General features: G+C 46.0%; 3 protein-coding genes across 6 annotated transcripts; 1 reads left to right on the forward strand and 2 right to left on the reverse strand.

Annotated features, from left to right (window-relative positions):
• Nucleotides 1–2,901: 2,901 nt before the first annotated feature.
• On the reverse strand, nucleotides 2,902–13,348 carry gsk3ab (glycogen synthase kinase 3 alpha b). Its single transcript, XM_086113972.1, has 11 exons — nucleotides 13,208–13,348; nucleotides 12,885–13,070; nucleotides 8,968–9,155; nucleotides 8,737–8,820; nucleotides 8,551–8,661; nucleotides 7,220–7,350; nucleotides 6,342–6,546; nucleotides 6,109–6,204; nucleotides 5,420–5,606; nucleotides 5,257–5,334; nucleotides 2,902–4,571 (listed from the first exon to the last, which is right to left on the reverse strand). Exons 2-11 carry the CDS (start codon nucleotides 13,057–13,059, stop codon nucleotides 4,504–4,506), a joined length of 1,323 nt encoding a protein of 440 aa, XP_085970098.1. The 5' UTR covers nucleotides 13,060–13,070; nucleotides 13,208–13,348; the 3' UTR covers nucleotides 2,902–4,503.
• An 817-nt stretch (nucleotides 13,349–14,165) lies between these two features.
• On the forward strand, nucleotides 14,166–20,445 carry znf526 (zinc finger protein 526). 2 transcript variants are annotated; one of them, XM_086112608.1, is made up of 9 exons: nucleotides 14,166–14,386; nucleotides 15,356–15,689; nucleotides 15,927–16,090; nucleotides 16,169–16,270; nucleotides 16,731–17,473; nucleotides 17,550–17,703; nucleotides 17,888–18,851; nucleotides 19,162–19,306; nucleotides 19,945–20,445. In XM_086112608.1, the coding sequence occupies exons 2-9, from the start codon at nucleotides 15,410–15,412 to the stop codon at nucleotides 20,180–20,182; spliced, it is 2,790 nt and encodes a 929-aa protein (XP_085968734.1). In that variant the 5' UTR covers nucleotides 14,166–14,386; nucleotides 15,356–15,409; the 3' UTR covers nucleotides 20,183–20,445. The 2 variants fall into 2 exon arrangements, with proteins under 2 accessions (XP_085968734.1, XP_085968733.1); XM_086112607.1 differs by having other exon boundaries at nucleotides 17,888–19,306.
• On the reverse strand, nucleotides 19,694–55,832 carry cicb (capicua transcriptional repressor b). 3 transcript variants are annotated; one of them, XR_015101072.1, is made up of 22 exons: nucleotides 55,598–55,832; nucleotides 44,772–48,568; nucleotides 31,850–31,999; nucleotides 31,498–31,666; nucleotides 30,930–31,041; nucleotides 30,487–30,669; nucleotides 29,911–30,043; nucleotides 29,643–29,827; nucleotides 29,047–29,185; nucleotides 28,684–28,781; nucleotides 27,527–28,403; nucleotides 26,955–27,094; nucleotides 26,715–26,878; nucleotides 25,772–25,977; nucleotides 24,282–24,716; nucleotides 23,591–23,874; nucleotides 23,314–23,473; nucleotides 23,076–23,234; nucleotides 22,736–22,870; nucleotides 22,096–22,230; nucleotides 21,039–21,866; nucleotides 19,694–20,087 (listed from the first exon to the last, which is right to left on the reverse strand). XR_015101072.1 is itself a non-coding variant. In XM_086112606.1 (21 exons), the coding sequence occupies exons 2-21, from the start codon at nucleotides 48,472–48,474 to the stop codon at nucleotides 21,610–21,612; spliced, it is 7,815 nt and encodes a 2,604-aa protein (XP_085968732.1). In that variant the 5' UTR covers nucleotides 48,475–48,568; nucleotides 55,598–55,832; the 3' UTR covers nucleotides 19,694–21,609. The 3 variants fall into 3 exon arrangements, 2 of the variants coding, with proteins under 2 accessions (XP_085968732.1, XP_085968731.1); XM_086112606.1 differs by having other exon boundaries at nucleotides 19,694–21,866; nucleotides 23,076–23,227; nucleotides 23,316–23,473; XM_086112605.1 differs by having other exon boundaries at nucleotides 19,694–21,866.
• Between the last annotated feature and the right edge of the window lie 13,963 nt (nucleotides 55,833–69,795).

The raw sequence follows: 69,795 nt of genomic DNA on the forward strand, positions 1-69,795 counted from the left end.
GTGCTCAGGAGGGAAACCGAAGAGACCTTTCCTCAGGTGCAGACTTTGCAAGGATTTAACCACCCAAGGGGTAGGTCTCAGGATGGAGGGAGAGGCTGTCCTCCCCAGAGGTAGTCACTTTGGGATATTAATCCGGTTCCTCTTAGTTGCTATTTCCAAGCAGGGATTCTCTGCAGGTCTCCTACGGGTGTAGGTTTCAAGAACGATAGCCTCAGACTGCCTTCCTCAAGTAAATTCTTTGGAAGTATTTGATCATTCCTCCAAGGCTCCAGTGTCGTCGCTCCTGGGGGGGGGGGGGGGATTCCATCAGACTACCGGGGAGAATCCGCCCGTCTTGTCTCCTTCCCAGATGCAGGTCTCGGGATGGATGGATGGAAAAATTGTCCTCCAAAGGTAATACAAAATGGTGCCTCATCTTATGAAATGAATTGGTTCTAGAAGAAATTTCTTAACTAGTGTCAAGGACCCCAGCAGATTGCTCTCCCTCGGGTCAAATCTCTCACTCCTTTCTGGGTTCCAGCTCGTGCAGTATTTGAGTGGTCTTGGGTAGGTTCCAGGAGGAATTCTACAAGGTGGCTCATCCCCTGGTGTCACGGTGAACGTGATATTCCATTAGTCGCCCACTAGGAGGTATTTCATTATCCCACTTATCCTCAGGTGAAAACTGACTATCAGTCCATATCGCAAGCAGATTCTGTGAGACAATCTCCAGGAAGACTCGTTGACCCGCCTCAAATGCAGTCAGCCTCTCAGAGGATTCCATCAGTGTTTCTCGCTTTGGAACAAATCTCAATCTGTCAACCCTCAGGTGAAATCTTGCGAGAGACTTCATCCAGTCCCTCCCGCCCCTCCCTCAATGGTGCAGCCACCAGGAGTGTTCCATCAGTCTTCCTGCCTCATGCGCAGTCACTTTTGAGTTTCAAGCTCCAGGAGGATTCCGTCAGCACCTGCCCTTAGGTGCAATCTCTCCAGGATTAACTCTGTCGCCACGCCTCGGTTGGAGGGTCGCCTGAGGTAAAAGATGCTATTATTTAAGCTCCTCTCGGGTTTCCCGGTTGTGCATCAGATGATAGGGACTCGATGCGGGACTGGAGCTGCACTTGCGTCTTTTTAAACAAACTCCGAGCACATTTCTGCCCGAGACCTTCACCTGTACACCCGCTTGATTTAAATTGAAGTTGAAGAATAGAGTTAAAGAACCGGCCAGGCCTTTAAAGAACAAAGTGTGGCAAGCACTGAAAAGGATCTTAAAAGAAAAAAAATCAGGCGTGTAGCCAATGCCTATAAATATCCTACAAAGGATGGAGAATGATCCTGCAAAGCCCAAGACGTCATTAAAAGCGACCATTGCTTTCTATAAGAGTCCTGTGTGAATGAAAAATGATTGCCTTGAGACAGCGCGCGGGAGTTTGATCCATGCACTTCAGCCGCAGCCTCACAGTCTGTGGCCCATTTCGGCAGGTGCACTTGCACTGAAGGCATCTGAAAGCTGAATTACGCTCAGGTTCGATTGGCGGTGAAGTTCATATTTCTATATCTATTTATCTATATATGTATGATATGCAATTGTTTACATAGATTACAGAAGGTTGTATGCTTTTGATATATTCTGTTATTGAAATGTAAAAGCTGTGCCTTGGTTCGTTAAAGGTTGGGAAACACTGCACACCCTGTTATGCCAGCAATACCCCTAATAGGCCACCAGGTGACAGCATTGCTTCCCGTTCGCTCTCGGTTGCATATCCGCGTGTTAAGGGCAAGTAGTTTTGACTGTTCTTGACTTTCATTGAACAATAGAGAAGTTTGTATAAATTTGTTTGTTTTGTTTGTTTATTGAACATAAAACATATATACAGTAATAATTTGACAGAAAATAAGGTAGATAAAAAAAGAAATCAATCTTCATACAACACAGTTATTATGTTCAAGGGAGTAGGAAGAAGTAAAAAACTTATCTAGTCCTACCCCGTTATGTGATTGTATCTAATAAATCATTTTTATATCAATCAGAAAAGAAAAAAGTAAGAAGAAAGAAGTCTCCATTAAGGCTCATACTTTACCCTTAACCGTGATATTTTTACAACTTTTGGTTTGTATCGGGATTATATACTTCCACACCCTGAAACTCTTGTGTCAATTTTCTCTTGTATTCATAATGGATATTTATATACCTTTCTCTATTTATCAACTTAGTTCTGATTTATCATTATATTTGTTTTGAATTTATCATTTTAACTCTGATTGATGTAGGTTGTTTGTACTATTTTTTTGAATTTGTTTTTGAACTCAGCAAGCGATTTACTCATTTTCAGGTCCGTTTCGAGATTATTCCACAGATTAACACCTTTGATAGATACACTTCTTTGCTTGATGTTTGTTCTTGTTTTGAGTTTGTGAGTGGTTTTGCTTAATTTTCGGGCGAATCTCCAAGGGTTGACAAGTTTGAGTTTCTTTGTACATTGATTAACCTTCAAAGGGTGAGTAATTTTACTAATAGTTTCTTGAAACCGTGGTTCACGTCTCAACAGTTGGAAGACAAACAAGGATGTTGACACGTCTCAATGTAGGTTTAATCTAATTCACTTCATCCAATCGATCCACTTTCAACAGGGCTTGAGGATTGCTGGTGAAATGGGATCGAGAGCTGATCCCAGCTAAATTTTCAGTCGACGCCCGTCAAGAATATTACAATGTTGCTTTGTCGGGAAAGCTCATAAAAGTTGAGCTCGGAACAAATTGCCTTGACATATTTTCCTGACATTCCCTTTTGTCCCCGTCAACGTGAGACACAGGCCTCAATCATCTCACAGTGTACCCACGGCGAAAAAGTGGGAACATGGTGAAATGATCGGCACCTCGCTTACCGGAGCGCAATTAAAACACAGACGTGCCGAGACGCCAACCGTTTCATCATTTTATTAATGAGTTGAATTATTTATAGCAAAAAAAAAATAGTCTCTCTCCCCCCCATCCCTTCCTTCCTTCTTCATCCCCTCTAGCCGACAGTTTCGCTGCTCTCTCCACAAACGACAAGGGCTGTAATAAGAGCGTTGTGTGGGGGGGCGGGGGGGGGGGGGGGTGTGGTTCCGGAAGAAAAAGAAAAACCAAAAAGTAAAGTAACAGTAAAACAGCACGTAGTACAACAGTGGAGTAGAACAGGAGACCGTCAGACACAGGAGACAGTGAATGAAAGATTCTGTTTTCATCTTTTATGACACAGACACTCAAATTCTGTACGCCCCCCCCCCACACACACACACACACGCACGCATACACACAAGCAACAAATCCTTGAAACATTCTGTTCACATTGAGGCTCAATGGAAACAATATGCGTTCCACCCGACGGCTCGCGGTCCAAGTCGAGGTACAGTATCTTGGATGTGACAAAAGTTTTCTGCCCCACTACTACATCATTTTGGAAATAATATACACACAACCCCCCCCCCCCCCCAAAAAAAAACACACAATACAATAAATAAAACAGTTAAGACAACGACTACGGGCGAGGGAAGTCATGACAGGAGAAATGGAAGGAGAGAGAATAAGATGCGATCCTTTTTTTGTTCAAATTTTTTGGTGGTTGTGCCCTCCAGCACCAGGGACCGGAGGGGGGCGGGGGAAGGGAAAAAAAAGGGAATACTGTATTTACAGACTGCGACAGCGGATAAAACAGTTTGGTCGCTTGAATCCGCCATCTACTGAAGAAAAAAAAATATTACAAGAACAACAATACAATAGTAACAAAAAAAGTTAAAATAAAAGGTAGCTGAATATTTACAGATTAGCTGTGTTTTGGAAGAGGAGGGAGAACCAGGAGGGAAGGGGATGAAAGTTCAAGTTCAAAGACGGGAAGTTGAGGGCTCGCTCAGGAGGAAGTAGCTCTCGGTCAAAATGATGATGATGAGGTTGGACCTGTTCGTTATGCCTCCTGAAACACTTTCCTGCCTGCATGATCTTTTATCTATACAGAGGCCCCTCACTCCCACGTTAAAAAAAAGGCAAGTTAAAGGAGGAAAGAGAAATCTGCTGCAGTGTGCTTCCTTTGTCTTATATATTTTAAATCAGCTCTCTTCTAAAAATGATACAATCAGCCGGGGTGGGTGGGGAGCTTTATTGTTTTAGGGTACAAAGTGAGACTCTGGAGGGGCAGAGAGCGTTTTGTACCATTTTTGGGGAGGGGGACATGACTGTCAGTCTCCAAAAGCCAAATGGCCACTCCACATAAAATGAGATCAAATAAAACCAAAGTTAAAAACAAAAAGAAAAAAAGAAGAGATAAAAAAAAGTCCATGACACAGACAATGCATGTACAACCCCATATATCCCACAGAACCTGGACTTATAAAGTCGTCATCATATATATATATAATAAGCCTATGGGGTGGGTTTGGGGGGGACAGCAATGCATGACGTGTCTGTATAGCCTCTTTGTCTCTTTCTAAGTGTTGCGAGGAAGAAGAGGAGAGTAGGAAGAGAAAGAAAAAGGGTGTTGTTGGCTGTTCAGGTACTGTTGTTGATGGAGCCGGGCACTGTGCCGGGCTGGGCGGTACTGTCTGACGTACTGCCATCTGCAGAGCGACAAAGGCATTACACATTTGGCAGTTGGGGGTTTTTGTTTTTGTTTTTTTTGGTTAGTATTTTTAATGTGCATGTAATCGAGGCTGATGTAAATTACAGCACTACATGACAAAAAGGTCACATACTGAATCTCCAAAAGGAGTGTGTGTGTGTGTGTGTGTAAACCAGAAAAACACAGTTGGACAGCAACTATTTGGACAGGGGTTGGACAGGGGTATTTATTACAACATTGTCATTTGAATTATATAATACATATTGAAAAAAATTAAAATAAGACAGAGCATGAGGGTTATTTTAATTAAAATTCAATACAAATTGAAAAAAAAAATTGCTGTCTTAAATTCATTTTGGAATTAAAAAAATTGATTTTTAAATCAGGGTATTTATGGAAATATTTTCAGGTAAAATAATTATAAAATAAAAAAAGGAGGGCAAAGAATTCAGGCCGTTTTAAGATTTTTGTTTTTAATGGAGAAAAATAAATGGAGGCTTTCAATTTTGTTTAAATGAAAAATTCGGGGGAAAAAATAATTTTATGGTATTCATAGAAAATACTTAAATTACTCAAATGAAATTGATGTTAACATTTTAGGGGGGGGGGGGGGGAGAAAAATGACCCAATTGCAAAAAGTTTGTCGTGTTACGTGTAGAGTGTGTATATGTTCCTGCACATACCATGCGAGGCAGCCGTTGTCTGTGCACGAGCGTGAGGAGGAATGAGTGTTGAATTCAACTGCGGCTGGATGGACAGCTCTGAGGAGACACGGGACACGGCACAAGGCGCATGAAAAACACTCCATCGGGTTTCACTGGCTGATGTGCGCGCACGGGAACTGACCGACGGGGCTGAAGTTGAAGAGAAGCGGCAGTTCCCGCCCGCTAGGCAGGCGGGTGTTGGGCTGGCGCAGCTCATCAAAGAAGGCGTGCGCGCACGCCTCCAGCGGAGAAAGACGGGTGACCGGCGTATATTCCAGCAGTCGCGAGCACAGGGCGATGGCCTCCGGCGGTGTGCGCGGCTTGAACACCTGATCGGAATGGCGCACACACACGCACGCACGGGATGAACACGAAGTTGCAGTCGACTTTTTTTGACCTCCGCCAAGGACATGAGGACGTATTTTACTGCTACTGTGCATGACTGGAGTAAAAATAAACACTTTCAAGATTTCGGATTTTAAGAGTAATGCAAACCCCCCACATATCCTTAAAATTCAAACATATGGTCCAGTTTTCCCTTCAACAGAGTGCAGGTGTGCAATCTTCTTAAGGTGTAACCTCGTCAAATGTAAAAAAATGAATGAATGAATAATGATTGTACTTGCTCGACAAATGTTTTCCAATAACCCCCCCCCCCCCCCCCCCCCAGCAGTCAAGTATATTTATTATTATTTCATAGGGTACATGGAAGTGCGCAAGTGGTCCAAATGACAACCGCTCACACTTTACAGCAGTTGTCCGGGCTTTGCAGAGAGTCGCTGTCATGTTGCGTGAGACAGAGTGAGTTATTGATTCAGCAGCACCAATTACCTTTGTCCACGGGTGAGCTTTAATCTGTGGGAATTTGAACTCTGTGTAGTTGGGGTTCATCTCTCGAATCTGCTCCCTTGTCGGAGTTCCAAGAACCTGACACGAGAAGATTCCAATCAAGTATCGGTTACAATTATGAATGATCCTCTTTGGGAACGGCGGCATTTTCCGATTCATCTCTTGGATTGAATCTCGTCTGATCGAGCGAGCGCTCATCCCCTCGATGTACGTGCCTTGATGATCTCGACGAGCTGGTCCACGCCGCTGTCCCCCGGGAAGATGGGCTGGCCCAGTAGCAGCTCGGCCAGCACGCAGCCGGCCGACCAGATGTCGATGTTGGACGTGTAGTCGGTGGCGCCGAAGATGAGCTCCGGGGCGCGGTAGTACCGCGAGCAGATATACGACACGTTGGGCTCACCTCGGACCAACTGCTTGGCGCTGCGGGGACGAAGGACAGGACACAGACACCATTGAGGGAGGACGACTGAGACTCAGCTTGTCGCAATGAACAGTCATTACACTTTAGAAAGCCAGCCTATTTCTTTGCATTCACTTTTATTGCATTTCCATTTTTATAGAATACAGTGCTGTTTTTCTTTATTTAATAAACTTAAAAAAAAAAATTGGTGGAGTGGGGAATGACCGACGTTTTAATTTATTTCGTTACAACTTCACTCGGCCAATACAAACAAGATTCTACTTCATAAAAGCATCTTTATGAAGGCTATGTTAAGCGCTAACTATATTTGAGTACATTTCGAACAACCGTGCTATGACAACCGTTCGAACACAAGTGCCAAACGACTCCTTATTCAGCAAGTTCAAGCTACTGCCACACTTTTGTGTAAGTGATCCTTTTGGTTCATCATTTGATCCTGTTGGGATTTAAGATTAAGATATCCTTTATTTGTCCCACACTGGGGAAATGTACTGTCTACAGCAGCAAGATTGTGGGTGGAAAGAAGAAAAAAAACAAACATTTAACTTCAACAAAGGAAAAAAAAAAAAAGTAGGCCTACAAAACTTGATTTGCACGCGCAGTCAAGACAGCTGAGTCATACGGCAATGGAAAGAATGATCAAGTCCAACGAGTGTCACGTGTGCTACTAACCTGCCAAAGTCACAGAGCTTGAGGATGGCTGTCTCCGGGTCCACCAAGAGGTTTTGGGGCTTGATGTCTCTATGACACACGCCCTGGGAATGAATATAGGCCAGGCTCCTGAACAGCTGGTACATGTACACCTGGTGAGAAGGACACAATGCTTCAAATGTCCACTGTGCTGATTTGTATTTGTCGTCTTGTGGTTTGAGTACCCTCGTAGCTTCAGTCTTGACTTGCGCATGGCCTACACTAAGCTCGTGTCAACCGAGGCTGAGCCTTCCCAATGTGGGTGGCGGTGGGGTTAATAGTGACTCACACTCTGGGTGTGCAATGACTTTGACAGAATGATTAAATGTTAATCACTGTCTTTTCTCCCCAAAGACAGCAAAAACACGCGTGGGCATTTCTTTCGTGTCACAAGAGTCAGCGAGTGCAGTAATGGGGCGGTGCGGGCTGCAGACCGCAGCGCAATAAAAAACAAGAACAGAGTTGGTGTGTAACATCCTTTAAAAAAAATCAAAAAATTAAAAAAGGACATACGTGTTTGACAATGGAAAAGGAATTACATTTTTGAAGAAATACAGTATTAATGAGCAAAAAAAATATGACAGTAAATATGTAACTGTAATAAGTTACATCAGGGGTCTTGATATTTGGAGATGCACGCTTTTCATGTCATTATCGTCATTACAGTATATGCATGCATTGGGGGGGGGATCAACAAAATGTGGAGGCAGACGCTTTTCGTTGAGGGGGAAAAAAACTGAAGAGAAAAAGATTCCTACTTTTCATAAGGTGAAAATTGACACAATGCGGAGGAACTGCTTTGTGGCATCTCAGCACGGCAAATCGCTGCATGATCATTACGAGTGTCATGATGCATCACAACGCGATTATAAACGAGATGACTAAAAATGGGCAATCTTGCACAAGGAGAAAAAGTGAGTGATGAGCCGAAGACATGCTGTGACAGAAATGTAGCTCTGTCGGCAAAGAAATGAGTAAGACGTGTGTGTCTTAACGCCTTGGGGGAAGCGCAGGCTGAATGAAGGAGTGAAGTGGGCCACGAAACGGTGGGAACGTTCTCTCTACTGCGGCACACAATAAACGCACAAACCAACAACCTTGCAGACGGGGAGCCACGCGGCTTTCCCGACGGTGCTGCTTCTGTAATCCTTAAAGAGCCAAACAGGAAAACTTGCGCTGGTTCGGTCGCCTGAAGCAAACAAACTTTTCTTTTTGCCACCTCCAGATTGAAACTTGCGACGTTCCACTGAATTTCATTTGTGGGCAGCATTGCTGTATGACGCGACAAGTAGAAATGAAAATGCGGTGCTTACTTTAACATAAATGATGGGGATGGTGGTCTTGGCCTTGTTGAAGTGCCTCGCCACCCTGTACACCGTCTCGGGGACAAAGTCCAGAACCAGATTCAGGTAGACTTCATCTTTCTGCACAGAATTAATATTGAAAGTGCGACTTCAAACACGTCCTCGGGGAAAAAAGTTCAAATGACAGCAAGTCACCTTTTCACCACTGGAGTAGAAGAAGTAACGTAGCCGCACAATGTTGCAGTGGTCCAACTTGCGCATAATTTGCAGCTCTCTATTCTACAAAGCAAAAACCAAAAAAAAAAAAAAAAGACAAAGCAGTCACAAGGCAGAAGAATGTCAATCAATCACTTTCTTCTATTGAAGGTTTTTACGAAGAGTCACGTGTGAATGGCTTCCCTACCAGACAAAAGTGTGTACGCTCACCTTAAACCGTTTGTCTTGGAGCACTTTTTTGATGGCCACCATCTCCTGGCTGTCGATGAGGCGCGCCTGGTAGACCACTCCAAAGGAGCCATTTCCTATGACCTTGATGTCCGTGTATGACACTTCCTGCGGGCGGTCGGGCCCTTGACCCGGCGTGGCCACTACGGTGGTCAATTTGCCACTGTCACCTGTAAAAGAAGTACACAGGAATAAAAATACCGGTAATGATCACGGGGGCATCGTCTCTGGCAGTCCGTGGGGAAAATGAAATAGAACCCTGAATATCTCTACCGGTGTTCAAATCCCGGTCTTGCAAATTTGTACATTTACAGATGCCCTGTTTGCAGACGCTAACATGGCTCCCATCCAAACCAGTCTTAAGGTTGACAATCACCTTCCTTGAAATCGTTTCTTTCTTATTGCACTGATCTTCGCTTTCATGGCCATGCAGTGCATTTACAGTCAGGGCCTGACGATACAGATTTTTGGGGGAGGTTTGGGGCGTCGATGCTGATTCAGATATTGGGCAGGGTAAAATTTCAATAACCTATTAAGAAAAAAAAAAAACAATAACATGACACTGTTTGGTACCTTAATACCAGCAAGAATTAAGACATGCATTTCCGGCAGACATTTAACTGTTTCGCTTTTCTTTATCCTTGAGTATTTGTTTAACTTTACAGCAGAGGGGAGAAAATGGAGAGGGGATTTCATGTCATGTTTTTATTTTGTCAAAAAGGTGTTAGTGTTGAAAGAAAAAAAAAAACGACCAAAAAAAATAAAGAAAATTTCGATTTTTGTTGAGTGTCCTGGATCATATCCCCACGATGAGCAAGTGTTGCCTGTATGTTCAAATGTCCATAAAAAACAATCCATCACAGTTCAACGCACTTCAACGTATTCCTGTTCGACTCAGGGCCACGCAAGCCACGTGTGGTCCACAGTTTGACCTGGCGTAATCCAGGATCAGATTACATGTGAGGAGGTGATGTACTTTCTCAGCAAGCACAAGACGTGCGTCTTGAAATTGGTCAAACAATGAAATTGCCGGGCTGATGTTTGACTCAGGGAAAAACAAAAAACATTGGCCCTTGAGATCAAACAATAACTGACAGAGCTAGTTATAGTTAGACAGGCGGGGAAGGGGGGGGGGGGGGGGGTCCGGTTATGGTGCGACAATTCGGGTCGAGAGGGATTTGATGAATCAACACCACGAACGGTGACATTGGGGAAGGAGTGAGCGAGACAGAGGCCCGCCCCCAAAGCGCTTTTGTCAGAGCGTTGTGATTAAAAAAAAAAAAATGTGCAGCAGCACACCCTGAAGTGCTACTCCATTTTTTTCCCAGGGCTTCTTCCCTTTGCACGTCTCAACAGGACCCCTACGGATCACCATCGTGCTTCAAAATGGAGTGAGCCGGCAAATCGTTCCGCACCAGGCAGACAAATCTAGCAAAGACAGCACTGCGTCAACATCACACAAGAAATACGGACGTGATTGTGTTGATTGCAGCATAATTAGACCCATTTCTCTCCTTGTCTTACATCAGATCTCTACCGACTGACATTTTCACAGTTCCATCGCAGCTCAATTAGGAATTTTTATGCACCGGAATCAAGGCCAATTGAATGAATTTTATACTTACTTTTTTATGGGCCACTGGTCATTTGTACCAGTTTTCCAACTTAATATGTTTGCATCAAGGTCGAGACGCTGTTGAAGTGTACAAATAATTTGGTACTTGAGCTCTCAAGTGTTTGGCATCCTTCTAGCAACCATAAGACGTACCAGAGTAGAACGCGACATTCTACAAACTTCTGCGTACAAAGTGCTAAATGAACGATCTTTATTTCTTCATAGCAAACTGCAGGAAGGTTTGATTTAAAGCAGATATCATTTGAACAAGTTCAGCTTTGGTCTCATATGTCAGACTCCTAGACCATGTTTTCCTGAGATCCACCCATATCAGGACACATACAGTCATCAGGATTTAAAATTACATAGAGTGGAATATAAAAGGTCGTCAACGAGAAAACAACAGCAGCAACCGTAATGCAGGAAGTGGAACTTCTTGCAGCGGTGGAAAGCAGTTCGGACACCTGCCGTGACTGTTCAGTACAATCCGGCTTCATTCACGACAGCCCCTCTGCACGGTCATGAACGTCTTAGTGTGATCTACCGCGTCCTTATTTTCAAGTTTTATTCTGCCCCAGGTAAACTGTTTTCAGACTTATTTGACACTCAGTCAAGTAAGCCTCAGAAATAGGAGTGAATACCCATTACCACCTCTTAAATCGTGCAATCTGGAATTTTCTGCAACAAACGCAAAAGCATCAAAGATAATTGAGATTTAGGAGAGAGCGAGCAAGAAAGAGAGAGTTCAGGTCAGTGACCACTGACAGTGAACCCTTGCGATATCATTCACAGCCCCTCTCTCATCAGAGATTTTTGTGTGATTCTCTTTAAGGCTTTTTCCAGCAAACAGCAAAGTAAAATATGAGCGCATCAATGCATCACTGAGGCAAATAATACATAAATACATAGGCAAATACATCCTCTCATGAATAAAGTGCTTTTTTTTTTCCAGGCAAGTGACGCCATCCGAAACGTCACGGGAGTTTTGACACTTGGAGAACACCTCGGAATTTCGGCCTGTTCAAGCTCTCTGTTGGATATTTTTCTTAAGTGACCATTCAAACCTGACTCAACATTCTTTTGCGGAACTCTTGTCACATTGCTATATTAATGATTCAAATTGTTTCTTATTAAAAGGTAAAGTGTGTAGAATTTAGTACCATCTCATGCTGGACGAATAGAATGCATAAGATCGAAACATGTGCATTTTAAAGCACACGCACGACGGTGCCAGAGAGACCACAATTCGCAAGCCTACCACCAAATTCTTAAGCAGAGGTTCAAGCAAAATGTATTCCCAAACAATTTCATTTATTCCCTCAAGTGACGGAATAAGTGCATGGCATTTCTTACACATGCTGTAGTCCATCATGTTGAGGAACTACCTTTGGGTATCTGTAGCATAAAGATGTCGGCGATACATGGCAGCTTCCTGTAGGGGAGGCACACCCTATATAATATAATGAGCGATTATTTCACCTACAATCATAATAAACATTTAGGTTGATGCGATAGAATATAGTTTTTGCACATTATTGAAATTATTAGTGGGTTTTTGTAATAATTAACAGTGAAAAATCAAAAAAAATCCCTACACAGTCCCTTTAAGATTTAATACAGACTGAGAAACATTATTTGGAGGTGGGCGTCCACTATACGTGGATTTCTCTTGGGGTTTTGGTGGGTGAGGTTGATAAACATTTAATTACAGATTTTAGGTAAGAAACTGGCTCACTTTGTACAGAATGCTAGTTTAACATGTTCGGTTAGTCTGCCTACTGAGAAGTTGGCTCCGTGTTGATGCTACTATCTGATATACCGCAATCAATTGGTCGAACGGTACGACACAAATATTACAATTAGTATTTTCGAAATGTTTCAGCTCCGTAACGATAAAGGGAAGCTATCTTCGACAAATGACTAGCACTGGCGCTAATGCTAACGCTAAACCTGGGTGACATGAAGAGGTGTCGACAAAATTGATATAGTCATTAAGAACAAGCTAAAACAGTTTTCGCCGAAAAAAAAACAACTGAGTATGGGCGTCGAGTTGACGTTAAAGGGTTCTCATTGACAAGTTTGAATAATGGGAGAAAACCCGTTGTAGCTGGCTAGCTAGCCTAAGTTAGCCAAGCGCCTGCTAGCTAAAATTAGCTTGTCCACTGTGATGGACCTTATTTAAACAAAATGTCGACAACGCCATCTGAAATAAACCACAGGAGGGACATCATCAGGAACCAAGTGTCTGACGCGGCGAGTGGTCATTTTCAAAGAGGACACTTACGGGGTAGTTTGAGGTTCCCAAAGCTCGTCGAGCTGCCTCCGCTGTTTTGCGAAGCTCCCGACTTTCCTGTCGAGCTTCCGCCGGCGACTGCTGATCCGACCCCGGCTGCAGCGGCTCCGGGAGCTCCGGGAGGCTCGGCGAATGAGCTGGTCCTGGGCCGCCCGCTGCCGCTCATATTTGTGTGAACTAGAGCCAGAGTGAACGGCGAACGTTACTGACAGCCAGCCAAGTCACACAAGTTACCCGTACGAGCAAAATATAACTGAATTAATTAAATTATATATGTATATACACCATAAGAAAAAAAAAAGATCTACACTTACAGCGTTCTTAGGCAGCTTTCTACCCCGACTCCCGACTCCCCCTTTCTTCCCCTGTACTGTAGAACGATGATGGTGGGAAACTGGGGAGTTGACGCACGATGACGTCACACTCGCAAAGGGAAATGGGAAAGCGAGTTCCACCATTCCTGTACTCCAGGGGTAGTGGTAAAAATGTTTCCAAATGCAAAATGGTGAAGTTCAGTTTGTCATCTAATATCATTGCAATAGTAGCCAATAAAATAAAATAAAATGCATAAAACACAATACAAGCGATATTGCTACATGCTATTCAGCATATGCTAACAACTAAGACTAACCGTTAACAATGGAATCCAATAATAAAAAAGAAAGTTGAATTTCAAAAACGCATGTTTTTTATATCACTAAATAAAAGTCAGTATCCTTGGGCAAAATTACTGTCACCACACAAAGAGCGCCGTGTGATTGATAAGCAACACGTCCAATTTAAAGGAGCGCCCTATCAGGCGGGGCTCACTTGAACACACAAACACAAAAAAGAGGCAAGACGCCAAACTAAAATAACAATCCAGCAAACGTAAATTTACCAAAGTGTATGAAGAATTCCGCTAAATATTTTTCTAAACAAATTACTCGGCGCAAATAAGTATCGGTTGGCTAAAACTACCATACCCACCACGCATAGCGCGTCGTGTGACAGCGGATATTGGGCGGGGCTTACTTTCACACATGCATACGCGCACACCGAGGCAAATTAATTTCAACGGGGTCGTCAATGCCAAACTAAAATAAAATAAAATACCTCCATCAAATATAAATTGACCAAAGTATGTGAAGAATTCCGCAAAATCATTTTCTTAAACAAATCAATCCGTGCCTAGTCAGCGGTACGCTAAAACTACAATACCTACCATGCACAGCGCACCTTATGAATGATAACGACACCGTCCAATCCGGTTTCAAGGCTTTGAGCACTACCGCATATTGGGCGGGGCTTAGCTTCACAAAAATGGAGGCAAACAGTGGGTTAACGTCTTCGCACACGCCGTAAAACACCATTGTCGTTCAACAACCACCACAATCTGTGGTTCCCGTGCTCAAGACGGCGGTGGAGGAGCCTTGGCGGGGCTGAGCGTGCGGGACGTACGAGTGACGTGCGGTGATGTCTACGAACGATGCCATCCGACGACAGTAAATGAGGTAAAGGGAGTGAAAAAAAGAAGGGCCCCTACCGCCTTTCGCCGGGAGAGCTCCGGCGAAAAGTGGCTAGCGCCGCCTGACGGACCGCCTGGCGAACCGGGCAACTGCCGTCAGGAAATAGCGGTGCTGAAAACTGGTCCTCACTGGCCGAGGGAGCGCCTCCAACCGCCCTCCACACGCCATCACACGCATAATACACAAGGGAAGCTGTTAATAAACGTTATTGTGGTTGAAAATTTCCATTGCATCCAGTGGCTGTAACCAAGCTAACAGCAAGGGCCATCTTGTTTGATAATTGATCCGTCGAAACATGTTGTCTTTGATAGTGGCATTTTGCCCGTGAAATCCTGTAGACCCAATTTCATTTGCGCCAAGTAATGAACATTAAAATCACTCCACGCGTTTTTCTGAACATCGGCGCATCATCTTTCCCCATCGAACTAAGTGGAAATGCCATTAATTCGTTCCAGCCTGCCAAAGACACCCAACAAAAATGTTTTATGAATAAAAGTAGTGCTCTGTAGTATTGTGCTTGATAACGACAAACAGGAGTGCCAAAATGAAATAGGAAGGAAAAAAAGCCACTTTTTAAAAGTTTAGATCATTGGCCATTGTGCTGTTCCCTCTGCTGTATGCACCTTGGTCACTTGGCGACAGCAATATACAGATATGGAGCCAGTCAAAACGCCTCAACAATGTTAGTTGTTCACAGAGGATAAATAATATATGCCTGTGAATATGTATTTTTTTTTATTGTAAAACTATCAAATGATCTGCTTGCATTGCATATCTTTATTGTGTTAAATTATTGTCTTCTTTATATATATTTTTTAAGGTAGCCCATCAATCTGTCATTTGAATTATTTAAGTTTGAGGTTGTTTAATTTCACACTTGATGGGTGGGCAGAAACTCTACAGGGACCTCATTTTTTTTCTTAAATGGCCTCTTTCTTCTATACGTGTTCACAGGTGCCATTTAATCTTGCCCCAGATCCATTCATTATAAGCAGAGCTACTGACGTCATGGAAGCGGAGAGTGTCTACATTGAGGTGGAGCAGCCCGAGGATGTCTGTGTGGACCATCAGTTCATGTGTAGCGAGTGCTGCCAACTTTTCAGCACCCTGGAGGATGTGCTGATCCACCAGGAGATTCATACGAACCAGGAAGGCGAAACGGGCCAGGCAGCCCGCTGCGAGCAGTATCAGTGCCTGGAGTGTGGCGCGATCCTCGTCGATTCAGAGGAGCTCCTGCTGCACCAGGAGATGCACATGCAGGTGGCCGGGGTGGAGGCCGCGCAACAAGGTTAGACATTTTGTCACATGATGTCTTTTTGTTGAATCATTGAGTCATTCCCCATCCTCCTAGAAATCTATTTCGTTGAGTTGGGAATGAGTTGAATGATTTTTTTCAGATATATTTGTATGTCGTTTTTAAGAGTCACAGTAAAACGCAAATAGTCGCAATTGAACAAGGAAAGTTCTTCCGAACAGTTGTACTTTCAAATTTGTCAGTCTTAGGATTTGTGCGTTCCCTTCTCAGAGTTGTGTGAGGCTACGGTGCCCGAAGAATCGGGTTCCCAGGCACCCCAAGCGGTCCAGTACCAGTGTCTCGACTGTCTGGCCCTGTTTGACTCACCCGACACATGGCTACAACACCGCAAAAGCCACAATAGCAGCACCACGAGCACCCATGCAGCAATGACGGTAAGAGACCAGAAAAGAAGAGTTTGTTTAACGGTCCATTTCAAAAGCCAAGGTAACGAGCAAGCGTGTGATTTCCAGCCACAGGAGTACGTGCTCCAAGCAGATGGCACTCTGGCTCCCGTCACCAACACGCAGAACTTTGTGCTGAGTGAGCGGCAAGCTGGGGAGATTTTGGCACAGGTACTTGACTTTGAACACCCTTGGCCAAGATTGATTATGCTTCCCCCACCACTACTGCAGTATTTTTTTTTTGGGCGGGGGGGTTGACAATTTCACAGAGGAATCAAGTTTTTGCCACTTATCAGAGGCTACCGTTAATCCGTGCGTCCAGCAAAACCCAATGCAGGTTTGCTTTCCTGTTGCCTTTGACATGATGGAGAGGGCGTCGCACCTGCGTGGGATGAGGATGTTTCGGCATAATCGTATTTCGACTGTTCGGTGCCCGCTTGCTTCAAAGTGGCTCTGAATTTTCACCAAGCGTAGCTGATCACGTCATGGGGAGAAAACTCTTCGGGGTGGATATTGTGGAAGATACCCCACTGTGATGTCACAGCCACTCCAGTGGATTTTCCATCCACTCTCACCCATGAATGACAGATGAGGGTTTGCAAAAGATTTTTTTTTTCTGTATCTGTCGCAGGTGTTTGCCCAACAGCAGCAAAAAAAGAAAGCCCACCCTGTCTCCAAATCAGCCCCCCGCCCCTCCCTGCTACCCCCGGTGACACCGGCCCCCGGCTCGGCCACCATGCACCTTCAGATCCTGACGGCCCAAGCTCTGGCCGACAGCTCCAGCAAGAGGGCATCCGCGGCGCTACGGCGAAAAGGCGGCGCCCCGGCGGACGGCGCCGCCCGCCAAGTGGTGCTGGCGTTGGCCCCCGGAGTCCTTGCCGGTACCCAGCAGGCGGTGACTGAGATGGTGGTCATCCAACCGTACGAATGCTCCGAATGCTCCCTTCTCTTCCAGACACCGGAGGACTTCCTCCAACACCAGGGGGAGCACTTCCTGGCTCAGGAAAAAGAAAGTTCGGACGGGGGGCTCATGAGCGGCTTTGAGGAAACCGCAGGGCGCGGGGAACTGGCGGACAAGACGGACAACTCCATAAGACAGTCCAACCAATTCATAACGGCGGAGAGGAAACCCGCGGCAGCGTCCGAGCCTCAGCAGTGCTCGCTGTGCAGCCGCACGTTCATCTCCGCCAACCGCCTCAAATCGCACCAGCGCGTGCACGAGCAGGGCACGCACGAATGCACCGAGTGTGGCAGGGTCTTCAAGAAAGAGAGCTCCATGCAGGCCCACCTGCGCACCCACCTGGGCGTGAACAGGTACCTGTGTGTGGACTGCGGCCAAGGCTTCACCACAGAGATGACCCTCCTCGTGCACAGGTAAAGCTCCGCCCACGGCAGCGTCCTCTTTGCTCCCGCTCGCTCTTATCTCTTCCCTTGCGCGTTCTTCTCGCAGGAAGTCGCACACCGCCAACCCCTTTCACAAGTGCCAGTTCTGCAACAAAACCTTCACCAACATGACAAAGTACCTTTACCACCGACGGACGCACCTCAGCGTCAACGCCTGCGCCACACCCGCTCCGCCCGCCGCCGCCGCCCCCTCCAGCACGGTAGTCCAAACCCTCTGCCACTTTCATTGTTTGTTTGTCTCTCTGGCCGCTGACGAGAAGCTGTCTTTTATTCTGGGCATTATTTATGAAGCCTTCACATAGTTTGCAGACTTTGTCAATTCTTCATTTTACGGGTTTCCCTCAGCACGAATTTGAAATAAACGCAAACTCAATCCCTCTCCAGGTTAACGCTGTCCCACGACAAGCCTCTCTCTCCACTCTGGCTATCCTGCAGCGAGCAAGGGAGAAGAACTCGCAGGTCATGGCCCCCCTCACAGAGGAGGAGATGGAACAAATTGACCAAGACCATGCGGACGTAAGCAAGGTGCACAGCATTGAGGTTCAAGGAGAGGTGGCCGAAGAGCATCCCGGCGGCAAACCCGCTGAGGAAGTCGCGCCCGGCTCTTCAGCAAGTGCCGGACCCTCATGGTCGGACAAAGGCCTCTCGGCTTGTCACTCATGTCCGAAGACGTTCCCCTCGCAGCTGCGGCTCCTCCAGCACCGGCGCTCGGCGCACGGGCCCAAGCGCAGCTTCCTGTGCACCGTCTGCGGCAAGACCTTCGCAAAACAGATCCACGTACGCAACCACACCCGCACGCACACGGGCGAACGGCCCTTCCAGTGCGCCGACTGCGGCAAGACCTTCTCGTCCCTTGCCAACCTCAGCCGCCACACGCTGATCCACACGGGCGCGCGGCCGTACCGCTGCGACGTGTGCCAGCGCGCCTTCTCGCAGTCGTCCAACCTGCGCCAGCACAGCCTGCTGCACGCGGCAGGCGGCAGCGGGGGCCTGACGTGCCCCGACTGTCCCGCCGCCTTCCGCTGGCCCACCAAGCTGGCCGCGCACCGCTTCACGCAGCACCCCGGGTCTCCCGCACCCTTCCCGTGTTCCCACTGTGAGGCCGGCTTCCTCACCAGGAGGCAACTGGAGGCCCACCGCTCGGCGCGACACCCAGTCGCGCGCTCAGAACCCCAGGACGCCCCTGCCGGCCAATCGGAGACATCCCGCTCCACCGCAGATATCCCGGTTCGAGTTGGCTTGGACTGCGACATTTGCGGAAAGAAGCTCAACTCCCCCGCCAATCTGCGGCTCCACAAGCTGAGCCACCCCAGTCCCGGCCGGCCGCGCGGCACCGCCGGCAAGCACGGTAAATCCCACCAGTGCCCCGTGTGCGGCAAGCTGTTTGTGTCCAGCTCGGGCGTGGCACTGCACCAGCGAGTCCACACGGGCGAGCGGCCGTACCCGTGCCAGATATGCGGCAAGCGCTTCCGCCAGAGCACGCACCTGCGCGAGCACTTGCGCACGCACTCGGGTGTGCGGCCCTTCTGCTGCGAGGTGTGCGGCAAGGGCTTTATTCAGAGCATGCATCTGGTCGAGCACCGCCGCACGCACACGGGCGAGCGGCCGCACGTCTGCCCGCACTGCGGAAAGGCCTTCAAGACCTTCTCCAATCTCAGGAACCACAAGAAGACTCACAGTCGCCAGCAGAAGCTGGACCGGGACGCCAACGCCAAAACTGACTCGGCCGTGGAGATTTCCACCGTGGAACTCCCCAAGTTGCAGCCGCACCTCATCCAGATCCAATCCTCGGACGTTCAGCAGGTTCGTATCCATCTTGGATCCGGGTGGGCACATTTTTGAGGGCCAGGTCATTCGTATGTGATGTAAATGTTTAACGTAGATGTATAATTGGAGAGGGGGGGGCGGGGGATAATCTCTATCTCTCTATATATACATTTTCCAGAGAGAGAGAGAGAGAGATTGGGTCAGTTGCATTTTTAACAACTATGTAATACCAAATGAACATTGGGAATATGAAAAATTCATTTGCTAAACTTATTTTACTTAAATACATGTAAATAGACTAACCAAGTTGATAAATATAATGGGTTAAATGGTTACAATGCAATTTTAACAGTATTTATATAACTCTAGCTTATTTTCATGACTGGTAGCTAATTTGTTTAATAACATAAAAACAAGCAAAAATTCATGACATCGAATTTTTAATATCAATGAAACAAGCGATTAAAAGGATGTGTTATATTGTAAAAGCTAACTGAGTTTGGGATTTAATAGCTAAATGACTGCCACAAATATTACAGGAGACTAGCCAGCAAATGACGAATTTGAAAAAATAGGTCCGATGAATGAAGGAGTGTGCCATCGGTGGCCACCCGATCAACACGTATCATCCAAAGCATACCACATTTCACCGAACATCTGTCCCGCCCTCACAGGGCACGAACACCATCATGTGTAATGAGTTCGGGGAGACCATCGCCATCATCGAGAGCAGTGAAGGCGGGGCGCTGCCACTGGAGCAGGCCCTGGAGATCTTTCACACGGCGATGGAGAACGGCCTGGACGGACTACACATGCTCTGAGCGAAAAGAAATACAAGCGTTAAAACACGGGTGGTATGAAAACTATTTAGATATTCTCACATACCTCCTGTTCAAATGTCGTGAGTCATGAAGAAATGTTATTTTTGAAAGAAGACTTTTTTTTCTCCGAATGAATAAAGAAATTAATTGGTAGGAAATACAGATTAGACTCTATGTCAACAGATTTTTTTTTCATGGAAAACATGAAATTTAAATGTATTAAGAAAAATGTACTTTAAAGGATTTGAGCGTGTTTTTTTTAGAGGATTTTGACTGATTTGTATGAATTTCATGTGACAGCTCTGAACACAAAATGAGGTGTTAATAAATAAACTCAGTTTGCATCCTGAAGAATTCAGTCACCACATTTCACTTGTTTTTTTTAATTTAACTGACCACCTAACTTTATTGGTGTACTGAAATTTACAGATACAAACTTAATTTATTCATATAAATTTGTCTTTTGGATACTGGAACAGCCAAACAAACACAAAAACATTAAAAGCCATATAGTTTTTGTACCCCCACCCCCATGTCTTTTGCATTTCAGAGTCCAGTTTTTGTTTTGTGATCTAGGTAGACTCTTACAGTATTTACCAAACAAGTTTTGCACTACGGTCAAGTGTTCTGTTCCAACAGTTCTATTTTGATTGTGACCGTTTGGAGGGAGGAAAGGCATAAAGTGACAAAAGAAGGAAGTAGGAAAAAAGGAAGTAAAGAGTGTTGAGGTGGATCTAGAAACGCAAAAAAAAAAAAAAAAATACTAGTTTGTTAAAGGGAAGACAAAGCACGAGGATAGGGTATACAGTACATGCCTCCAAATATTCCAAAGGGAGGTCAAAGAAAATGTAAATAATTAAAAGTCACAGGTGGACCTAACACGTTGATGATAAAATTCAAAGTATTAAAAAAAAAAAAGTCCATAAAAATGGCCACCATGGACTAACCTCCTTCCTTCATGCGTAAGCAATGAGAGGCACGGGAATGTTTTCTTCCTTCAGACTACGATGCAGGGTACAGCAGGAATGTTGGCACAGCCAGGACATCCACTTTCTGTTAACTCTGCAGTCGTTTTTTTGTTGTTTTTCAAAGAGCTCTCCGGAAGCAGTCTGTCGGTCGACTGGAAAAGCGACTGATCATGCCGCCGGTTCCGGGGTTCAGGGTTGGACAAAGTCTTGAGGGTCCCAGCCCCCCAGAATGTCAGCAGAAACTTAATGGAAGCAACGCTCTACATCCGGGGAAAGAAATAATTTTGACAACTTTCCCTCTTAACATCATTCAAAACAAATCAAGATAAACATGTTTTTTTTGGGGGGGGGGGTTTAAACGCCAACTAACACATTTGGTCTTTGTGAACATCCATGGGAAAGTTCCGGGGAATCCATCCAACGTTCCGTAATCTCAATACAGATACCACGGCATGTCCAATGTTTTGCTTTTTGGTACTCTTATTCTAAACGTACATCGCACTGGGCTTCCAGAGATGGGAATACAAGTCCACATGGTGGCAAAAAGTCCTCATCTGGAAGAGTCCTGCGAGTCGCCGGGATCCTCCTCGGCTCCGGGTTCTGCATCCTCATCCTCCCTCCCAGGACCGTCACCCGACTGGGCACCAGAGGGTCCGGGCAACGAGTCAGCGGGGACGGTGAGACAGGCGTCGGCCGGGGTGGCCGTCTGCATGATCTTCTGCCGGACTTCCCTGATCTTCAGTTGCAGACACACCTTGGTGGGGAAGATGTCCGAGTACCTGGTCTGGAAGGCGGCCGTGGCCTGAGCTGCAAATGAAGTATAACGTCAACACAACAAGTATGGTGTCAGACGCGACACCATACTTTTCGAATCCAACGTAAGAGTGGAAGCACGCTTCGTCCACTCCATTTGTGTGCACTTTTGCTGATGTTGCGAACCAGAAGACATGTTGCAAGCTTTGACTTAAATATCGGGATCTATTCTGGACGCCGTACTGCCACGGTAGCAGCGCGTCGTAGCATACGTCTTGCCAACCTGATGGAAAGAAGCCCTGCTGCTCTTGGAACAGCTGCATCACCAGCGCCCTCCTCTGGTCCAGCGTCCGTCGCAGGGATGAATACGGCACTTTGTCAAACTCCAGTTCGGCCAGGATGTCCTCGCCATCAGTGCCTGCGCAAAACAGAATAGAAAGAAAACCAAAATACAGAAAGCATAAAATGTCTACTTTGTGGATATTGGGCACTTCTATTGAATTGAATACAACTTTATTGTCAAATGTGCTGTACGTATGTGTAACATACAGCACAGATGACCTTTCTTCCCTCTCAACATAAAACAAGAGGAGCCGCTTTGTTTATGCCTGTGAGTAAAGAGCAACTAAGTATTTCGAGGGCTCACTTTGTGCGCATCATTTTCACAAAAATGTTTGATATTTTTCACCTTGTGAGGTGAAATTTTTAGATTTATGCATTTTTTTGTACTTATGTATATATAATAAATCATGTATTTGTTGGGACACAAATTAATTTTATGGTTTGTTAAAAAAATACACGGTAAGAGGACCATGGACATTAATCTCATAATAAATCGCAGTCGTAATAAAACTATGTGCAGGTTGATGTGTGTACGTGCATGTGTGTGTGTGTGTGTGGCCGCGAGTTCGTGCGTGTGTTACCTGGCCGGTCGAAGGTGAAGATGTCGCCCTCGCACTTGGCGGCGCTTTTTGGCGTGTTCGGCTCCGAGCTGCAGCTGGAACGGCGCCGACTCTTCCTCTTTGGAGACACTTGATCGTCGGTAGCCGAGTCCAAGTCTGAACCACAAAATAAGCAATGTGACTACTGGGCTCTGTATTCCCAGTCCACGGGGATAGAACGGATTAATGGTATTTGCATTCATTTCAATGGGGAAAAACAACTTGAGATTTTGAGTTGGAATCGTCATCATCACTGGAACAAATTAACCACTCATCTCAAACCAATGATGATAATAACGATAATCATTGACAAATGAGAGACCTGTCGAGTTCTTCCTCTTGCGTCGATAGCTACCCAGGATGGCCCGGGGTGATGTGGCGAGGCTCTGCAGCGTCGGCGACGGCAGCACCTCCTCGGGTCGAAACTCCGGCAGCTCGGCGAAGCGCTCCTCGAAGTAGACCTCCGACAGCACCCTTCCCGACCAGCACACACAAAAAACACGCACACGGCATATAGCGCGCCGTCCCGCTGCCGGTATACTGTCATATTGTCAGCACTCACTTGTCCACGGAGTCAAAGGTCTTTTTTAAAGGTGGGGGGCGGGCTTTGATCTTCTTTGGCAGCGGCGCTTCTTTGTCGGTGTGCGGGGGCGGAAGGGTGGGCTCAGTGGCTAATGGCGGAGGCACCGGAGAGGAAGGGAGGGAGTCCTTCCATCCAGTCTAAACAAAACGACCACACCAAAGACATGTCAGCTTCAGGGTCATTTCTTTTCGGAAGAATTGTTCACTATTTGCCATCAGTCGGGTCAGTGGCATCTTGACATCCAAGCCAGTTACCTCTCTGGTGGTTTCTGCTGTGCTGTCACAGGACAAAGGCTCCTCAGCTGAATGCGAAGTGGGAGACGCAGACGTCGGTCCCAACGGTTCCGTGTCAAAGGAGAAGTGGCTGTTGGATGAGGCGGCCGCGGTGGCCGCGGCCTCTTTTTCCCTTTCCTTCTCGCGCTCCTTGCCCCGCCCCCCTCCCTCGTAGCTGCCCACCGGGATGCTGGCCAGTGTGGCCTTCACTTTCTGGGGGGGCCTGGTTGGGAGCTGGCTGAGTTTGAGTGTTCCGGGTGCGCTGGCTGCCGGACAGAATTTATAAATAGCAAATGCAAGATTAAAAATGAAACAAAATAAATGAATAAATCAGATAAAATATTAACAGCGATACAAATTGCTTCTACGGGATACAAATAGCATACAATACAATTATACCATTGTAAGTATTCAGACAAAATCTGTAATCGAATAAAATATAAGACACAAATCCTGTGCTGTTATCAAAATGAGTACTAAAAAAGAAATATGATTTTGCATCCATACTACAGCTCACAATCTGTACTTTTTTACTTTTGCTTAAGTAAAGGAGTTTAATCAGTACTTTTACTTTTCTAGCTTTTTTTCCCCCCATAGATATCTGTACTCCTACTTGAGTACAGTATGCAAGTACTTCCACCACATGTGTCAAAATGTCAACAGGCATACATACCAGTTGTTTGGATTTGAAGCGGACTGCAGGACCTTGCTGCAACAACGTGTCCACCAGGAGGCGCTGCTGAGCTGCTGGTTATGGCGCTCTGAGCCTGGCGTTCTGGCTGCATCAGCACCTCCGGCTGCCTCTCAGCCTGCCTGTCTGCAGCTCTGTCAGCAGCCAGGTGGCGCTCTGGAGGTGGCTGGGGCACCGTGATGGCGGTGGGGGGCGCCGAGTGTTTAGCCATGATGTGGCTGGAAATGCTGCAGGGGCTGGAGACTGAATAGACAGCCGTGCTAGGCGGTAAGGCCTCCATGGAGACCACCCCGGTCGCCATGGTGACACTCTGCGAAGGAGGGTAGATGGCGGTGAGGATCTGGCCACCGGAACCGCAGACGGGGGCCGAGGTGGGGGGCTGCGGAGACGGCGCTGTGGCCAGGAGAGGCGGTTGACCTGGATGCGGGTGGACACGAGCGTTCAAATCGGGAGTCCGCTAGCTCTCTGAGAGTGCAATGAATGTGAACCAATTAAAACAAAAACAACAGTTCCACTCAGTGATTCTCAAAGTACCTCCAACGAGTATGCGGGATATGTTCGATTCGCCCCCCCCCCCCCCCCGTTTAAATACGCTATTCTGATTGAAATGACGTTGGTGGACTATGAATTAAGCACACGACCAAACTCATAAAATAGACGAGCTGTGGGATTGGTCCTTAACTGAGTCATTTTGAGTCGACAGCAAGTGGCAAAATGGCCGTCCTCTGAGAGGGCGGCCATTTTGCTGCTGAATCATAGTTCACAAACAATATTCATCACAATGTTGAGTTTAGACTTTTAGGGGCGCTGAGAGCATATTAGTGTCAAGAAATGTTTTTTTTTTTGTTTCTTTTCTTGAAATACTTGTGTTAACTTTCAAACTGCATGATGTTTTCAACAGCCACAAATGCTTTTTGTCATTTTAAAATGACAGGACAGTCATTAAAATGGCAACAGCTACAGCGGTTAGCCACGATACGTTTTGAGTGACGGCATCTAAGAACGTGCTTATGCTTACTGTATTTTACCATTTGTTCAATAAAATGATTGAAAGTGCACCGGCAGCTTTGTCCTTGACCATGGGAAGACGGATTACAATCAATCATTGTAACTAGCAATGGTAGGCTAGATTAAACATGCTAATGAAGTTTACTTGGCCATAGTCGTGCACTTGAGTAGTTGAAGTCAGTTGTACTTTGCAAGAGGCACTTTGCACATTAGCTTCTTTTGTTAAGCGTGAAATGATCCCAATCTTTGGACATTCTCTGTCTTTTACGCACTTTTTCCTTCGGGCTTGCGGTTGTTGCTCTTTAGTGACAGCCCGTGTGGGAAAAAAACGACAACAAAATCCTGGGACATAGCATACGATTGAAAAATCTCTACGTGCAGAGGAGTTGCAAAAACTGAACCGCGAAGCATCACCGTATTTTGAAAGTAATAAATAAAATGATGCAACTCTCTGCTGCACTGACCAGCGATCAGTGGCTGAACCAACGTCTGGCCAGGCGGCGGGATGGTGGTGAAGCCAAGGGTCGCCAGGGGAGGTGGCACGTATGCTGAGCCGGGTATCGGCAGCGCTTGCTGGGAGGTGCAGGAAGACGAGGACGAGGAGGCTGCCGTCGTGGACACCAAGGGCAGAGAGGATGGCACCCCGGGAGTGGACTGCACATAGGTGATCCTGCGGAGTTGAAAGGACTATTTTAGTGGAAAATGTCGACGGGGTGACTGGGTTGAACAACGTGACAGATACAGGAAGGAAGCTTGGTCAGAGAACAAAAGCAGAAGTTGTGCAGAGGATACATCGTGTTACACGTGTGGGTGTGTAGCTGAGAGGTAGCGTGTGGGGGTGGACGGCCGAGGCAAGCGCAGGGGCCACCAGCAGCATGACTAACGTATCCAGAATAGAGCAGCTCCGCCACAGCAGCGCCCCTGCTGTACTTCTCCTCCTCCCCCCCCCCCCCCCACACAGATGCAGAGTCTCCAAACAATCCTGCTTCCTTCTCTGTGCTATCGTTTAAGTCGTTTACCACAGCTAAGACACGGCATCATTAAAGCGCGACACAAAGAAGGGGCTTGTTTGGCTCAACATGGGAGAACCATCGCATTTGTACGAATGCCAGGAAGAAAAATAAATAAGTGAACCATTTTTATAGCTATTTTATTGTGCTTGGTTGATCAATTTGCCCGTCCAATGTGTGACCACGTCGTGATTTTGAGTTCTCGCTATTGTTGCAGTAAATCCGCATGCAGTGTGCAGGCGACGCTTATTTTTAAATTCATCCCTCATGTCTGGGACACACAAGCAAAATGCAGCACTTGCAAGACTGCGCTCGGAGTGTGATTTATTGTTCTCCCAGTGTTCAAGAAATAAAATAAGAGGCTCGGTTTGGAAATGTGTCCAAATCGTGTTCACACCTGGTGCTTGGAGGCGGCAGCAGAACAGTCTGCGAGGGGGCCGCGGGCCCCGGAGCCACGATGGCGGCGGTGGCCATTGTCACAGGGTAGGGACTGGCGGGGTGGACTGCCCCTCCTTGAGGCAGCTGAGACTGGACCACAGGCATGGGGGCGATCTGGATGATCTAAATCAATAAACAAAGTGAGCGCTCCGCATTGTGAGCTAAAAACCTTTCTTATTAATTGCGCAAGGCTGCGAACCTTGCTTCCTGCCTGAGCGCCGTTCTGGACAGGAAGAGGCGGGGCCACGAGAGGAAACTGCTGGGCAGGAGCCGGCGCTGTGCGTACCGTCGCCATGGGGACAACCATTTTACCCTGGAGCACCGGGGACTGTGTTTGCACTGAGCGGCGGAAGAATGAATATACATTGAATCCCTGCAGTCTAACTGAAAATTTGACTCAAATGTCATTTTTCACAGCTAAAGCGGGGTACCGTTGTACTGATTTGATTTAATGTGAGAGATCCCACACCTGCAATGGTGCCAAAGGGCATCCAAACTCCCAGTAAAAAAAAAGGGAGACAGTGGTTGCCTAAATGGCAATCATTCGGTCACAAATACAAAGTTTGTGGCTTGGCCCAACTCACTGTTGACCACACACACAAAGATTTGCATATCATCAATCTTGACCACAATGACAAATGCTCAAATTGGATCCAATCGTCGGAATGGACGTAGCCCACCTAACCTCGTCCATAACTTCCATTGATATGAAAGTCATCGCAAAGCTCAAGAAAAATCTAAATACACTGATGGATGATTGTTAGCGCTCACCTCTTGTACCTGGACTGGACGAATAACACACGAGCGAACTGTGACTCTGTTGCTTCCCATTGGCCAAGGGCACGTGCGCGGGCGGCGCCGCGGGCAGGTTGAAGATACTGGTCGGCTGACAGAGCTGCTGCGGCGGGCTCTTGGGGTTGGCGGGGAGGGTGGGGAGGATGTACTGCACCTGCGTGATGGCCTTACCCCCCGGGGGCGCAAGGGAGGGAGCAGCGAGGAATTGGGGCTGGAGCAGGGGCAGAGGCAGGGGGCCGTTGGAGTGGCTGTTGGAGGACGGGGGCTGAGGCTGTGGAGACGGGCCGATGAGCTGCACGGCGGGCTGCCCCGGCAGAGCGCCCCCGAGGACTAAATTAGTCACCACCCCGGCACCCGCGGGGCCAGGCGACGGGGCGGAGGAGTAGCCGCTCGGCACGGCCGTCGCGCTGCTTCCCGGGGCCGAGCCAATCAGGAGTTGCGGCTGTTGGAGCGTCAGCGGCTTCCTCTCGGGCGGGTGCGGGCTGGACGAGGCTCCGCCGTCTCGAGGTTTGCTGACGATGGGGAGCGGTGTGCTGATGACAGGGCGCATCACGTTGGTCAACACGGTGGAGGCCACCCGCACGGCGCCGATGCCGAGGTGGGAAGGCGACGCGGGGATAACCGACTGGCCTGAGGAAAGCGAGAGGGAGAGAGGGGAGGCGTGCACCGCTCCCGTTTCACCCCCGAAAGAGTCGTTAACGTCTCCTTCTCCCCTCCTGCGGGGGTCGGGAAACCCCCCTGACCTCCCATCTTCGTGGCGCTTGCCGGCCGGATAGGAAGACAGGGACACGCTCCGCCCGTAATGCAAGGAAGAGGAGGCCGCCGTGGAGCAGATGACGGGGGCGAAGACTCGCTGGGAAGCAAAGCAGACAATTGGAGTCGACGACTCCCGAAAAGCGTTTTGACATGCCGTCTTTTTCCGTGTTCACTACTGCAACGTCACCAAATGCTACCGAACAAGTGTGGCGTGAACATAAATCACTTTTCACGTTTCATGAAACGATAACATGTAAACGTGAGACGCCCCGCTGAGCTTTCTGCATCGATGCCATGACTGCAAATTGTCATAGGGTATTCAACAAGCGAGGTTTCACTGTATTCAGAAGCAACCCGTCCGGGAGACGTCCGCTTACCTTCTGAGCGCTCTCGTCACCGGAGCCTCTCTCGCTGTCGCTGTCAGTCACCCGCTCCTTGCACTTGAGGTCAATGGAGCTGCTTGGATAAGGGTCCTCTGGAGAAGAACAAGCATCGCAGCTACACTTGACATTCAATGCCACAATGTCAGAAGACATTTCGTGGAAAGTAGGGACGGTCAATTCATCGATTTCAGTGACCAATGGCTCAGAAAAGCGAGACACGGCGAACAGATTTTCCAAAAAGCGACTAGCAACCTTAATTCCTGCTAAATAACGAAAATAAAAATACTTTTGCGACGGAGTATCCCAAGTTTATATGTCATAACCCGACAGAGTAAAACTTTGGTTGCGGTTTCTTACCGATGACGTCATCATCGCCCTCCTCCTCACAGATGACCATGCGCTCCTCGTCGCTGGTCATGTCCTCGCTGACGCCCCGCTGTGACCGTGACAGGGGTGGAGCGTGGCTGGAAAATTGGCCACCCCCATCTCCACACATCTTTACAGCCAAAAAAAAAAAAAAAAGAAAAAGGTAAAAATCACAAATGATCCCATTCTCTCCAACATATCTCAAATGGTATCGCTCTAAATTACAACCAATGGTAAAGTCAATATTATGCAAACATTTTTTGAGGAAATATTTCAAAAACCTGATGTGCTCGAAAAAAACAGCAAAGACATTTTTTACATTTCTGTCAAAAATATGTTTGGTGACACATAAAGCCTTCATTGATTAAAATTTGCTGGTGAAGCACTTTGTGGGGCACTTTTCATACACAAGCATGTATGAAAAGTGCTTCACATAGTTAAAAATTGGTATTTTATTGGGGGACCTTTGAGAAACATCTACTCTGGTCAACACCAGCTTGCACTCACTCACACACTTGAACGACATTTCTTAGCTCAACTGTGACCGAGGGATAAAAACGGGAATTTGCATGCAACCTAATCTTCACCTGTGCCAGTTCTGCCAGGGCTTGTGTATTGCCTCTGTCGCCCCTCTCCATGCTGTGCACGGCACTTTGCGAGAAGGCTCTGGGACGCGTCAGCTGACTCATATGACCCTCAGAAGTCTGATTCCTCTCTGACATGCCCGCCAGACCCTGGCCCACCACCCCCTTCATCTCCGCAGAATGCAGCTCTACCGGGCAGAAGAACAAAAGGGGTGTTACGGGTAAAGCTCCAAGAGGCGTGTCTTTGGATGGAGAGTAGCGCGAGACCAACCCGTGGACTCGGACATGCTCCTCTCACGGATGTCTTTGCCCCCGGGGACACCGCGACCTTCGGAGCTGGACTTCTTCCTGTCTTTGTTGCACCACTTCCAGTCTGGGTGAGCCTTAAAGTGGGCTTCTTTTACCTGCACAGACACGTTAAGAAAAATGTACTTTTGAATGTCTCGGATATAAACACAGTGGTGCCTCGGCCTTTTGATACGAGTGACTCCATGTGTGAACGTAAACAGAATACAAGCCGCCGTTTGGACATTTTATTTATTTTTTGCTTTGGCTTGCAAGTATAGATTACAGTTGCACAGGGTTTCTCCTGGGTTCAAAATCGCGTTGCCGCCGCCTCCAGCTCATTTTGTGCCGCCCCCAGCCAGCTCAACACGGCGTAAAGCTCCAGCTGTGCTGATTGACAGACTGAAGTCCCTCTGCGCCCCTTCATATTTTCACTTTGTTGCAGCGTCGCGCCACAATGGAGGCGCGATATCAACAGCAGTTTATTGTAAAATGTAATATCTTTTTAAAAAAAGAATAACAATTACACTTTATGTATTTTTAAAAAATGGGGTCAGTGTACCTGGAAGGCCAAGTCGTGGTACTTTTGTTTCTCTTTCGGTCCGAGGGCATACCACCACTCGCCCAGGATCTTGCTGACGGTCCTGTTATCCTGGTTGGGGTGGCGTTGATGAACCAACGCCCGATGGCGCTTGCTGAAAATCATAAAGGCGTTCATCGGTCGCCGAATGTGGTCCTTCTCCCGCTAAGAATGACAAACACAAATCATGTTGAACGCTTTCATGTCCCTTGCATCCTGATAACATGATAAGCTGTCCACTGTGGTGATTGCTGTCCCTGAAAGGATTAACTATGGAAGACTCCAATATTACACATTGGAACCTCGAAAGTTGAAGGATGAGTCAAACAATTTGACCCTAAAAATATGCTTCAAAAACACCGTCATCTATAAAGTCAGGCAACTGTGTCACTCTCCACTGCATGAAGAAGAGAGAAAAGGCCGACCTTTCCGGGGCTGCTCTTGTCCCCATCTTTGGGCAGCGCACCGAGGGATTGGGTACGTCGCTTAACAGGAGACGTAGAGAGGGGCTGCTCGGGCACAACGCCTGGAAGGAAGCTACAGGACGCAAAAACTCACGTTATTTCAAGTCAACTGTCACATAGAGACACGCACCGGCCTTTTATTAGAATCCATTTACCGGTAAATATCTTTCAAGACGAAAAGGGTATTTTATAGTAAACATGCTCTACTTCACGAGCTCATCTCCAATGAGGCTGTGGTCATAGCGAGCAGTGAATTAAGAAAAGCTTTTGTTCCGTCTGCTTTGTTCTGGTATTGAGCGCTTCCGATGCCCAAATGAGTGCAAAAATTACACTCACTCTCTGCATGTGTGGGTACACAATCGACCAAAGCAAGAACATCCGCAAAGGCTAAAGGGGTGCACAGATGAATTACAGCAATTTTCCCCGTCATGTGTGGGATTGGTCAAATTTGATCTGTAAAGTGTGAATAGAACATTGTGTGTGTTTACTGTAACGAATGCAAACGCGACATGCACACAAGAAGACGTACGGGTCATCCACATCGCTTTCCGTGTCACTGTCGGGCTTCTCCCTTTCCGTGTCCGCTTTCTCCTTCTCCGATTCCTCGGGTGCGGTCACGTTCCGAGTCGGGGGACCCCTCTCCAAAATCTGAGGGGCCTCTGCAGGCTTGGGAGGTGGACGCGCCCCCGTTTGACATTCTGAGAAAAATGACATACATGAAACATTCATGGCAAATTCACACCGGAGTATAAATCGCCCCAGTTAGCCAGAATACATCATGGACAATAAAAAACACATGTATAATTAACAATGGAAAGTATGATTTATAATCCGAAAAATATGGTACATGGGGGGAAACCAAAGTCTCAAAATGGGCATACCTGTCTTTGGAGTGGTTGCGTGGGGGTGATTGACAGGGTGCTGGCCCTCCCCCGGCTGGGAGGCGGCATCTGATTGGGTGGGTGCCAGGAAGGGCACTAAAGAATGCCAGGGGAAAACCGGAACTGACCGGGGCTCGACATTTGTCCACACTGTGGAGAGAAGACATGGTTTGTACAAACTGAGGGTTGAGGAGTGCACAAATGAATCCTGGAAGAGTTTTTATTGGGTCATCCATCAACTGTCAATTTTGTTTTTTTGAAATATCCTGCACACAATTTAAGGTGACCTCGACTTACAAGCAGTTTTTTGAGATACTAGCCATCTTAATCTATTTTTTTGTGTTGGGTAACAAGGAAAAAAAATGCTGAGTTAAGTACTAGTCTGTGCTATTTCACAACAAATAGCCAATGACGTACAATTCATCAATTCAACACCGTTTATCCTGAACAGAGTCGCGGGGAGATGCTTGAGCCTATCCCATCTTACTTCGGGCCAAAGGCAGGCTACCCCCTGAACTGGTTGCCAGTAAGTCGCAGGGCACCCGTGTACAATTCATTAAAAAAATAAAAATAAAAAAATGGAGTAGGTCCTTGCATCATGATTATTGCCACTGCCATTTGATGTTTACTGTAAAACCAACAAGAAAGCACTACACATTGTGCATTTAAGATCAAAATGTCTGCTCGCTTGATGTTAAGACACAATGCAAAGTACCACAAACAGGCTAACAAAACTAGCATCAATGCGGTAATTATACCCCTTTAAGTGATGTACTTGAACACAAATGGTGCGGCAATCCATATAGACAGAGATAATACTCACAGGTATATATTCTTCATCCTCAGAAAAAAAATGACTAATATTGCAACATCTTACTGAGTTTCGAAGTTACTTTCTTCTTCATGCATTTGTTTTGTATTATACTACACCCTGGTGGCGATGCATGCACACCAGAAAACAAAGCACAATGCCAATGGGGCAATGAGGCTTCAAGTCGTGATGCACAAACTGTTTAATTCTTTACAATGTATTTCATTATTTCGGGGCTACAGCTAGCCATTATGTTAAATTAATAAATCAATCTGTACATTTTTTTTATGATTTATCGATTAATCTGATTTTAAAACATGTTTTGATTTCCATCCCTTTATTCATAAACAAGACATTATTTCAAAATTGACAGTGCAAAACAAGCACAAACAAATGGATTAGAATTCATGTACTGCTTCATGTCCAAAAAAAAAAAAAAAAAAAAAACAGGCAAAAATGTTGATCCTTACTTTTCAGAGTAAAAGCATATATTTGATGTCTTATTTTGATGTACCACAAGAATCAGTCTGATCTCATGGTGAACTACAGAAATGTGAGAATATTTGCTGCTGACAGGCTGAAATTCTGAGGATTAGGACAATTTCCAGTTAAACATTATCTCTAAAAGAGTAATCAGTTATGTAAATAGTTTGGTTAATATGATGAAATATTAGTCATCAATTCATTGTTGTTCATTGCTATTAATAGTTTTAATCCTGCATGTTTTTAATAATGTACAATGTATTTTTGTGCCTAAGAAAAATCCAAACGTTTTTGTTGGTGTATGTTGGTGCTGAAAATTATGAATTGCATTAACAGTCATTTAGATAATGGAATGTGCTTTTAAGATGCGTTTTGAGTTATCATTGCGGTCATGCAAAATAAATAAGTAAATAAATACTCGTGACTGGAGGCACCACTATCTACCATCTTATGTGTGTTGGGGAGCAACCATATTTGGAATTTGGGTCTTGATATCAGAAAGTACAAGCTGTTCTCTGAAATCTGATTCAAAAGCAGCAGGCCTTTTTTAAATTCGATTACCACAGTTTTATTTCCTTGTTTGGGGTAAGAGAGAATGCCAAATGATGGAAATTATCCTTTTTGGCATAATGAAGCCAGAAATATAAACACATACTGGCACGACTTCCCAAATTTGGTTCCTTCCCCTAGGACACAAACCTAAGGTAAATATCACAAATACAGAAACTATTTCTGTCGGTTGTTATGGCAAACATGGATGAAAGAGCTCTTTTTTTAAGAAACTGATTCTGCATTATGTCGTGGGACTGTAGCAAATTTCAATTTGCAGGAAAAATTGGTGAGAATTCACAGCTGATACAATATCCTAATAAACTCAATAAATAGCAGTCAAACAAGGATGAATAACGGGGACTAACCAAACATGCTTAATCCTTGGCGAAGATACTGACGATTCTCTGATGAGAACATGTTGGAGTTAAAATCGGTGACTGTTATCCCAAATGAAAATCAAATTTTTAAAAAAACGTGTGTGGCTTTGCTCTTTTTCTACAGTGTTGTCTCTTATACAAGAGACGGTGGCTTGGTCCAAAATGTGGATCTGCTATTGATGGGAGGATTCTGTTTGTATCCGTGTCATCCTTCACAGTACGGCTGAGTCAGAGTGTAGAGGAATTGTTTGGCTTCCAATGTGAAAGAAACGCAGTAGAAACGTTCCAATGTGACAAAAACAAAGTTGATTGTGGTCCAAAGACTGGGTTCCCTCGTTGGCTTTGGTCCAATTACTCCTGTTGCCCCCCCGGTTGTTTGTTTACATTAGTCCTGCGGTGTGGCGCTGAAGGGGTTAACGAGGCCTCGGATGGATCCACGGCCTGAATTACAACATCAATGCGGCCAAATGCAGTCTCCCCGGGACATGTCACGACTCACTCTGCGCAAAACCGGAGCTCCTTAGACACGGCGAAGCTGTTTAAGGTTAATTCAAAAGCAAAACTGTAGACAGAAGCTCGGCGTCCAGTGAGGTTGGATTCTTTCTAGTGGGTTACGCATAAATGCCCAGGGCGGGCACCAGAGCCCGAACCGCCGCGACGCCCAAATCGGGAGCTTGTCCTCGGGCACGCCCCTGGTCGCGCACACGCCGTACAGACAAACCCCAAAACGACGCGCGTGTTCTCATGTCTCGGTTACAAAGGCGTACTGGAACCACGCACGGCCCCAATTCCACTGTCCCTTTGCCAGCTACTATCCGCTGGGCTCGTCGGAGCCCATCGAGGCGACGGAAGGGAACGCTCTATTCCATCGAAACTACAGCGAAGAATGAGCGCGCCCAGTACGATCTTGTGCTGGTGTGTCTACCTGTTTGCAAGGTACGGTCAGATGTCGCTGACTGGCGCATTCATCCATCACAACCTGACCAATGTAGCCAGCACCGCCGCCGCCCCCGATACAAGACGACAACCGAGGTTACGATTCCGGTGAGCGGGCATGCAAAAAACGCCACCAACCGCCCTTTCCTTCTTCCTCCTCTTCTTCCCCCTCCTCCTCGTCGGATTTAAAGCGTTACGGCCATGGAAGCCGAGAAGCAAGTAGTGGAGAGCGCCGCCGTCTACACGCAGGTTAGCTAGCCGCTTCTCGCGGACCACACCGCAGGCACACGTCGTCCATTTCGGGGCGGGTTTTACGGTCCACCAAGGTGTACCCTCGGCCGAGGTAACGCGCTAATTTTTGCCCTCCGTTCTATTCTCTTTTTTTCCCTCCACTCCGTCCTCTTCTTGTTGTAAACTAGGTTGCTTTGCTTGCTTGCTTGGCTCGCTTGCATTGCCTCCCCTCCCCTTCTTGCGCCTGTCAACCTCGCCCAGCCTTTGTCCCACCCACCTCCGCCAAACCGGTCGGCTATTGGCTAAAACGGCCCCCCAGTCATGTGCCCGCCGTCCTTTCTGATTGGGCCGAACGTGCACTGGAATGCCAGTCATATGCAAATATCATCCGGTTCCAAAGTTATTGGCGCATTGTCAATGACCTAATCTAAAAAGTGTTTTGAAAAAAACAACAACACGGCTTTGACAATATAACATGTATATTTACATTTTACAGTGACAATGACTGTTCGAATGAAGCTCTCTCGAGAGAGAGTAGTACAGTTTCTTTCGTTTACACCCCGCCCCTCCCACCGGCTCGTACCATTGGTGCAAACTGTCGTAGTAGGTATAGACAGACATGGAAGGCGACCAATTGATCACCGATATCGGATGTAGGCCAACCAATGGGCTTATAGGTAGTTTTAAAGGATCCCGCCCAATTTACAAACGATCCAATTTGTGTTCATGATGGGAGGCGCTCGTGAGCTCTGGAGCGTCATCAGATTTTGCAATATGATTTATGTTAATGAGGCCTTTGGAGTATATTTCATGTTTAAGATAATTTATCAGCGTTGTAGATAACTAATCACAACTACTCCAAAAAAACTGTACAGAAAGCAGCACCTTTGCTCAGAGAAACACGATGAAGGCAATGAGAGATGATTGATATCAATCTCGAAAACTAATACTTTTCAAACCATTGTGCACAGATGGACATTTCCAAAACAGACTGTGAAGCGTTCTGATGCAACATGCTTGCACAAGGGGTGGGAGAGGGGAAAAGAGGAGGCCGCTTGAAAGAGAAGGAAACGGCTGAAAAGGTCCATGAGTGGTGGGTAAAAATAGACAGAGAGTAATTTTCACCAGGGGAGGCATGGACGGGGGAGGAGGAGAGAAAAGAACTTGTGAAAAACACAAGTTCTCGCAAACAGAGGAAGGCTCGTCGGCCGCATACAAAGGGGAAAAACACTCAAAAGTGTCGTGAGAACCGAACCTGGACATTGCGAACGATCGCTCGATGTGTTTCTCAAGCAAGATACATGAGTCATGCTGAGCTAGCACATTCAGACAAATACAATACTGGGAGGGGTCTCCATTACGGTCAGCCCATCAAGAGCTTGAGATATGACCACAGATACTGGGCGAGACTCTGGCAGGTTGCCCTCACTCATGAATACACTTAACAACCTCAGCACCAAAGTGTGCAGCTCCATTTTGTCATTAAGATTCAGACTTTTTTAAATGAAGAAATGAAGTCCGATGTTTTTAAAGCATTGTTTCGCAATGCTGTTGCGGTCACACGGGTTCTTCCTTCGTCCATTTTTCCACCCCAACGGTTTTGTGGAAATCAGTTAAAGGGGGCTACCCACACATCAACGGGGCAAAATGTAAGCATTTTCCCTCCCTTGCAATCTAAGTCAGCAAAAGCCGAATGATCACATGTGTCGAAAATATGACCCTGAGGTGTAGCCTGTGGTGTGGGCTGGGGGCATATTACATTGTTACATTTTTGGGATTTTTTTTTTTTTTTACTGTATGTCCTTTTTCAAAAAGCGAGCAACGTGTATAAACATCCAGTATTTGGTTGAAACCCAATGACTCCCCGCTGATTAGATGCCCAAGAACACTATAACTTGCATTAGGACAGAGAGAGAGGAAGGAGCAAAGAGAATGTTTTATACATTAGTATTTACCAAAGTTTAAAGTATGACGCTTGGGCTATTCAGCATTTTGCGGCTAACTCAGTGAGTGGGTGACGCCACTGTTTGTCGCTATTTGTGTTAGCAGAGCCGAATAACTGCTTGTTGTCGCTTATTTACCATTACTCGTCAACTCGTGAATTGAGCTTGTAGAATTATTGTGAAAAAGTTTGAAAAGAATTGATTGAAGAAAGAAAAGATTGTACACTCAAAGCTGTGATAATGTACAGCAGCACATCACGACTTCTCATTTGATATTGCCTATCTATTGGACGCCACTGTTAACAGTCAAAGTTTGAACATTAACACTGTGCTAAAATGGTAAGCGGCTGCCATTTCTGCAATTTTCTGAAATTAAATAAATGTTTTTTTTAAAAATGGGAATAACTGATAACTGAAACTTGTGTGCCAGTTGTAGAAAGGATTCCCGGAATAGGAGATGAAACTGCAGGGTCAAAAAGATATGTTAAGAAATAATCAAGTTATATTGGATTCTGCCAAATTTAGGGCGTTTTTAAAAAAAATCAGATTTCCCCAAAAAGGCCTTTTTTATTTCAACACAAAAGTTTAATTTGTGGCCATTCCAATCACAGTCAGCATTCGTCATTTCTGCAAAATCCTGTCAATTTGCTACTTAAATATGAGACATTCCAAATTGCTTCAAAAACAACTCAATTCAAATGTACTACACATAAATAAAAATTGGACCTAAATACATTTGAATAAACCGACAAAAAAAAGAGTTCTTGAAAATTAAGTTCAAAACAACTGAACTGTATTTGTGCGGTGAGTCTCCCGCATTCCACTAGAGGTAGCCCACATACACATACTTCAATTTGAGAATCGCCGGCCGAGAGTGAAAAAATAAAACCCTCACCCCCATTCACCGAAGCCTTACGAACCCTCGCTGCGGCTGTACTTGTAATGTGCGTCGGAGTTCCACTAATGCTTGGGTCCTTTTTGAAGAGACATCGCAAGCCCAATGTGTGTGTGCGTGTGTGTTTGTGCCACGTGCGGGAGTAACTTTTCCTCCCACTCGTTACCTCGGCTGGCCACGGTGCAGGCGAGGTGCCACCTTCCGTCGCCCTCCCATCCAATCTCGCTCTCACCTCAATTCGTCTTCAGCCCTCCCCGGCGCCTGCCGTTTACTCGCTCCAATTATAACTCGCATGCGGCAGTCCTTCGCAGTTACCGTGGCAACAGTGATCCGCCACGTCACCTGAGGTCTCATCACCGGGACGTTTGCCTCCTATCGCGTTGAATTGGACATCGCTCGTCCGTCACCCGACTCGGGGCTACCTATCGTGATTTGTGGAACCCCCGCTGCCCCCCAAAGAGAAAATTTTACCTTCGGTCCGGATAAGTTAAGAGACTTCTTACTGAAATAGAGTGTGCTGGAGTGTACAAATGAAATATCTGTATATCAGATATAAGACATACTGATGGGGGTGGAGGCTGGGGGGTTTCTTCGGCTGCCCTGAGCCATCCCCCCTAAAGAAAAATCATCTGTGGTGCACAGGCAATGCTCCAGTTTCGCCATATGGGGGCACTACTTGCCTGCAGATACATGGCCAATGGGATATGTGCACCAGATACTTGGACAGGCTATACACAGTGGAGCACCAAAAAAAATAAAAAAGATTCAATGACAAAGGGATGAGGTATTTCCAATTTTTGGGACGTGAGAATGGTGACTGAAAACTTTGCAAAGTCACCCGACTGCATATTCCAAACAGTTATGGATTCGTCTCTCAAATGACTTTTTTTGCGGGAAAGGTCCTTTTCGGAGTGGCGTGAAGCAGTGGCACGATATCCAGATGTGCTTGTTGCCATGGCCGGTGAGGATATACAAGGGCTTTAATGCGTTACGTAAAAAGTGCGGGCCACGGGCGGGAGGAGGGAGTGAGCTGGGATGTTATTCCCGGGTATCCGTATCCGGGTAGACCAGGAGAGGAGAGGAGGGGGGGTGGGGTGGGGGCGATGCCACTGCAGTACGATGGAGTGAAGGGTTAAAAAGAAAAACGGAGAGCTTTATTTTTCCCAACGATGTTGATGAAAAGCGCACGCGTGTGACAGGTCGCGTGTGTGCGAGTGACACGGACAAGTTACAATTTTGGAAGAGCGGCAGTGTCGTGAAATAGTGAATTAGTCGTGAAGAGGCCATTTTGAACATCACCCCAGGGATAAAAGGTCACATTTACCATGTGGTAAGAAATGTCCTTCCAAACGGTATTTATTATTTGGTGTATGGTTGATCATAAACCTGTTAATGGTGAGCAGAAATTATGCAGCACAGTGTCGTTAGGCAGAAAATGCTTTTTTTTTAACATCATAAAAAGCCCTGGTATATACACTCACACACACACACGCGCGCGCGCACACACACACACACACACACACACACACACGCACACACACACACACACACCAATTTTAAGAGCTTAACTAATCCTAAAAACAGACAAGTGTGTTGTGTACTCAAGATGACCAACATAGTACAACACACAATCAACACTCTCCTCCCTGAAACTAGAAATCTGCCGTAGTACCACGGCTGAATTGCGAGGGGCAGCATGGTGCCACCGGGCAGAAAGAAGTTGCAGCAGTAGTAGCAGTGGCAGTAAAAGAAACTTAGCTGGTAACCAAAATTACTGTTCCGTTTGTGGTTGTGCCCAAGTCTGTGTTGGCCATACATGTAAAAATTTGCTCTCACAAATCCTGAGCCGGCTCAACATTTACGACCGTCGTCCCAACCGTTTTAAGGCCAAACCAGGGAGGAAAAAAAACACCCACACAAAATGACAATCACTCGGAATGGTCAACCGACGATTGGGCCTATGCTGACTATGCTCGGAATGGTGGAAAAAGTTCAAATTTGGCCCGATTATTGGTATACGTCGAGCCTCCTTTTCCAAGTGTGAGCCTGACTGTTGTCCAAGCAGATTGGCACACCCCACGCCGCAGTACAAACACTTAGGATCATCTTTCAGATACATGCGACAATCGGGCCTTGACTGACTGTGATCGTAACAGTAAAAACTGCTCATTTAAGGCCCAATTGTCAGTTTCGTCAACTGTTTAGCATGTCAGCCTCACAATGCAGCGGTACAGGGTTCGATTCCGGATCCGGCCTTCCTGCGTGGAGTTTTGCAGGTTCTCCCCGTGCCTGAGTGGGTTTTCCCCGGGTACTCTGTTTTCCTCCCACATTCCAAAAACATGCATGGCAGGTTAATGGAACACTCGAAATAAACGTCCCTTGGTGTGATTGTGAGCACAGATGTTTATTAGTCTCTGGGTGCTCTGCCATTGGATGGCAACCGGTTCAGGTTGTCCCCCGCCTAATTGCCCGAAGACAGCTGGGATAGGCTGCGGCACGCTCGCGACCCTCGTGAGGATACACGGATTAGAAAATTTGATGGATGGACGTTAGTATGAGCTTTCGTCATTTTTAAGAAGTGGGATGAAAAATCACGGTTTGTGTTCAAACCGTGATTTTTCACACCAAAGGATCATCACTTGGGATCATCTTTCAGAGACATCTGAAAATGAATCTTTTATTTACTTTGATCGGAGGGCTGAGTTATCGTTATGTTTGTAACCTAATTATTGAGATTGTGGAGGAAAAAAATCACTCTTAACACGCTCCATAGAGGATGATCACTTAAGACAGTTTTTTTGAGTAAATTACAGTACATCTTTGCTTACTTAACCCAAAAAAATCACTTTAAACACCCCAAACACCTCAAGATAATCACTTTGGATAATCTTTCACAGATATCCAGTTATCGGGCCTCTGCTGACCGTCAACCTTTGCCCAACACACACTCCCTCACTTGCTTCACGATGAGACTTTTATGAATTTAAAAAAAAAAAAGTTTTTTTTTTAAAATTTTGTGAACATTCATGACTGTGGGAGGAAAAAAAAGATTTACACCAGCAGTGGGGAACCTCTCACATCAGGGGCCAGATCATATTTAAGAAAAAAATGTCATCCGCGGGCCGTCGGTAGAGAATCGCACCCATTTAACGTGTTCTCATGTGTGTTAAACATACACGCACATGTGAGCCCGTGTCATCTGATTACCCACAAATATGGGTAATTGTATTTACTGCCTCCATGTCTTATCAGTATTTCATTAGCTCCCACTGAATTGTTTGCTTTGTTGCCATGGCAACAGACGTTTCGGCGCTCACATGCACATTGAAGCCGGCACTCCGTGATTGACGCCCGGTTCCTCTCTCTCTCACACACGCACACACACGCACACACGCACACACACGCACACACACACACACAACACGCCATAAAATAGGGTCTCATCCCTCACCTTGCTGCTAATTTTTTTTTTTACATCAAGTTGGACGAAGACATTTACTTTTATGGGCCAGCACATACACATATGACAGATGCTGCAAAAATGATGCGGCGCTACAACGGCTTAGTCGACACACATTAAATAAAAAAAAGGTTCTGAGTCGTAAAGGAGTTATTTCGGCGCAGCATTTGGATACATAAAGTGCAACGTGTTGGATTATGTTGCAAGGTCGAATCGAGAGGCGTATTTACGCGGACCTGGTGTTAGATTATTTTGACAAATGCCTGCAATTTAACCAGGATTTGGAGTAGCACGCTGACAAATCACATGCACTGTATCTACTCCAACATGACACGAATCTCTAAAAATCCTTTGTTGGTAGAAGCTTTGCGAGTGCAGCGAGTGGGTGTGTGTGAGGCAAGCAAACCAAAAGGGAGGAGGAGTCCAAGGACGCAAGTGCCAGTAAAAACAGATCATGTCGTGTTTTGAAACAAGAACACAGTGAAAAGCAGAAAAGGTTAAAGTTCAGTACTACAGTAGTTCAGATTTTTTTTTTAATGGATTCAAAATATTTTGTCTTTTTTTGGTTTTTGGTTGGTCGTATTTTCCATTTCAGCCATTTTGTTTGCTTTATTTTCAGTTCTTGCTAAAAACAACAGTGTGTGTGTGTGTGTGTGTATGTGTGTGTGTGTGTGGGTGCAGAAATTTGACAATAAATATTTTAGGCCTACTATAAAATTGTTGAAGATGTTATTTGATTTGATGGTAATGACAAAATATTGGGACTGAGTTATCATGCAGGCTATGTTCCCGTTAAGCTCTAGTTGAGGACGTCCGCTAGTTAGCGTTAGTAGATTGGCACATTGATTGTAGCATATATGACGCACACCTACACGCCACACACTCTCACCAGCACTGCTTCTTCTCCTTCCATACGTACGCAGAGGCTTCACGTTGAGTTTCTAAGTCTATACTAAAAAAAAAAGAAGGAAAAACAAACCACCCACATATGTGACGCCCGCTCAAAGCCCGCCAAAATAAACGCATATGCACACGGGCAAGCATGCATGATCCGGTACAAAGGGATGCTATTCATGCATTCGGCGTCCTTTCAGCCGCATGAAAGTGGCTGTGAGGCGGGAGCATACACTCAAAATGACAGCGCTCCCCTTCCCGTCCATTTCTCTGTCACAGTCGCGCGACTCTATACAGCCAGACGTGCGTTCACGCAGGATGCCCGAAGGGCCCGCTTGAAGTGAATGGTCCAGGCGGATACGATCGACATGTGGGCATCACATTTAGTAGAATGTCTTTACGAGTCACACATGAAAGTAGAAGAAAACAAGACGGTATGCGCTATTTCCTCAAATTGTGTGCCCCCATTTCAAATAGTTGCCACGCCCCAATTAATCTGCAATTGTACACCTGGGAAAAATGAACACCACATCTGAAAGAAAAGTGCTCTTTGTGCCCTCTCACGATCTGATTTGATCTGAAAAGTAATGAGTAGAAAAAGTACGATTACAAAACTATTCCTGCTGTCATATTTTCTCAAATGATGACCTCCACTCAACGACATGCCATGCCCTCATTAATCAACATCTTATCTTGTGATCGAAACACAGCACCTCAAAGAGAGTCCTCCTATTTTACTTTTTTTTTTCCAGGTGCCAGGAGGATTGACAGCATGTCATGGTCCGACGTCATCACCACAACACACGCACAACAGAAGTCCTGGTGTACAAATCATAAAATGCTGCCCCCCCCCCCCCGCGCGCTCCCTTTTTTTCCCCTCTCTCTCACCAATCAAAAGACCATTTTTGTCTGTGTCAACCGTCAGAACGGCAAAGTTTTTGTTTTTTTATTTCACCAAATCCCTTCCTTAGAATCAACCGAACAAGAGTGTTTGTATCTGGTTTTCAATAATTCCCTTGACTTGTGATTTCAAGTTCTCTTTCTCATCACAAAGATACGTAATAACAACGAAACGCACTTATGTTGACGTCGATGAGGTGAAAATACATTTCCATGATTTTCCTCTCATGGAAGCCATAACTACAATGGGGCCTACGATGAAAATGACTTTGACACCTCCAGCTTTAAAGTGAGTGTGTGTTAACGAAAAGCACTGTCATTAATTTGTGCTGTTTTAGCGAGCGCGCTGAATATTGGGACATGAGCTGTGCAATATTAGATCTGTGTTGACGAATCGCAGGTGCTTGACCAGCGTGACTCACAAGAAGGACGAGCAGATGGGATGACAACGTGTCGGCTAAGTGTACATTCTTTCGCTTGGGCGTCACGGCCGCCACACGCGGGTCGTGCCACCTTCGTGCTTCGATACTGTCGGAGATGGGTGAAAGTAGTGTGAACGGGAAATGAATGTTTCTCTCAATGATGTATTTGTGTGATTGGAGATAGTGGTATATTTATAATTGGCTGGTATTTTAGAAAAATACATCGCGGTGATTGTTGCAACAAACATTGTAGCTGTCAAAGGCCGAATGTTTTGATATTTTGATGTGAGCAAATAGTAATATTTTTCATATCTAGTTGAATAAAGTCAAAATAATAAATCAATGATTGAAATAAATTACTATTCTGAGTGGTGGTTTGTCTATGTGTGCACCGCGATTGGCTGCTTACTGCCCGAAGACAGCTGGGATAGGCTTCGGCACGCCCCGCGACCCTCGTGAGGATAAAGCGGATCGGAAAATGGATGGATGGATGGATGGATGCTATTCTGAGTGAAAATTCCCACACAAACCCTTTGGCTTTTTTTGCATTTTCCCCTCACTGTATTATTTTTTTGTGCCAGCTTGCGACCATTTTGGTGAACGCAATTCATGCCACTGAATCCTAAAGAACAAAAAAGGAAACAGCTCGTCAAGAACCGAATAAGTAACGTGCCAAACAGTCGTACAAAATGGCTCATCGTCAAAATATGAGTTCCCTAAAAACAGGAATATTTTCACGTGACATCGATTTGTCTTTTGCGAATTGTTCATCATGTTTCTTTGTAATTACTTTGTGTTCAACAAAAATATTGAGTCGTAAAAGATAGGGGAGCATTTGCAACAAACCTTTTCTAGCTTTTTTTTTTTTCTTTTTCAGAACATCCATTTTGCATCATTATTTTCTGAATTCATTCCTGATCCATTTCAGACAATGTGTGCATTGCAACTGCACTGCTGCAAAATCCTTCTCCAATGTCCCTCACCTCACGCGAACCGAAACAAATGCAAGCGTTCTCACCTGTGCCGGGCCGTCCCATGATGATGTCCTTTCGCGGCGCGGGGTGATGGCTCTCCACGGGCAGGATCAGGGGCAGCAGTGCCGTCGGGGAAGGGTGGCAGGGGACGGGCTGCTGCACCTCTCCCTCAAAGCCCCGGGCCCCCCCTCGTTCCCCGGAGCCGTCCGCGCCGCACGGAACAGGGCCGGCGACCGTTGCGCTGACGGTGATGGAGAGGGCCCGCAGCGGGGCGGCGGGAGGGTTCTCCGATGCGGGCAGAGAGGACGGCGAAGGGGACACTAGCAGCAAAGTTTGGGCTGGACTTCGCAAAAGGACGGTACCGTTGGGAACTGGGGCTGCAGCGGCGTTGATGGGTACGGGAACCTGGAGGCCGGAAATCGGTTGGGGCGCGAAGGTGGTGATGTTGTTGTCTTTAGATAAAGGAGGTTCCACCCCGCAGTCTTTTTCACCTCTTTTCCCTAAGGGACACTCTATGAATTTTGTCAGCGGGACGTCAGGATTCCTCACAATGACGGGGGAGTCCCGCAGGTTCTGCTGGGACACGGGGACTACGCGACGAGGCCCTCCGTCAGGGGTCAGAGGGGACGGAGGTGCCGGGGACACGAGCAGAGGCGGAGGCGAGGCGGCCGCGGAGGACGGCGGCCTGCCGGAGGAAGGCGGGGTGGCGCCCCGCGGCCTGGAAAAGGCGGGCGTGTGGGAATGTGCCGCCGGCGTCTGCGGGGACAGCACTCTGAAAGAGTTGTGGAGCTCGCTCTGCTCCAGCTCCGTCTTGGGCGTGTAATTGTGCTGGTGCAGGGGCGGGAGCGGCGCAGGGGCTGCGTCTGGCTTTCGTTTACTGGGGCTCATCGGCACCGTAAACGTCAGGTTGCTGTGGAACGTCGGCTGGACGCCCGAAGTGTGTCTCTCCCGTTCCCCCCCCGCCGCCGGGGCGGTCGCCTTGCCGCCCCCTCCCCCTCCACCCCCCGTGCCGCTCGGCTGCCTGTGCCGCCGGTGTTGAAGAACCGGGGAGGCGGTGATGGGGGAAAAGTTGGCCGGCCTGAAGCCGAACAGCGGGGAGGGCGAGGGAGAGGGGGCGGGGGAGAAGGGCGATTGGTTGGAGATGGGCGAAAAGGACGGGGTGCCGGAGCGCGAGCTTCCCAGCGACACCAGCATGGTGGCCGCCTCGCACTCGTCAAAGTCGAAGCGCGCCGACAGGTCGTGGGGGAGGACGGAGGGGAGGAGCAGGCGGGGTCTGGAGTCTCCCCTGCTACTCGTCTCGCTGCTCTCCCTCGACGTGTCGTCCCATTCAAACTCACTGCTGGCTCTGCCCCGCAGGTCAGACGGCGTCACGGTCCCCGAGCTGCCGCCCCCTCCGGCTCCTCCTCCGGCGGCCTCGATCTCCTTGGTCCTCATCGACAGGTGTCTGGAGCAATAGCCGCGACGCTGCGACTCCTTCATGCAGCCCTCCCTGGAGCACAGCCTCCTCCATTGCTTGCCGTTGAACTTTTTACGGATGCCGTTCTGGGTGCACACCACGTCCCCCTTCTTGTACTTCTGAGCCAAGGAGAGCGGCGTCCTGGAGCGAGAAGAGGTAGAGGAAGTGCCCCCGGCGGACGAGGGTGTAGTGGTCTGACTGGGATTGATCTTGGTTGGAGGTAGATTCGGCGCGGTGTTGTTCATTTCGGAACTGAGTAAGGCAGGTGAAGGAGGAGGCCGGGGGCTGGCCAGGGCGGAGAAATTAGGGGGGCCCAAAGCCCTCACCACCGAGAGGTGGGGTGAGGATGGGCGTAAGCTACTGGATTTGGAAATGATATTTCCGTGCTGTGACGTGCTGGAATTTGTCTGGGGCGCAGCGGACACGTGAAGACGAGATACCTCGACGTCTTCCTCTGGGATGTTGACTTGTTTGGGTCCTTCTCCGTCTGAGTAGACGGCGGCGGACCCCCGACTCGGAGGGACGGTCGAGGGATGCGGAGGAGGATGTAGGTTTCCGTAGGGGTGCCCCACGGCAAGCCTTTGATGAGACAAGCCGTGGCTCAGCCTCGCCCCCCCTCCCAGTACGCCCATTCCACTACTCAACTGACAAACCTCCCTCTCCACCTCCATCTCCTCCCTCCACTCCCTTTCTTCTCTCTCCCTGTCGCGCTCTCTGTCCCGCACTCCGCCGCCCTCCAAGTGCGGGACATCCCAGGGAGGGGTGAGCAGTCTCAGACTCTGCCGGGAAACCCACACAGTCTGGGCTTTACTTGGATCTCCCTCCCGACGGCCAGTGCCACCAACCGAGGTCTCTCCATCTTCACTCAGAACCACCTGGTAGGGGAACGAGACACCCGGGTGAGGGTCCACCTGAGATATGACCCCCTCTCTGTACGACAAAGGACCCCCGTCCTCTCCGCCAAATGGCACACACACTTTGGTACGAACCGCAACAGGCGACATGCCTGGTGGGGGTGCATCCAAAACTAATTGGACAACGCTCCCGGATCCCGATCCTGTCATCGTGGTTCCGCCGTCAAAAGGATATTTAACAATCGCGTTCTTTCCTTGCAGCTGGACTTCGACTGTAGCCCCGCTGACCTCCCTCACCACACCAGGTCTGAACACCGGCGACACGGGGCACGAGTCTCTCTCCTCGTTCCCACGCTGGCCCGCGGTGCCGACGCTGCTCTCTGTGGAGCTTCTCATCTGGCGAGCCAAGACTCTCTGGTTTTTCAAACCTTTGGCAAGTGCTTCGGCAAGAACGCCCGTATCGCCGACCCCCTTGGGCGGCGAGTTCAGAAAGGGGGCCGGGGTCTTTGGGTTGCGCGGTCCGTTTGCCGCCGTCACCTCGAGATCAGCGGAGTGCTCACTGGCTGTGTCGGTGGAGGGAGAGCGTATTGAGTTAGGGGCCCCCTCCGATTCGTTCTCCCCCACCTGGGACTCTTTTTCTCGGGGGGCCACTCTCCTGAGAGCCCCACTATCGTCGGTGGGCTTACTGATCACATGTTGAACCGATGACTGATTACCTGAGCGCGCATTGCTTCTGCTATTTAAACTGCTATTGGCCACGCTCGTGATATTTTTTGTGGCGTTTACACTGGCATCTGTTTTCGTATGACTAATATTGTTGCAGTTCTTCAGCTGATTGATAGTCAGATTCACACTGTCGCCGATTTTGCTGTTGCTATTGCATGAAGTGCTGCCGCCCGTGGCTGCGGGGGCGGAGGTAGGAAGGGTGGTGGGAGGAGTGGCGTTGTTGGCAAAGTGCTCATAAGTGTATTTCTTCTTGGGAACGCGCGCCTTGAACGTGGCCGTTTTTCTGCTCGACACAGAAGCCGGGCCGGGGTTGCGGTTGGCGGCGAGGGGCGGCGTGGCCGCGCTTTTCGACGCGGCGGGAGAGGTAGGGGATGCTACAGAGTCGGCGGACGCACTTTGGCACGCCGTCACATCTTTTGCCGTCTTTGCCGCGTCCTTATCGACCGACTCGGCCGGTTTCCTCGGCCCGGTGGGCTCGCCCTTTGTGGGGCTATCGCTGTCTGCGGTCACCTCCTTACAAAGGTCGCCTTCCGCGGGCGGGCCCTGCTTGTAGAAAGTGCTGGTTGTGCTCTGTGGGGTTTTGCCGAGGGCCTCCCGCTTAATTCTTTTGGGGTCTCTCTCTTGAGGAGGCTTGGCGCCCGCTCTCCTTCGCCCCCCTCGGCCTCGGAATGACGAAGGCGATCGGCCCCGCTGTCTCTTGAACGGACTCATTTCTTCTTCGATACAGATTTGTGCGACGTTCCTCTTCGCTCTCGCCGTCTCCTTTAAGGCACTTCTGTCTTGGCGTCTTCTCCGTATTGCACAGCTAGAAGGAAAGAGAGACACAATCAGAATGCACACATCCATTTTTCTACTGCGGATCCTGTTCAGGATATTGGGGAAGGTGTCGAATTACTCAGAGGGCGAGAGGCAAAGAATACCCTGGATTGGTCACCGGTTGTTTACAGAGTAAAATTCACTCATAGGCAATTGAGTGTCGTCTTCAATTAACCACACGCGCGAGGGATGTTTTCCAGAGGGAAACGGTAAATATGAAGATAACCCACACCAACTCCACATCACCGAGATTTGAACTCAGAACTTTTCACTTTGAGGCAAACCATGCCGCTCTAACTTCAATCCAAAATGTAATAATTGGCATGGTTGAACATTTGACATTTACTGCGTCGCAGTGTGTCGCCTTGTGTTGAGGATTTATAAACTTGACTCATAAAAGCTTCCCTGAGCCATATGCACCCATTTGGGGAAAAAAAAGAAAGAAAGAAAGAAAGAAAGAAAGAAAGAGGATATGCAAGGTCGCTCCCTTGCGTTTATTTAATTATCCCAATAATTGCCTTTACCAGGGGTGTCGAAATCATTTTTGCGGGGGCCCACGTTGGAGTTCAGGTTTCCCTCAATTATCCATTATGACTGTGAAGCCACATAATTTTGATCTTTCATAAGTGCGGACCTATGAAAACAAAGTCGACTCTCTTCTTTCACCTGAATAACAATTACGCAGTTTATGCTTTTTTCCCTCTTCTTTTGTAATCAGCACGAGAATATGGGTTGGTCTCACCAGAAACTATTTTCTGGCCAACTGGCGGAGAAAAGGTGCGTTTGGTGAAAAGAATAAAGCAGAACAGCGATTTTTGTTACTCAGACGTTTTGCTTTTGTGACTATTCAAAAGTACGAAGCAACAAAAACAAGACTGAGAAAGGCCTTTTGATGGCAAATTTTATCGGGACTGCGACACACACGTTCCACTACTTTGAGCGAAAACATGCTCACTGTTGAAGTGTGAGGTGCCTACATTTGTGGCATTTCTCACCCTCACAATTGACACGATGAGCCGAGATTCACCCCCACTCTGTATTTTCTACTCAAAAGCTCTCCTGATCTCAAATCCAAAACAATCCAACGCTGCCATCTGCAGAGATCTGTTAGTCATTATCGTGGTTGACCAACTTGAATTCTCTTCCATGCTTCACTCTTGAAAAATAAACTTGACAAACAGATATAAGCTACGTTCGATCTGTGGCAATAAACTGTTGGATTCCACTTCAATATAGAAGGCAGCAATTTTGGTACACAGTAGCAAGAAATATGGACTCACACACACACACACACACACACACACAAAGCTAAAGTCTCATACTATAGGTCGGCGGATCTCCCTCGAGCTACTTTCACATGTAGCGGAGGGGGCTTTTTTTTCTCACGCTAGGCTCTTCGCTGCATCTTTGAAACTCAGCGTCGCAGCAAGAAACCGTTTATTTTGCCTTCCATCAGGGAGGGAAAGTGGCTAGCGGCGGCCCTGAGTGAGGTCACCCAACAACACGAGTGTGTGAGGGGGTGGTAGAGGTGGCGGCGTGCGGATGTTTGTTAAAAGAGCGTTCTGGAGTACTCGCTGGGAATTTCCATAGCCTCTTTCTCTCGTTCTCTGACACACACTTTCGAGCATTCCCCAGTCGTCTTCCGACTCAACACATTGTGCAAGCCAAACTGGAATAATGCAAGTAACAATGGTGAAAATGCTTTTTTTTTTTTGGTGGCACGGGATGCAAATCCAGACTGCGTCTACACACAAGTATGTGTTGTCCTTCAGTGCAATCATGTCCAGAAATGTAGACCGCCTCCTTATAATTACAACCCACGACAAACTATACACTGAGTGCGTACACACATTTGCATAAGGTGACCTTGTTGTCAACGATGACATTAAACACGACATATCGCGAGAACTAATCCTGTTTATCATAAAATGGCATGTCTCTTTGAACCGCTTAATCAGAAACAAAGATTGTAATTTGCACCTTTTTTCAGGTTTTGGAATCACAATTTTATCCTGGACTAATTTCCATGGTGCAACAGTGAAATTCTAACATACTTTAAAGACTGATGTCACGTGTGGATTTAGGTCTGGGCTCTTGCTTTGAAGCCATTTTTCTGTTCATTGTTTTGGTTGTTTTTAGCTTCCTAGGTTTGGGGTCAAAACTGACAAAGCCACTGCGCCCTCCACCAATGACAAATCACTCCATCTTCACAATGCTACGCCATGCTGTTTTTCGCTTGTTGACATTTACACTGCCGATCTGCTTTGTAAATCTCCCTCCTGTTTCTTGCTTTTTAAAATGATCATCTGTATTTACGTCTGAGCTACTCGGTGTGTTCTGAGGGTGAAAACACTCACATGGGCATCCTCCCTTCATTTGTGGATGCCGATAAGACAAATATGTGATTCTTAAAACAAAGAGAAAAGCGGCAAGGAGACAGCAGCTCTCGTGTGTGTGTGTGTTCTCATTCTGTTGTAAAACAGAGCAGTTTGGGGCCATCCTGGCATCTTGACCCTTCTCTTTATTTTCACTGCAAAGTATTTGGTGAGTAGCTTTGCTGTAGCGGTCCATCAAGTTATAAGCATGACGCCCCCCCCCCCCCCCCATCTCTGCTCCCCAAAAAAACCCAGAGAGCATCATTCTTGTTCACTCGAGCGAGAGATGGGAAGTTCCCGGCATGAATAGCAAGGTTGCCAAGCCCGCTGGAGGAAGAAATATAATCGAATTATATATCCAATGCTAACCCACGAGTAAAGTCCCATAAAAATATTTTTTCTGAAATGATTACACTTTGTGTGTTTCACTTCTTTTTCAACTTGTATGAGTGAGTCTTGTAGCTTTAGATCATATTTGAAAACTTTTCTCTGAACCTTTAGGACTTCAGCCTCATATCATATTATTCTTGAGAAAATGCAGCTGCTCTTGCAATATTCGAACGACTCGTCAGTATTTTCACAATATTTATTCCACGAATTTTATTTTATTTTTGTCCAAAAAAATTGACTTTTATTTCTGATTATAACTTTTCAAACAAGATCTCGATCGAGTCTCGTTTTGAAGGTTTTAAGATGGCGACAGTTTGACTTTCGTCACATGACGTTTTCCTGTAAATTTTTCCGTAACGTAATGTCTTCACTTTCATCATATTAAAAAAGAGGAAAAAGAAAAGGAGATTTTTTTTTCTTGTGACGTTTTAACTTTACTTGCATAATTTAGTCTTGCACTATTACAACTATACACCCATTTTCCGAACCGCTTGATCCTCACTAGGGTCGCGGGGGGTGCTGGAGCCTATCCCAGCCGTCTTCGGGCAGTAGGCGGGGGACACCCTGAATCAGTTGCCAGCCAATCGCAGGGCACACAGAGACGAACAACCAACCACGCCCACACTCACACCTAGGGACAATTTAGAGCGTCCAATCAACCTGCCATGCATGTTCTTGGAATGTGGGAGGAAACCGGAGCACCCGGAGAAAACCCACGCAGGCCCGGGGAGAACATGCAAACTCCACACAGGGAGGCCGGAGCTGGAATCGAACCCGGTACCTCTGCACTGTGAAGCCGACGTGCTAACCACTGGACTACCGGGCCGCCCTACAACTATACATCATGACTTTATTTTCCTAATAACCATCATCAAAGTTATTCCAGTATATACTTTCGTAAAATATGACTTGTTTCTCCCATAAAAAAAATAAAAAATTCACTGGAGCTTTGTTACTTTATTTTGTTTTATATTGGTGAACTTCTTTTTTGGCTTGAATGTTAAAATATAAATGAAAACAGTGCATGTACACTTTGTAAAGGTTATGGTGGTGTCAGTCTGACCCTGGAAGAGATTAATTCATGGGTAAAAAGATTGTATTAAAAAACACACACGCACATCTTGAACACATGCTAAGGTCAACTCTCCTCCAGTTCTTTTTGGTGTATTTAATAAATGTCATTTTTGTCCAATGCTTCTGCTCCCATTTGTACAAAATCTAAGCAACGGGTGATCAAGGTGTTTGACGGAGAGCCGGAACGTTACGGTGATCAGACAGACAAACGGCGGACTTGTCGTTTCCATGGCATTCGACCGGACACACAGCGTCGGGGTAAACAATCCTGCCTCGGCATTTTCTCAACACGTCAAACTTTAGACACCCAATGAAAATGCTTTCTCTCTCTGCCTCTCTCTTAGCGGAATTTACTGTGCAGTCATGAACGTTGTTAAAATCTCCATTGTCTCTCTCGCTTGCGCACGTGCACACACATCCACACGCACACACACGCGCACACACACACACGTTTACCGAGACGAATAAAAAAAAAGAGTGTCGGTGTACTCCATACATGATGAGACAGAATTTCTAAATAAGTGTGCAAATGTAGTGGGATTTTTTTTTCCATCAACAAAATAGGACGTGTGTGTGTGTGTGTGTGTGTGCAATATTTATAACTCCCCTACTTTTAGGCCCAAACACAATCTTCATCTAAAAGGTCATAGGTCGCAACTAATGCCACCTGGACCATTTGCACATTCAATCGTGCCTGCCATGCAACTCAAAAAGCAAATCCACAAATGTTCAGAATACTGTATCTACCAATGAACCGTCCAACACGTCAGCCCACCGGATTTTCAATAGGATTTAGGTCAGGGTTTGGGCTCTTGACGCTTTTCTTTTGCTGATTGGAATTCTGAAAGGTGACATGCATCTCTGCTTCCAAGCAGACATTTTACACTCAGAGTGCTTATTGTATTTTTTTCCACCCTACATGTTTCTTTCCTCTTAGTTCAACCTAATGCTCATAATCTGCGACAAGCAAGATGCTATTATCCATTTAGTATGACCCTCACATGACTGAAATGGCCCACGAAGGAAAATGATTGTCTTATGAACATTTATTTTCGAGGTCCCAAACATGATTTTTTTTAACAAAGCCATCTAACATTGGCAGCTCATAGGCATTCATGTTTCCTAATTATTTTGCCATTCAAAAAAGGGAGATGGGAGCTGAGGGCCAGTCCAGCCATCGCTTTTAACGATCAACATTCCGCAAACAAGAAATTGCCTGGACACGTCTACCACAGCACGACCCACAAAAATGTCTCAAGGGACCCACACCCAGAAAGGAACACGAAGCCAGCAATTGTGATTTGAAGTTTGGGCAAATATACGGGGGGAATTCAGCTAAAATGAGCCCCAAGGTATCCTCGATCATTTGCCCCCTTTCACCCAACAGCTGAAAGTCGAGTCAACCTGTGGATCCACCTGTTGCCATTCAGACTGAATCATAGCTTTATCTTCAAGTCAACAGGCCCAGATTTCACACTGCAAGTAAATTCAACGAGATTATAATTATTCCATCATATTGTATAGTTTTTGGTACTGTGCTATTACATTGATTTCTGCTGAAAAGTTTGCTGATCATTTTGAACAGTGATTCTCAACTGTAGTCCATGGGTGTAGGTGAAAGAATCATTGAATTAAAAGTTCACACTGTGCATTGTGTTACAGTGTCTTTTTTAAATCCATTTTTTAAATACAAGTCAGTTGTATTTCACTTGTAGGCACAAAAAATTGCATTAGATTTTTTTCCCCGTGTGTCTGTTTTAAAAACATTTATTTAGGTACAATTTCTATTAAACTTTTATGCTTTATACATTTTAAGTACATACTGTTACAGTGCCTGAAGAAATATGCATTCGAGGAATAAAACCTGCCTCGCTTTTCATGAACACTTGGGCCTACTAGTTTACTTGGTCATTATTCTGGTGCTTGGAGAAGATTCGCCTCGAAAAAGAAAAATGGGGTGGCAGGGCCCGTCTTTCGCTTCTTGCAGCTTTTTTGAATTTCACTCATGGTGGACGTAGGGGACAGCTTTTGCCTTTAAATGGGTCACACAAGCAAGAAGCAAGATGCGATGAAACATAATGGCGTGACCAAATGTGACACGGCGAATGTTCGGTTTGATGCGTTACGAGCATTTTGGGGCTTGACAGGCCACATTTGAATGATCTTCGCGGGCCGTTTAAGACCCACTGGCCGTAGGTTGCACTTGGAGATGTGGGTATTCTGGTTCCTATTGATCCCAGGTCCTTGTTTGGGGATGGCCAAACTTGTTGTCATGGACATCAAAGTCCCTGCAAGAATCTATTCAAAAAACAAGCCAAAAAAAGCTGCGTAGTAGGGATGATACTACCACTACACCGTGAGCCGTGATGGTGGGGATGCAGGGCAGGAAAAGCCAATAGCTGGAGCACTACGACTCAAAGGCCAGCTGGTAAATAACATTTTTAAAAATTCAAATCAAGTGACGTTTTTGAGGGGATGGCAACAGGACAGGCCGGATTCCTACCTCTTGAACACAAGAAAGTCACTTGCTCTCCTGTTATTAAATCAAATGCACTTTGACAAAAAAATGTCAGCGAGCAAAAGGAAAGCTGCTCGGTTGTAAAGCCTTCGTAGTACGCACGACTTACTACTACACAACAACAACGACGACAACGGCCACGCTAAAACCGGCCGAATTAGCCTGTATTTCATCACGTTACGGCTCCCATTCGTCGCCAATGAACTAAAAATAAGTATAAAGAAAGAAGTCGACAAAACGTCCCGTCGTGGTGGGGTTTAATTCGGACCGCAGTGCCGCGAAAAGAGGTCGACGTGTTTTTCGACTCGACGCCAACACGGAAAAGGTTTGAGAAAAAGTAGCGAAAATCCACCACAACGTTGTAATAAAGACGTCATGGTGTTCTATTTTGTGTCGGTTGTCATGCTTGTTTGTGGTATGACATTTCCAGAAAGTTTTAAAGCTTGTTGTTCAATGTGTGTGTATGTGCGTGCGTGTGTGTACGACCGCCTCCTCCCCTCGTCCTGCCCGCTGAGCGGTTCGTTTCTCCGGGAAGAACCAGAACAATAACCCGGCAGTGTGGTATCTTATCCCCCCCCCCCCCACCCCCACCCCCTAAAAGGAAGCCTTTAAATCGGCTGAGCTTCGTAGCCTCCCCTCCTTTAACTTAGTTTGAACTCACCCGAGCGGAGCTTTTCCTCTTCAGCGCGGACGAAAGAAAAAAGATTTATGGTCTTATTTGGTGGATGAGGCAGCCCGCACGGCACCCGTTAACATCCCTCCAGCTGTCGACTCGGAGGACTTTCAAGTCCCGGGGACGAGTTACTTTTCCCTCCCGTCAAACATCACCAAGATCCCCGCACTGAAACTCCGACGAGGATACGCTCGTAAGTATCGCTCGTCTCTTTTCCACTACAGTCCACAAAATGGTGAATGAACCACTAACAGCTGGGCGCAGCGGCCAATCGGAACTCGCTGACAGGTACAGTAGCCAATAGGGGGCGGTGTTCCGAGACAAGGGGGCGCGGTGAGCTGTCAAGGTCCACTTGACGGACGGAGGGAGCCAGCCAATAGCGGCGGCGATACACATGTAACCGGTGTCCCGTCCCAAAATTTACAGTAACCAATGAGAGCTCTGGGAACCATAGGAACAGCACGAGGGAGGGCTGAGGGGCGGCACTACACAGACGAGGCCAGTAATAAGGCACAAACCCTCCCTCCCCTTTGTGAGAACCAATATATTTACAATAATTGACAGTGGCAGACGAGGACATGGTTATAATGCATGAAATCAAATGTGTAGTACGTACCGGTATTCTACACTGTATTGAAACAGTTCCCTGTTGAACCAACAATTAGTTGGAGCTAAACACCGCTATGTTGTTTGAGGACGTAACTTCCTGCCCTTCCCTATCTTTTTACTCTCTCTCAGCAACAGAACCCCGCTTTCACCGCCGCTCAAGCCAATCAACACGCGGCACAGGCTCTGGGTTTTGCCACTCGCCCCGCCCACTCCGCACGAAGTGAACGAGGCTGGAGCCCGGCGACTTCACCGCAGCGGTAGGCGATTGGCCAGCTGCACGACGTTCTCTTGGCCAATGGCGGCATGAAGGGGTGACGTCACTGAGAGTGTTGCCACCAGCTGGTCGGTGGGGGCGTGGCCTAGCGTAAACTCAGTTAACCTCTTGTTTGTAAATTGTAGGAAGATGATTGACACATTTGGACACAACGCGTCTTTACGGGTGATTTTTTGCAAGTAAAGGAAAGGCGACTCACTCACCGAAAGACGAGTGAGTGGCATCAAAGCAGATGTTACATAATCGCCTTTTGTGTGTAGGAAGGATAACCGGACTGGCACAGACGGTAGCACCCCCTGTCGATTGGCAACGTGTCAGAACATAGTTATGAGTGAGCAAATCAAAACTTTATGAAAATAGTCCCAATTTCGACAGCGGTGGCAAAAGTGCTCACAATATGTACTCAATGGGATGTACAGATACTCGTGTTAAAAATACTTGTCATAGAAGTACTGATTCAACTCCTTTACTTAAGGAAAAGTTTAAAAGTGCAAAGTATTAAAAAAAACAACTAAAAAGTAACTTTTTTTATTACTGTCGATTACTTACAATACTCGTTTTATAAAATTGTAATAAAAACACAACATTTTATAAGTTCCCAATGTAGCAATCCATCAGTCAGTCAATGAAGATATGAACTGTGGTTGACTTTACCTCTATTTTTTGTCTATTGCAGAGGTTGGAAAAGTAGCGAGCTTATTTTGCCAACATAAAAAGTATAGCTCTGAGTTCAAATGTAGGGAGTAAAAATAAAAAGTTATCGGAAAAAAGTATGCTTTTTTAAGCTTTTTTTATGCTTTTTTAAAAGTATTACTATGCTCATTTATAGTAGCAACGTATTTGTCCTCCCCAACATTTCATGTGTGTTTTGTTGCCACACAACAGTGGTGGAAGACATTGACTTGAGTCAGACTTAAGGTGCCAGGTTTCTGGCTTGTGGCGAGCTAGGATAACATGTATTAAAGACTTGACTTTGGGGATTGCTAAGACAAAACATATGAATGATTCAACTTCAATTTGACTTGAACTACATGGCAGGAAAAGGCTTCCCTGTGTCACATTGTCAAGGTAGTGTGCACATCTGTCTGCAATGACACACATTGCAGAAGCTACTTCAGGAAGCAACTATCATGGTGGGTGCTCTGAATATTTTATCATTTGGATTCGAGAATTATGGGGGGAAATGCCCAAAAAATTAATTCGGGGGGGGGGGGGGGTGCTAAATGGCAACGTTTACAAGTCCAGGGTAAAAGCCAACTACAACATTTGACTTCATCCATCACCACAGACATGACAAAGTTAGCCAGAGTTTACAGAATTCTGAATTCTGGGGAAAAATGCCAAAAGGCAACATTTACAACTCAAGGGTAAAAGCTGAGTTTGACTTCATCTATCACTACAAAGTCACAAAAAAGTTAGCTCTGCTAACTTCACAGTTTATCTAACCAAATTTGGGATGAAACATTAAGCTTTATGTCGGTTATGCGTTTAATTTGGAAGACAAAGTAATAGACAATCCGGGAACTGGAACCATTAAAAAGCTGTGATTGTAATGTAAACGTTCTAGTACTGTACAATTAACTAATGTAAGTACAGGTACTTAATGCAAGGTGGTTAATGTGCGAATATATTGGACCCGAGTAAGACTGTAGAGCTTGACTTATGACTCGCTTAACTCAAGTAATAACTTGATTTGACTCTCAGAATTTAGAGTGGACTATACTTTTTTTTTTCCCGAGTAACGATACGAGAGAGGTTGCAACAGGGCAATCAACCCAAGCATAGGGTTAGGGCCCCAAGATTAAGGCCGAGAAACAGACAGCCATATCAATAACAAAACAAAGCCTTTGTTACTGCATCATCAAGAATGTCCCACTTAGTGCCTTTTGTTCTGCCCACAGTAAAGGTTTCGGGCCATTTCATTAATATTAATTGTGTTTAGAATATTAATTTAGTTATCGCGGTGCATTGTGGGTAGCAGACGCCATGTTTCATCAGATGAGTCGAGACTCATTACAGAAAGCCTGACCGTGGTCGTTGCAACTGGTCCTCCTGAGTTATATTCCTTTCGTTTCACCTTCGAAAGCAATGGCTGTAAGTCTGCTCGTGTTTAGCATTATTTAGAAATGTGTTTCGGAGATCGTTTCCCCTCAATTGTTGTCATTGGAAACTCGCTAGCTCAGAGTACTGCTAACGACGTAGCGACGATGCTAAATCAGTGCTAACAAACTAATTAGCATGCGAAGGTACTGCGAAAATGCATTGTTTATCATTGTTTCTCACACTTTGAGCTGCATTTATGTCCTTTGTTAAACACCTGACGATTTGTGTTGCATTTATGTACACACTATTAATGCATGTTTTAAATCTGTTCATTTCAGTTTCACTCTACAATTCATTGAGCTTATGTCACAGTTGTTCACTGTAGGCCGTCAAGAAGACCGCAATAAAGGAGCAAGACGCTCAGTTTCCTGGCTCATGAATAGATGAGTTTGGCTTGCTATTGACCTGCGTTAACATACTCGTAGTATCTAACACGTAGCGATAACAGTACACCTTTGACTTGCCGTTCATGGTGGCTACTATGGGCCCCCAGAGAAGTGGATGATACTGTTTTGGGCCTTATCAACGACACGAATGAAAACCCCCCATACCATAGCCACTGCAATGATCCGTCGGGATTTAGGAATCTCCCAGATGGGGCCGCCTAATAGCAGACTTGTTTACTGCAAGCAGTTTGCTTACACCACTTACTGGCCATTTTAAATCAAATGTATCTCCTTATCCGGTTCTGGGTTTTGTTTTTCAGGGGACTTCCATGTTTCTTCTTGCCTGCAGTAGCCAGAGAGTCGAGAAATGCCCCTGCTTGGGACTTGCTTCATTTGAAACTTGAAGTTTAAGACTTGAAACGTAATTGACTCGTGCTTTACGTACCAGTTTATAACTCGAGACAAGGCTCCCTACGTTGAAATATTGATATTGGGTGACATCTACTGGCCATCTAGCAAAACTGCATATAGTGCCACTCACTCGCCTTCAACCATGCTTGTGATCAAAGTGCTGGAGCTTTGATCACAATTAATAAAACAATTGAAACTTAAAAGAATACATACCTTTTAAGCAATAAATAGATACTCCATAAACTGTAATGCTCAACACTTGCTCTCTTGACCTCCGTAGTCGCACACTTATTGATAACTTACATTATAATGTAGTTGGAATGTATGTCATGGAACACATTTTCAAAAATGAGTCCTGTTTAATATCTTCCACATATTACGTGTCAGCAAAATGAGGGCAGATTCAGAATCAGCCCCCCCCCCAAAAAAATCGAGAAAAAATGTGTTGTTGACCAGTGTCATCGATGTCTTTCAAATTCCCAAATATTCCTTTGAAACGCCACCAGGTGCCAGTGTCGCTCTTCAAAAACCTTCATTTTCCCTCTCCATTACGTAACAGTTTTACTTGTACAAAATCATTCACAGCACAGTGGTCAATTCTGTTTAGTTTATAAGAGGCCACTAGCTGTCAGTATTGCTTCAATAAAAATAACGGGGTTTTTTTTTGGGTTGGTTGGTTGTTTTGTTTCCTTTTCCCAAATCATAACCTATTTTAAATGCAAATTTAAAACATTGCCTGCACAGTTCATAAAAGTTTTCACACTTTGAGCCTGGACTGAATTAATTCACTTTTAATTATTTCCCGAGAAAACATTTTTATTAGTACCTTAAACCGGAGATTTAGGCTGGGGATCAAGTTTAATAAAGGGAAGTAGGAAGTTCAAGTGTCCCCAGAGGATTTGTTTCACATTGTGGTGACACCCCTTCAAGGTTAAACATTTCAGGTTGATCATGTCAGCACTCACGAGAAGCACCTGTAGTAAAACTCCTTCCAATACAAGTATGTATGGCATCCATTACATCTATTTTCAACACCACTTATCCTGAACGGGGTGGCAGGGGAGTGCGGGAGCCTAACCCAGCCGACTTCGGGTGGAAGGCGGACTACACCCTGAACTAGTCGCCAGTCAGTCGCAGGGCACATATAGTAAAGTAGACGAACCACCATTCACACCGTCGCTGAGTTGGAACCGAGTGAGGACAAACAGCACACGCGGACGTAGACCTTAAAATGGAATTCAAATGAATCCTCAAACTAGCCTGACATTTCTGTAACGTGTAAGTTGAGGGGTTCGTTGTTTTTAGTGTATAGCTCTACTTTACGAACGGCAAAAGGAGAGATGGAATCCTTCAAATGCAGTTTTATTAAAAAGGGAAAAAAAGACATCTGCACCAAAGCACATTTGAGAACACAACTCTCCTCGTAACTAAAATCACTTCCTGCTTCTCTTACTTCAACAGCCAATCAGAACCGATCAATATAAAACATGTCTAAGCAATTATTAAACAACAGAATATAATTTAGGTATTCTTAACATGGAATAATATGATGCTGAAACATAAAATGATAATAATTAATAATATAACATAAGCTTACACATGTATGACATTTGTGCACATTAGTGGGACAACATTTGCATCTGTCACGTTGCGTGGTGGTGGTGGACCCCAAAAAGCAGGCAGGAGCAGGGTGAACTTGATGAATTATATTTAATAAAACAGAGAAAACTGAATCCAAAACAAAGTGCGAACAACCAAAAATAATCCAAAGTAGCAAAACAAAACCATGACTGTGGCAAAAAACTAACAGGAACAGAACCATGACAGAAACAAACATGACAGTTGCAAGCAAACAGCAACAATGACCCGACCATGAGTGGTCGGGCTGGGAGTCCTTTTAAAGCACTAATTACCTAATGACTAGCAAGTGTGCAGCTGCGGGGGGAGCCCTACAGTGCCACCTGTTGGTCCCAAACCGAATCATGACAGCATCCTGGCATGACAGCTGCTAGTGATGCAAAACTGCACGCGTTGACAACTGGTACGAGGGGCTGTTCACGCTTAGAATGAGCACATGGATGACAACTTGCCATTTAGTGAAGTTTAAAAGCTCAAGAGAAAAGGGGCTGACGTCAGAGTTTAATTAAAGCGTAATAAAGTGGGTGCAGAAAAGGCACCGCAAGCCGCACCGGGCGGGAACAGTTGCTCCTTGTGTGCTCGCCGCATTTTTGAAACGTTACACCGCTCAGCTGTTCCCTACACCAGCTCCACCTTCACGTCCGCGACAGGACTCTCACTTCACCACCATCACACACACACACACACACACACACACACGCGCGCGCCTCTACTGTACCGACAACATCCACACAAAATAGAATCAACAATAAACTTGACTTCAGGAGAGTAATTGTGCACACATGGGTGAGTTCAAGGGAAAGATAGAAAAAAATCGTGTGTTAGATGTACTCAGTATTGTTTTACCAAGTCATGGTAGCACGAAATAAAACTATCGGGATGCAGATACATTTTTAAAATAGAATAAACATTTTCTTTGAAAATCAATCCAAATCCACGTGATTTCCAATTGCCAAATACAATACAATAAATTCAACACACCCATTTTATTTCAGTGTCTGTACACAGTCTTTGTATGTTCTTATAACGGTATGGTGGAATGCAGTGCAAAACTGAGAACAAAAGAGATGAATTTCAAAATGAAGCAGTAAGCCTCTGGTTGAGGTCAACAGAGAAGAAAAACGGAAATGCGAGTACCAGATTGTCAAAGAAAACCACAACGTGGTGGTGGCGGCACTAAAGCCTGTGGCAGGGTTGCAAGTGTGCACGGATGTCGCTTTTCTGCATAGGGCGTAGGAAGTGGCGGCGAACTATACAATGCATAGTATCACACATACCCTTTCAACTTATGTTACCTGCTTGCAGTGTGTGTATAATACTTCATATCTATCAGAGGTGCCAAAAGTGCCAAAAACACTTGACAGTTTTTTAAAACATTGCAAACATATTTGAACACGCTCTGAGAAATTGCAAGGACAAAATCTTTCAAAACTACCGTCTGTGGTGTAGTGCCTGTGTAATTGCTTTGCCTGTCCCACAACTGACGCCGTCATTGAATAAACAGAGGGGCCAAAAGTTATGTCTACACTCTCATTCGCTGAGCCCGAGACCCATGAAGAAAGCCCCGCCTTTCAAAGTCACACGCATTCAGTCACAGATAGGCACAAATAGTACAGTGATGAAGAACATCAGGATGCCCCCCCCCCAAAAAAAATCACACTTCCCCCTCACATGCATAAATTTTGGAATGCATGAAGCTTTGAAACAAACATAAATAATAAATAAAAACATAGAATTTTGTGCATGAATGTTTATGACCTCCTTGCTTCTTTTCATCCTTCACAACTCATCCTTCACTTGTTAAAAATCTTTCCTCCTCTTCTTCCACCTCTTCCTCCTCCTCTTTCCCTCCATGCGTGTCACAGTAGGTGGATGATTAGGTAGGATGATGCTGGTGTGTGTGTGTGCATTCTAGTGTGACAGCCCGCACACAGCCACCTCCACGTTGAGTCACGCACCAAGCGTGGCCGTCATGTGATGCTATCACCACGGCGACTCGGGTAGATCTGACTTTGTCTTCTCCAAAATCAAGCCCTACTAAAATGCTTTGCTTGACAACATTGTTTTGACTCGTAACAATTGTCCAAATGTGCTGGTGGACATGAGGAGCAGAATTCTGAATCCTGCCGAGCAACATGTGGCTATTTTATTTTCCTATGAGAAAATATCATGAAAACAATTGTGATTTTGAGAGGATGGTCATCATTTTACGAGAAAAATAAATTCTTTGATCATCTTATTCACGATTCTGTTGATCCACACAACATTTGACTGTTTACTTGAGATACAAGCACTGTATGATGTCACATGCTTCACAAGTGGGAGTTTGATAGCCTCTGCTTATTGCAAATTCAATTGATTGAGTAAATATTCTTCAAATAAGAGGCTTCAATCTGTTTATTGCCCCTCTCAGATGAAGTTTACTGTCAAATTACCGGTAAACATAAAACAAAAGACAAATACACGTGTATTTAAAACAACCACATAGCCTCCCTTACCTGAATGCTAACATCCAATGAAAAACTCCATAGGCACACGGCTAAATAATTAGCATCTATGTGGCAATGTTTTCTTTTAAGCGATGGATATCCGAACACAAACAGTGCTGCAACACACGTAGACACACCATGTAATGATACTCACAGGCATATAGTCTTTATCCTCTGTGAAGAATGACTAATTACCACTCTACAGTTCTGAAGAAGTGTGACAGCTCATGTTTAATTCTTTTTAATGCTCTTTTATTTTAATTTTAACATAATTCCCGTGTGTTTTCATGAAGTATAATCATATAGATTGCTATTTATGCTGTCATTCACAAAACTAACTACAAATAATTTTTGTATCTCAAGGCACCACTGTATTTGAACGTCGCTGCTGGTCACACACATTCTACGCCAGGGTTGCGGCTTGATTCAAATCCACAAACACATCTTCTATGCGCCACTTTGTGAGGAAGGCAACAGGTCAAAGGGTGAGTCAGCGGCGAACACACAAACACAACTTTGAAACGCTCACACATACACTTGTGTTCAGGGAAAGGGAAACAAGATCTGTCTCGTGGCACTACATCGCTGTCTCGCATTGGCACCAATATAACACACACACACACACTGGCAGCCATCCTGGTTAAAGCAACAGCTAGCACACTGACGTCCGCTTCCAGTGACACAGTGGGGGATTATTGCCATCAATTTGCACTTACTTGGCTCCTTCAAGTAATTCCATCTGTTTTCTATAGTGCTCGTTCTCATTAGTGTCACCGTTGAGCAGGGTACAACCTGGACTGGTCGCCCTTGGGCTGCTCCTTCCGGTGTGCTCGCCTTGACAAACCGAGAACGAGGGTCATACCATCATCCAGACGAAAACAAAGGAGACTAGCACTTCTGCTACTGTAAGTGACTCACAGTAATATGCTATAATAATAATAGTCTTTTTTTGTAGAAGATAAAGAATACATGCCAGTGCGTATTGTTTTTTTTTATCTGTTGGCATGTGTTGAGTCATCACTTGTGTTCAAATCTGTTGCTTGAAGGGGTCATAAACCGTGACCTTTGATGCTAACTGTTAGCAAGTCAATGGCGTTTAGCATTGAGTGAAGCCGATTAAGGAAATTAAGGAAACATCCTTTGGTTGACTGAAGGACAGAAGATGTAATTCTCCTTGTTTCGTGTTTAGTTTGACAATAAACTTCAACAGGGATTGGCATTAAACCACTCGAGGCCTGTTTCTTTGAAAAACTATTTACAAAACTGCTGCTTTCTCTTTTTACCTGTCCCTGGCCAGCTTGGTGATCTTCCTATTTAATCAAACCAGAGGTGGGCATTTCATTAGTACCGCTGGAAGATCTTTCAAACCTCCACTAACGGGTACCCGTTTCACTGGTGAATGACAAATGAGGGGAAAAACGGATGGACGATGCACCGTCAAAACCCGGTTGTCGTCCTTCACTGGAATTGTCACTAACAGGGTCAGGACTTCTGTTTCGCTGATGACTGACAGAAATACACACCACGTGTCCTCGCTTCTCTATTAACATGCTAGCTCCTCTGACCAGAAACTCCATTGAGGGGGGAGGAGGTAGAAATGTTTTTTGGGGGGAAAATGAGCCGATGGTTCCTCGATGTTGTCATTTGATTCAGACATCTGCTAAAGACAATGACGTGTCATTGATGCAAGTCACAAATGCTACAAACTACAAATAGCATGTGTGAGAATTAGAGTCATGGAAGATTAGACAAAGAAGAATCGATGATTCCATAAAAGTTCAATTTTTTTAAAGAATAAAAGTCATTTGTGATTGAGTACATTTTCATATCACAAATATCACTGTCATTTTGTGAGAAATGTTTTTTCTTCAAACAATACAGCACTTGTCTTGTAATATTTGACTTTCTTGTTTATTCCCCAAACATTCAATGACTTGCTGGCATGTTGGATAACATGACGTCTCATGGCGGCACCCACACCGTGGACAAACTCCTCCCCCGCACCAGGGTGACGGCGTATGTGCTGGAACAAAGCCAGGGATGATGGTGATTATGACACATAACTATGCCACCCACAGCGCCCGCGCCCGCGCCTGCGCCTGCATGCGAGGGCAGCGCACATCAGACGCGGCAGTGTAACACATGCTCTGTGTCCGGCTGGCCCGGCCTCCGCTACGCTGGCATGTGAAGCGTGACACATAGCTGAGACACCTACATGTCGACTGTCTTATGATGATAATGACGATGATGGGAAAGAAGAGGCTGCAGATAAAGGACAAGGTTGGATTATTAAGACATTCAAGTAGGAATTTCACCATAAAAGTTTTTGCAAGATAAATGATTAGGTCCTCGGTCTAGGGTTGGGTTAGGATTTGGAATTCCATTCAGAGTTTTAGTATTGTGACTCCATATTTTTGTTGAAGATTATGAGCATCATTAATTTTTTAAGCCTGCCAAATCTTGAACCCCCAAATAAACTACAATGATAGACCAATTACATAGTTGAACTGAATGGAAAGAACACATAAACGTGATGGACCAACACAAACTACTAACGGAAAACAACGTAAAGCTATTGAACAGAAAAATGGCGTAAACATCCATCCATCCATTTTCCGATCCGCTTTATCCTCAGCAGGGTCGCGGGGGGGTGCTGGAGCCTCTCCCAGATGTCTTTGGGCAGTTGGCGGGGGACACCCTAAACCGGTTGCCAGACAATTGCAGGTCACACAGAGACGAAAAACCATCCACGCTCGCACTCACACCTCGGGACAATTTAGAGTGTTCAATCAGCCTGCCATGCATGTTTTTGGAATGTGTGAGGAAACCGGAGTACCCGGAGAAAACCCACGCAGGCACGGGGAGAACATGGAAACTCCACACAAGATGTCCAGAGCCGGGATCGAACCCATGGCCTCTGCACTGTGAGGTTGACACCCTCACCACCTGGGTTGTCATGGTGTAAACAGTAAAACAGTAAAACAAACAAACAAAAAACCCACCTAATGAACTAACAAAAAAAAATCATAACCTCGTGTCGTTAAGATTTTAAGAAAACCAAAACTACAACCACAGAATCATCTAAATGTTAACTATACAAGTTAAGAATATACAAAGAACCAAAAACCGTGTTAAAAACCATTCATATCGACAGGAATTATAGCTAAAAAAAAAAAGAAGTAATTATTATAGACTGGAGGTTTGGGGTTGGATTGGGTTAAGAGGTTAAGAGCTGTTTGGGAGTTGTACCATGAACTGGACCAAACCACTCGGTGCAAGCATGGCTGCACATCTGCTGTGTCCCCGTCATGCATGTGACTTCATGTTTGTCGCTGGTGTTATGTGGCAGCAGGGACATGTGTCACGCACTCCACGGCTGTTCACATTCTCATACACGCTGTCACAGCTTTGAGACGGTACGGATGTAGCTCAGCCATTTATCGACGGCCAGGCTGTTACTTGAGAGGATGAGGACACTTCCTGACATACGGTGGGTATATATGGGAGTCTAAACTAGAATTGGGTGTGATACAGTGACACACATGGGCAAGAAAATACTGTACATACCATCCTGCGATAAAAGGCAAGATGTATGACATGGAGCACACTTGTTTCCGTTTATTAATATCATCTATAATTTGGCTAACAGTTCTGCCTGTGGCAAAGGAATTAGGATTCTAGATTGAAGCCGGCCGATTTTTGCGGAAGATCAGACCAGACCAATTTACAAAAGTTGAAAGCTGGCAATACAAACCATATTATGACATTTTACCCTAACCCTAACTCTCAATGATTCGGGTTAAAAATGACCTGTGAAAAAAAAAACCCTCTTCCAAATGTGACGCCCCATATGTTTTTGGTAGTAATTCTCCTTAAGCGAAGCTCTCTAGCATAGTCAGAAATGGACCATCGCCCACTCCTATTTCTGTACAGTTCCTGGTATGATAGGCGGGATGTATCGGAATGATGAGGGCTCGGAGACGAGTGGAAGAGGAAGCTGCGCTCTGTGCCAGCAGGCGAGGAAGACTTTGTTCCTGGGTGCGATAGCGTCAACACTCACGCTGAGCTCAATATAGCAACTGCCACCAGGCCAGGCATTCCGCTCTCCCCCTTTTCCATGCCGACACTTCCTCGTTCACCTTCCCCGACACGTTTTCCCCCAACCGCGCCTCTTCACCCTGGCCCCGTCCATCAATGTCACATCCCCCAGGGCTTTTAAGATCTGATCTCCCCCCCCCCCCCCCCCCGTTTGCCTCACCACCCCCCTTGTCTGCGGGCCAAGACGTTTAATATAACGTGTCCACCCGCTCTCACGTTACCCACCACTTACTTTAGCCACTATTCAAACCAGCCTTTTTTTTTTTTTTTTTTTTTTTTGCCCGTGTCTGTTCTTGAATAGCTCCTTCATCACCATGGTGATTCGACAGAAAGAGAGTGTGGTTTGTCTGTCTGTCTGGAAATAGAAAGTCACGATGGGTTTTCTTTGAGTGGCCCTGAATCCGACAAAAGCAACCACTACTAATTTGCACTTGCCTGAGAAGCCGCAAACCTTTACCACACTCTCTGCACCGACGTCTGCCCTCTACGAAGTGGACCTATTCCTCCAACGTCAACCCCTCCACCATCATGCTCGGGAAGTTTAGTTAAGATTAGGGTGTTTGGTTTGGGAGTTGGTATGTTTGGGTGTCATGGTTTGAGGGTTACAGGCTAGTGTGTCCTAGAGGTAGGGATAAGGTAAGTGGTTACCAGTCAGTAGTTAGGTGTCCAAGAGTGTCCCATTAAGGGGGTGGGTTGTTAGAGTTAGGTTTCTCGGGTTAAAATGTCGGGGTGTTAAGTCATGGTTAAATGGTGAGTGTCAGGGTGAGTGACTCCGCTCAGCATGACCGAACTGGACAATCACAAACAAACGACAGTGGCGAATCATTGGCGCACCTCGTGATCGAACCTTGCAACCATATCGGCTTGGTGCAATGTAAAAAAAAAATACAAGCTCGGGTGTTCTGATCAGGAAATGTTCTAGGTCGTGGTGTGGAAACTGAGTTAGAGGCACATTCCAACCAAGACCGGTTTCACTCTCTTGGGATACAAAATGACATTCGTGGGGATGCATTGGACAGAGTCATTTGACTGCAATCCCCCTCAATAATATTCCATTCCAGTTGTAAAACTGGTTGGTTTACGGTGACGGGTAGTAAGATTTAGGCATTTAAGAGTGAGATTATATTTATGTGCCTGTGCATTCTTCAATCGCTCCATCATCGTCAAGGTGATCTGACAGAAAGAGAACGTGGTTCCTCTGTCAGACACAACAGGTTCTGAAACGGACAAAATCATCTTCTGCAAAGATGTTGACAACACTTTCCCCACATACGCCTGCCTTCGACCAGGTGGACCTCCTCATGCCACCAACCTCACTTGTCCTCCAGTGTCACCCCCCTCCGTTGCACAGCCCTCCACCTCCACCACTGCCACACGGCTCTCTGTGTGGTAATCCCATTACTCGTGTGAATACCAGCTGGGAAAGAGCGGGAGGCGGGTTAGAGAAGGAGAGAGGGCAGTAAGGAGAACATGGACAGAGGATGACTGCGTAGAGGCCTCCAGGTCTCGGCTCGATGGTTGGATACTCAAATCCAAACAAGAAGAAAGAAGAACGGCGAGCATTACCTCCACCGAGGAGATTAAATTGCTTCCTCTGTAACTAAAACAGATTTTGAGAAGGCTGCATATTTATGTTCAAATGATTCCCGGTTCGCGGTCCTCAAATTTTGCTTTCTTTTTTGTACAGTTTGTCCAATACTCTGTTTTTTTTCTTCCTCCCATTTATTTTGGATATAATTGTATTATTTACCACCAGATGATGCGTTATTTTGTGTAACTTTAAAGGAATAATGATGAAAACAGGAAGAACTTCAGCTCGGCCTAGTTTTTCCTGAAGATGATTGAACATCAAATCCTTTTCAATCCTGTTTCTTTCGCCTACAGAAAGCGACAGCTGTATGTTCATTTTAAATGTACATCTTTTGGCCATCAATATTGATGTAGATTGAGAGATAATAGTTAGTTAGCTAGCTAGCTAGTTAGTTAGTTAATTAGTTAGTCAGTTTAACTGTGCTTGTATTGTTTTCAAAATGTGTTCAAAGACCGTAATAAAATATTATGGGCCATAACGCTTGTTTTTAAGGGAAAAGAAACCATTTGGGGAATCGCTCAGATAACAAAGACACAAAGATTATTTTGAAATGAGTACCAGTGAAATGGTTGGGAATCACCTCTTGT

Source organism: Hippocampus guttulatus, chromosome 6, assembly GCF_054856545.1.
Source record: "Hippocampus guttulatus isolate MCC_2025c chromosome 6, RoL_Hgut_1.0, whole genome shotgun sequence".
NCBI classification, from domain to species: Eukaryota; Metazoa; Chordata; class Actinopteri; order Syngnathiformes; family Syngnathidae; genus Hippocampus; species Hippocampus guttulatus.

Bases quoted from the DNA above. Each gene is read 5' to 3' on its own strand.
- gsk3ab (XM_086113972.1), bottom strand. From the start codon at position 13,059: ATGAGCGGCAGCGGGCGGCCCAGGACCAGCTCATTCGCCGAGCCTCCC. The intron at 8,821-8,967 runs GTGAGCGTACAC...TTTGCTTTGTAG, and splicing joins TCCAAGACAAACGGTTTAAG to AATAGAGAGCTGCAAATTAT. The intron at 5,607-6,108 runs GTAATTGGTGCT...CATTCCGATCAG, and splicing joins AAGCTCACCCGTGGACAAAG to GTGTTCAAGCCGCGCACACC.
- cicb (XM_086112605.1), bottom strand. From the start codon at position 48,474: ATGAGTCCGTTCAAGAGACAGCGGGGCCGATCGCCTTCGTCATTCCGA. The intron at 29,186-29,642 runs GTGAAGATTAGG...TTGGCTGTAAAG, and splicing joins CCCTGGCAGAACTGGCACAG to ATGTGTGGAGATGGGGGTGG. The intron at 23,875-24,281 runs GTATGTATGCCT...TCTGTCCGGCAG, and splicing joins GCTTCAAATCCAAACAACTG to CCAGCGCACCCGGAACACTC.
- znf526 (XM_086112607.1), top strand. From the start codon at position 15,410: ATGGAAGCGGAGAGTGTCTACATTGAGGTGGAGCAGCCCGAGGATGTC. The intron at 15,690-15,926 runs GTTAGACATTTT...TTCCCTTCTCAG, and splicing joins GGTGGAGGCCGCGCAACAAG to AGTTGTGTGAGGCTACGGTG. The intron at 16,271-16,730 runs GTACTTGACTTT...TATCTGTCGCAG, and splicing joins CTGGGGAGATTTTGGCACAG to GTGTTTGCCCAACAGCAGCA.